This window comes from Canis lupus, chromosome 1, assembly GCF_048164855.1.
Source record: "Canis lupus baileyi chromosome 1, mCanLup2.hap1, whole genome shotgun sequence".
NCBI classification, from domain to species: domain Eukaryota; kingdom Metazoa; phylum Chordata; class Mammalia; order Carnivora; family Canidae; genus Canis; species Canis lupus.
The window spans coordinates 116,007,748-116,079,836 of record NC_132838.1 but is presented as its reverse complement, the minus strand read 5'-3'; the positions used below and the strand labels follow the sequence as shown (position 1 = coordinate 116,079,836).

The window sequence follows — 72,089 nt, the reverse complement described above, 5'->3', positions numbered from 1 at the left end:
TTGACCGTGAATCCCTTCTTACAATACCTGTTGATATCTTTTGCATGTGAATTATTTTTATAAATGCTTCTCTGGCTAAATGAAATAACCTCAAAGGTGGAAACTCTAATAAAACATTATAGCTGGTGGCCAACTAAGTTTGTGAGAGAGCAAGTTACTTTCTCTGTAAACTAATCACTTTCTTTTTCTACATATAGAACCCTTGTCCTCTTAAAAAAGGGAAATTCCTGGATGTAATGATCTTTCTTCACAGTCTCTTCTTCCTCTTCTCTCTACTCCAATTCTTAGTTCAACTTAAAGAGATCTTAGAAACAAACAAAAAGCAAACAAGAAAACAGGTTTGGAATTTTAAAGGTGTGGCAATGAAATAAATGGCTTTATCATGGATATATTTAGTCCATAAATCAAGTTCTCAGAATTGGAGATTCTTTTCTAAGGTGAGTTTTATAACAAGTAGAAGAATAAAGATAGTCAAATGGGTCATTATGCCATTACTTTGTTCTCTACTTCTAACAGTTTCTTATTCTCAAAAGAAATATTAAAATTAAATATATTTTTAGTTTTTCTTTTCATATTTGACTGAGTTGCTTTTCTGAAATTACATATTGCATTTACCTCCAAAACAAGAAATTATAGCAAATATACCTATAAGAACAAGAAAATATGACTTCCTAAACTAACAAGAGCCTCATGAGTCCTCTTCTGTAGCTTTCTTTATGTTTAAATGTACACATTTATACATGTTTTTTTTTTCTTGGTTGCTTGTGGATATTTATATAAGCAGGATCACTGTATGGGACATCAGTCTGCAACTTTTCCTGTAAAATACATCATGGACATGTTTCCAGGTACATATAAATCTAACTCATTTTAATGTTGTTAGCTGCAGAATTTTACACATGGAGAGGCATTATATGTTCAAGTTGTTTCTCTGTTGATGAACACGTTGTTTCCACTTCCTTGCTGTTTAAAACAATTGTCAATAAACGTCTTTATACATAAATACTTGCATACGAATGTTTTGATTTCTGTAAGATAGATTTTTATATCAGATTTGTTAAACAGGATGTATATTTTTAAAAATATTTATTTGCTTGCTTATTTATTTATTTATTTATTTATTTATTTATTTATTTATTTGAGAACAGCAGGGGGAGGGGCAGAGTGAGAGAGAATCCTCAAGCAGTCTCTCTACTGCTCCAGGAGCCTTTCATGGGGCTCAATCCCAGGACCCTGAGATCATGACCTGAGCCGAAATCAAGATTTGGAACTCAACTGACCACCCATCAGCCACCCAGATGTTCCCCCCATTTTTAAAATTGTAATTGCTAGTAACATTACTTTCCAGATATAGCACATTTGGTGTCCTCAACTGTTTGAGTTGCACTTTTTCCCACAATTTAACAGCACTTAGTGCTCTTTGTCGGTCTTTCTAATGAAAAATATTGTCATTGCTTTAATCTGAATTTGTTTAAATATTGAGTAGATTTGCTTACAGCCATTTGAATTTTAGGTAAATTACCTGTGGATAGGGTACAATTCTATTGTATTTTTCTCTTTAATTTGTAGAAGTTTTTTGTGTTTATGGCTATTAATCATATGGGTTACAAAAATAATTTTTCACTGTCTTGTATTTTTAATATATCCTGTGTCATATAGATTTTGTTTTTACTTTTATAGAATCGAATATAATCTACATAGAATGTTTCCTACACCTCAAAATTAATCACATTTTCCAAAATATCTTCTAATATTTTTTGTATTTAAAAAAAAATTTTAGCTAAATTTTCCCACCAACTTTTTATACTGAAGATTTCTAAAACCAGCTAAAATAATAGTGAAACAAAAAACATCCATCACATCCTAGACTGACTTGGTTGTTAACATCCTGCCACATTTTATTAATGTTACATTTCACTCCTAGATCCATCATGCATAATCTAAAAATAAGGAAATTGTTTTCATTATAAGAGCATGACATTAGAAAGTTAAAAATAATTCCATAAGTTCCCAAATTATCACAAAACTGACTTATAAAATGTTTTTCTAAATAAGGATCTGATCAAGACTCTCATAATCTCTTCAATCAGAACTGTCACTACCATCATTTTTTTTGGTAATTTTTTTTTTTGATACTACCAGTTTTAGAATCTAGGTAGATCTACCTCTGTTCTCCATATTTATGTTTTAACTTGTTCTTTTAAATTTTTTGTTATATTTCTAAGGAAATATCTCATTAATTTTTGTAGTAATCTGTCTATCCAATCTATTGTACTTTTTCAAAAAGAATTTTCATGAGAGACACACAGAGAGAGTCAGAGACATAGGCAGAAAGAGAAGCAGGCTCCCTGTAGGGAGCCTGATGTGGGACTCGATCCCAGGATCCCGGGATCATGACCTGAGCCAAAGGCAGATCAACCACTGAGCCACCCAGGTACCCCCTATTGTACTTTTAAACTATTATATTTTTCTTAATATTTTTACTTTTAATGACTTTTGTTACTTGTTAAATATTACAATTATCTTCCCTTCTTTTAGATGATTTACATGTTTTAAATTATTTTATCTGAACCAATAATAATTCTTCATTTGTCATATCTTGTTCTGTTTATCTATTATAGTATCTATACTTATTAGATATTTCATTATCTTGGACTGTGAGTTATTTTTCTACACGGTATTAGCTATCCTACCTAATCATATGTGCTGAGGAAGATCCCAAACCAGACACTTTAAAGAAAGGAGGAGCTGAACCTCTGGATATAGAATGTTAATAACCACACAACAACTATACTTTTTATTTGCTGCTGCTTTTTCCAGGTAAGCCTCCTTTAAACTCATTGAAAGCAGCAACCAGTTAACCATCTTTGGGGATTTGAAATGAAAGGGGATAAATGAAAATAGCTGATTTGGTCAATGTTTTCGTGCCCTGTAGTTAATGGTACTGACGGAGAGCCGCCTGGATTGTTGCAGTTGATATCTGTGGCAATAGGGCAAGTAATGATAATCCCAAAGTAGTGTGAACAAGAGACAACAGCAGAATTTAAAGCTTTCCCAATCTGTTCCCATACTTCACTAAACAAAAGTCTCTAACCCATGTTGCCAAGCCCTCCACTTCCTCTTTTCCCACATAAATACACCAATCTCAGAGGTTTTTGTTGTTTTTGCTGTTATACCTCAGATCTTGTTTTATTTTCAGTTCAGGGTGTCTTGAGAATTGATTTTTCTGGAAGGAGCCAGCAGTCCATGCAAGCTCACCATCTGTATGTCAGTAATTGGAAGTACCATCTTAATGAGCAACTCCCAGTCCTTTACATCCCAACACTCGTAAGACTGATATTTCCTATTCCTATTTTTTGCTATCACCACAAATATCCAAGGACTCCTAGGTCATCCTTAACCCCTCAGACTTTAACTCACATGGCACTCTATAGCCCTCTTTACTCTGTTTTCCTCCCTTGTCCAACTCTAGAAACCCTATACTTTATGGTACTTACACTGCTATCAACATAATTACCCATGACCTCAACAATTTCTCTTTCTCTATTGCCCTAACTGAAACCTGGCTAATATCATTCCCTGAAGACTGCTTCTACTGTATCCTTCCTGGACAGTGGCCATTTTCTTTTCACATTGATCATGACAGTGAGCCTTGGGGGTACAGGGGAACTGGCTCTCTTGCTACTCACTTTTGCTTACAAATGATATTTAAAATATTACTTTTTAAAATTGCCCAGCTTGACTCTCAAGAAATCGGATGCTAACATCTATTAATGCCCATGAGTTTTCTCACAAATTCACTAAGGATTTAAGCCTCTGGTTCACTCCTAGTCTTTTCAACATTATTCCTGTCATTTTAATATACATGATCTATCCAAAAGCCTTTTCTTTCAGTTATGTGACCTCCTATTCTCCAGTGTTTTTACCTTAGTGAGTCATTCCCAGATTAATACCTATATCTGAGCATTATCAATGCCTCCATCAATTCAATTTCAACTATACAACTCTTTGGACATCAACTCCATATTGTTAGCACACTTGCTCTAAAACTCTCCTAATTCCAAAAATTCATGAATCCCACATAGATCTACATTCCACTGAATTTTTAAAAAAAATTTTAAAGTTTTTTAAAGGGGCACCTGGGTGGCTCAGTGGTTGAGCATCTGCCTTTAGCTCAGGTCATGATCCCAGCGTCCTGGGATTGAGTCCCGCATTAGGCTCCCCTGTGTCTCTGCCTCTCTCGGTGTATCTCTCATGAATAAATAAATAAAATCTTTTTAAAAACATTAAAAATTTAAATTCCAATTAGTTAATATACAGTGCTACATTAGTTTTGGGTGTACAGCATAGTGATTCAACAATTCCATAATCACCTAGTGCTCATCACAGGTGCACTCCTTAATCCCCATCACCTATTTAGCCATCACCCACCCCTATCCACTCTGGTAAACATGGTTTGTTCTCTACAGTTGAAAGTCTGTTTCTTGGTTTGTCTCTCTTTTTTCCCTTTTGTTCCTTTTTTAAACTAAACAAGTAAAATCATATGGTATTTGTCTTTCTCTGATTTATTTCACTTAGCATTATACTCTCTACCTCCATCCATGTCATTGCAAAGGGGGAAGATTTCATTCTTTTTATGGCTGAATAATATTCCAATCTCTCTCTCTCTCTCTCTCTCTCTCTCTCTCTCTATATATATATATATATATATATATATATATAAATATACCACATCTTCTTTATCCATTTATCAGTTGATGGACACTTGTAAATAATGCTACTATGAACATAGGGGTGCATGTATCTCTTTGAATTAGTGTTTTTGTATTCTTTGAGGAAATACCCAGTAGTGCAATTGCTAGATCATAAGGCAGTTATATTTTTAACTTTCTGAGGAAACTCCATACTGTTTTCCACAGTGGCTGCACCAGTTTGGATTCCCACCAACAGCGTACAAGGGTTCCTTTTCTCCACATCCTCACCAACTCCTATTGTTTCTTGTGATGTGATTTTAGCTGACAATTGTGAGGTGATATTCATTGTAGTTTTGATTTGCATTTCCCTGATGATAAACATCTTTTTATGTGTCTTTTGGCCATCTGTAGGTCTTCTTTGAGAAATGTCCATGTCTTCTGCCCATTTTTAAATTGGATTTTTTTCTGGGTGCTGAGTTATGTAAATTCCTTATGACACATTGAATTTTATAATTTTTCACTGTCCTTCACCCTCTCACATCCTCACTTCTCTATTTAAATTGTGGTCCATTATTAAAACTCTTGATTTTCATTGCTTACTTTACTTTTTTCTGTGGTTAAAACCACAGATGAACATAGCTAAGAAAAAAACACATAACCAAAACGACATAATAAAATTATACACTAGCTGCATAACCAATTAGTTTTACAGACTATATATCTCATTAAATATAGGAAAAGTTTAACTATAATTTCTAACAAACATGACTTATGTCTAATCTTAAATACTTTTTAATTATTAAAAAATGTCAATCATATTTTGATACATGTGTACACATATATATGTATTAAGAAACTATCATACTCATTCCTTTACCAAAAAACCTTGAATTTTTAGCGATGTGCTAAATTGCATTATTACAAATTAATCCAGTAAAACCCTGCCATAAATGGAATCCAAAAATTCAGTTACATAAAATGCAGGTTTAGCTATTGTTAGGTTAATGAAATATAGTATTTTTAGTTGCCATGTTATCTTAAAGAGCATTACACAGAGCTAATACTACCCTGTACTGACAAAGTCCCAAATGATCATGAATCTATCACTTTTTTACCTCTTTCCTCACGAAAAGAACTTTTTAGCCTATTCCCCTTGAAAAGGAAGCTGGATAGAAGATAGTACCCAAATGCTAATTGTTATATCCAATGCTTCATCATTGGACATATTAAGGACACAATAAGACCTTTTGTCGTAAGAAAACTCATATTTATCTCATTTTATAATTTAGAGAATGAATAAACTATATCAGACAGCATAATTTTAATCTTGAGTGCTTTCTACCTTACAAAGTGTTCTAGAATCTATTTTTTAGTTTTGTAAAATTTCCATACTTTGAAGACATTCCTACAAAAAATAATACAAATGGGATGAGATAGAAAGATATCATCAAGACCTAAGTCAGTACTGTTTCTGACAAGGAAATTAGGCAAACATTAATTGAACACAATAGTACCAATCACTCCTCTAAACCAGTTACATGTAACTACTCATTCTCAAAAAATCAGCAACTAAGTAAGGATTTGGTCTCATCTTTAGGTGATAAAACTGAGGTAGTGACAGTTTAAGTACTTGCTCCTGGTACATAAAGTGATGGAGCCAGGACTGAAACTCCTTTACCTCTAAAGTCTGTGCATTTACTATCAGAACTAACTAATGGGGACATTAATTATCAGTATTAACTAATGGGGATATATCCCAGGATATCCCAAGTGACAAAAGTAAAAAAAAAAAAAAAAAAAAAAAGGAATGAGGCAATAAAGAATGATTTGATATATTTAAGTATTAACTGACGGAATAATGTTCTAGAAGACACAGAAAATAAGGGATCAAAAATAGAAAAGATATATATTTTTGAGAAGAGAAACACTTTTTTTGTGGTCAAAGTAAAGAAGATATAGGGAAAACTATGGGTCACAACTTCAAAATTATGCCAATTTACTTTGTGCCCATGAAAATTATTATCCTTTGTTAATAAGTCTTATAAGTGAAAGACTACATTATATAATAAATTTTGTTAATTTTGTGTCCTAATTTGTGTTTCCTTTGAAGGTCAGATTCAAATTTAAAGCTCAATTCTAAATTAACTTATTTGTGTATATTCTAATTGCAGTTTTAAAAAAAGATTTTATTTATTCATGAGAGACACAGAGAGAGGTAGAGACAAAGGCAGAGAGAGAAGCAGGCTCCCTGCAGGGAGCTCAATGCCGGACTCAATCCCAGGACCCTGGGATCATGTCCTGAGCTGAAGGCAGACACTCAACCACTGAGCCACACAGGCATCCATCCCTCTAATAGAAGTTTTCTCCTGGTCTTACTAATTTGTATTAGTAGTAATATTTTTTCCTGATTGATTTGTATTCATTTAGGATTTTTCAACTTATTGTTGAGATTATTGACCTACTTTATCTGCAGTGCAGAATAAAGTAGTAAAAAAAAAAAAGGACACCAAAAAACCCGCATCATTTAAAACTCATGTGGGACTTGATCATTTCTTCCTGGGAGAGAACACAATCCTGAAGTGCCAAGATGGGCGATGGGTGAAAAAGATCCATGAAAAATCAGGCTGAGTAGCTCCAGACAAGTCACGCTAGAAATCTTCAGGTAAATAAGGTCAATTACCTTGCGGGGGAACAATCTTAAGATCCATCAAAAGCCAAGATTAACCACAGTTTGGAGGCACCAATATATACAAGCACGACTGACAAAAGTCTATGGAGCTTCAATGTGAATTTTAAAACTTATTTTAAGATTGTAAGTATAACAAGGTATTTTTAAAGACAACCCCATACTTTTAAAAAATCCATTTATCCGATTTCAAACTTAGAGAAAAGTTGTTAGTATAAAGAACTTTTTCCCCTGAACCATATGAAAGTAAATTGCTGACCTAATGCCACATCACCCCTGAAGATGCTGTGAATTTCCTACAAACAAGGACATGTCGTTACATAACCACAATATAATGACCAGAATCAAGAAATTAACATTAATACATTACTATCATTTATATTAGTTCCCATCCAAGTCTCACCAAGTGTACCAATAATGTCATTTGCACTAAAGGATCCAGTTCAGAATCACACATTGTGTTGAAATGTCATGTCTCTTTAATCTCCTTTAGTCTGAAAGGTTTTGTCTTGCCCTGACTTTTATAATCCTTTATAGTCTGTGGAGATGTCTCTCAATTTTTTTTTTTAATGTTTCCTCATGATCAGCTTATGCATTTTGGAAGGAATGCCAACAGAAGTGATGCTGCATTCTTCTCAAGTCGTATAGGTAGGCACATGATGACAACTTGTCCCGTTACTGGTGATAGTCTTTTAATCAATTAATAAGGTATACCTGCCAGTCTTCTCCACTGTAAAATTACTCTTTTTCCCTTTGTAATTAGTAAGGATTTTACAGGAGGAGGTATTCTGAGACCACATAAATATCTCATCCTTCAGCAAAATTTCAATTTATTAATTTATATCAGCATGGACTTGTGATTTCCTATTTCATTCAAAGCTTATATTCTATTACTTTTATTATTTATATTAGTATTGGGTTTGTCCCAGATTTTATTTTAGAGAGAGAGAAAGACAGGGAGAGAAGAGAGAGAGCATGAGTGGGCAGAGGGACAGAGGAAGAATCTCCAACAGCGCTTGATCTCATGACCTTAACATCATGACTTAAGCCAAAATCAAGAGCCAGACGCTTAACCAACTGACCCACCCAGGTACCCTGCTGTGGCCTTTTAGTAATCAGTCCCTTTCATTTTTTGAGCACATCCTCACTTTCACAAACAGGATGTTCCATCTTTTATTTGCTCTGCCCCAATACTGGAATCAATCATTTCTTTTTCTTTTTTTTTTTTTTTTTAAGATTTTATTTATGTAGGGATCCCTGGGTGGCACAGCGGTAGGATCCCTGGGTGGCGCAGCGGTTTAGCGCCTGCCTTTGGCCCTGGGCACGATCCTGGAGACCCAGGATCGAATCCCACGTCAGGCTCCTGGTGCACTGGAGCCTGCTTCTCTCTCTGCCTGTGTCTCTGCCTCTCTCTCTGTGTGACTATCATAAATAAATAAAAATTAAAAAAATAAAGATTTTATTTATGTATTCATGAGAGACATTAGAGAGAGAAGCAGAGACATAAGCAGAGGGAGAAGCAGGCTCCCTACAGGAAGCCCATTGCAGGACTCAATCCCAGAACTCTGGGATCACACCCTGCAACAAAGGCAGATGCTCAACCGCTGAGCCACCCAGACATCCCTAGAATCAATCATTTCTTAAAAGAGCCCTTGTTCCTATTAGTGAAGAAAATGGTATTTGGAGGCCATGCTCTGGGTGCTAGCATGCTTACTTGCTACTGCAGTGTCACTGTTACCAGGCCCCCTCAGTGGACAAAGCTAATAAATATGAATACACACACATATTGCATACACACATTTATAGCCATACTTATTTTTATATCTATGTATCTATAATGAAAATAAGTTTGCACTAATAAAATTCTAATCTAAAACCACTCAGTTCTAGTTGTTTCCTTTTCCATATGTGTAACTCCCTTCCCTGACAAAAAAAATGTTCATTATCCTTGAATATATAGTTATATGTGATGTATCTTCCCGGAAGTAATCAATACCCCATTGCAACTGCCATACTCTCCCTGGACAGATACTCCTCACCATGCTCAGGCTCTTGCACAGTTCTATAGAGCCATCGTGGCTTTACTGACATATATGCCTACCTTGCTCAGTTCCACCTAATAGCTTTAGGATTAAATTGCTAGGAAAAGAATGAAAAGTAAAGAATCTTTCCCAGGTAGGTCAGAGAGACGTGATGTGAAAAGGACTAAACCTACTGTTGTTGACTTTAAAGATGGAGGGAGCAGGCCATGAGCTAAGGCATGTGGCAGCTTCTAGGCTGGTAACAGTTCTCACCTTATAGCCAACAAAAAAAATGAAGATTCAGATCTTCAGATATAAGTAACTAAATTCTTCCAATAACCCAAATAAGCAGGAAACAGCTTCTCCCCTAAAGCCTCCAGAAAATAACACAGCCCTGCTGATATTTGATTTTAGTGTGGTGAGACTCATACAGGACTTCTGGCCTACAAAACTGTAAGATAATAAATTTGCATTTTTCAAGTCACTAAATTGTGGGAATTGGTTACAGCAGCAAGGGAAGACTAATATAATGGTCATTTAATTTCCACCACAGGCTCCACCTCTACTGTTGAAAATACCATTTATAACATGATACTGAAACAACTTGATATCTCTACAGAAAAAAAAAAAAAAAAACAAAACCTCACCCCCCATCTGACACCATGAACAAAAATTACTTCAAGATTAGCCCTAAAAAACAATTATAAAGTTTTCAGAAAAAACATAGGTAACTATTTAAATATTTTTAAAATGTGACAGTAGACAAATTTCTTAAGTCACAGAGTAATAACTATCAAAGAAAAACGTTGATAAATTAAACTTTGTAATAAAGCCTTTTGCTCATCAAAAGACACTATTAAAAAATAACTAGGAAATCCCAAGAGTACAAAAAATATTCATAAAGCATTTGTCTTACAGAGGCCTGGTATCTAGGATATATTAGAACTTATATAACTCAACAATGAAAATGTGATCAGTTAAAAATGGACAGAAAATACGAGCAGAGGAAATGTTCAAATAGTTATTAAGTACATAAAAAAAGTGGTCAGCCTCAACAGTCATTAGGGAAAGGCCAATTAAAACACCACGAGACACTACAGAACACCAATGAAATACATATCCAGAATGATAGCACTAAATGTTGGTGAAAATATAGGGCAACTAGAACTCTCATACATTATTGTTGGGAGTGTAAACTGGTACAACTATTTTGGATAAAGTTCTAGCAGAAACTTTAAAGCTGAACTTACACCTACACACTATATCCAAACAATTATACTCCTAGGTGTTTATTCAAAAGAAATGAAAAAATAGAGGCACCTGGGTGGCTCAGTCAGTTAAGCATCTTCCTTCAGCTTGGGTCATGATCTCGGGGTCTTGGGATCAGCCCTGTGTCAGGCTTCCTGCTCAGCAGGGAATCTGCTTCTTCCTCTGCCCACACCCCTGCCAGTTGTGCTCATGCTCTTGCTCTCAAATAAATAAAATCTTTCCAAAAAATGAAAAAATACATTCATAAAAAGAATGTTTATAACAGCATTATAATAGCAAAACACCTGGAAACATCCCAGGAATCTATCAATAGGAGAATGGATAAAGAAACTGTGATGTAGTCAATGAAATCCAACTCTGTAATAAGAACTATTTAGATACACACACAGATCACAACATGGATAAATTTTAACAATGCTATACTGGGGAACTGACTGGTAGGAGCACGAGGGAACTCTTTGATAGGATTTTGGTTTGCACAAGTGTATGAATTTGTCAATGTTCTTCAAATGATAAATTTAAGAAAAGGGTGGTTCACTGCATACACATTTTACCTAAAAATCTGCAACGAAATATTGAACTTTAATTAGTAATATGCATGCTAAAGTGTTTAAGAGTAAAATATACTGATGTCTGTAACTTAATTTGAAACACATAAAAAAATTGACCAATTCATGGATAAATACACGGCTAGATGGATAGCTAACTATAGGATAAAGCAAATACAGCAAAGTATTCATTGTAGTGTCTAGGTGGTGAATACTTAGATGTTTACTATATAATTCTTTGTTTTATATGTTTGGAAATTTTTGTAAGAAAATGTTGGTGAATACATATACAATAAATAACTGCCAATCCATAATTTTGTATACAATGAAAATATCTTCTAAGAATTAGGGGATCTCTGAAAATGTTTACCTACTCACTTGACCCAGAAAACCCCACAAAATCATGCAAATCAAGAATTCAAATCTTCATGTTCATATTAAGAACACTTGTGAAACTGCTAAAGCTATTGTATGCATATCTGAAAAAGCCACCAAGTCTCTGAAGAATATCACTTTACAGAAGCAACTTGTGCCATTCTGTCATGACAATGGTGGAGTTGGTAAGTGTGCCTAGGCCAAACAGTGTGGTTGGACACAGGGTTGGTGAATTGTTGGTTGGTACATGCTTAAAAATGCAGAGAATAATGATGGACTTAAGGATTTAAATGTAGCTTCTCTGGTCATTAAGCACTTAGATGCAGTGCAGAAATTATAGAACTCGTGGTCAGATTAATCCATACATGAACTCCCTGCCACACTGAGATGATCCTTACTGAAAGAGAAGAGATTGTTCCTAAATCAAAAGGAGAGGTTGTACAGAAGAAAAAATATCCTAGAAGAAAGGGAAGAAACAAAAACTTATGGCCTGGGAATAAATTCAATATAAAATGAATGGAAATAAAAGTATACACACATGCACATGTGTGCATGGACGTATGTGCACATATACACATGTAACTAAAACATACCACAATGATGGCATTTAAGTTGGTAGAAGCAATGACTGGTATAAAGTATTCCAACATCATTACACTGTTGGGCAGGAAAAATGGTAAGTTTAGATTGTGATAACTTAAGTATGTCCTACTAAATTAAAGTTTTAGCAGAAGCACCAGAATAATGCAAATATAATATATATCTTCCAAAAGAGGAGGAAATAAAAGAAGGGAGAGGGGAACAATCTAAATGAACAAAGGAGGGAATCCCTGGGTGGCTCAGTGGTTTAGTGCCTGCCTTTGGCCCAGGGCGTGATCCTGGAGTCCCGGGATTGAGTCCCACATCGGGCTCCCTGCATGGAGCCTGCTTCTCCCTCTGCCTGTGTCTCTGCCACTCTCTCTCTCTCTCTGTGTCTCTCATGAATAAATAAATAAAATATTTAAAAAAAAATAATAGTAAAATAAAGGAACAAAGGAGGGAAATGAAAACATCAAAGTTACATAATTATACAGAAAGGCTGAATATGAGGGAACAAAAAAAATTAGTCAAAATACTAAGAAAGGTGATGTAGATATATTAATATTGGATAAATTAGACTTTAAATAAAAGCATTGTTATAAAAAGATCAAGAACAGGGGTGCCTGGGTGGCTTAGTCAAGTATCTGCCTTCTTATAACCTTAAGAATTTATGTTAGAAGTATAAAAAATTAGTTACCTAAGTATCCAACTTAAAATGTGAGAAAAAAATGGCAGAATAAATTGAAAGAAAGTAAAGAAAAAATAAAGAATACAAAATAAAGGGAATGGTAAAAGTTATATAATCAAAAAGATTAATAAGGCCCCAGATAGGTTTTAGTGTTATCATGTACCAAAAATTATAACACTATGTTAAAAGCATGTATATAGTGCAGATAATAAAAATGACCAACAACAAAAAAATGACCAACAAAATTGAAGAACCCCCTAACAGTTCTATCTATCTATCTATCTATCTATCTATCTATCTATCTATCATATACATATATAAATATATGATAACCTAGTTTATGACTGTCAGTAAGAGGGGAAAGGGTAGCCTTTTCATAATGCAAGACAACTGGTATACAAACACACACACAATTGTACCCCTCCTTTGTCTTACAGAAAGAGATTGATTCCAAGAGATTTTTGAGCAAAAAAAATGTGTAAGGCAAAACTATAAAGCTTTAAGACAGAAAACTAAAATTATGACCTTGGTATAGAGAAGAACTTTTCAAAAGATTTTAGGAGTATGCGCAAAAAAAAAAAAAAAAAGAGTATGTGCACACCCTGCTGCACCTGAGTCAGGGAGGGGCAGAGGGAGAGAATCCTCAAGCAGACTCCCCATGGAGACAGGTCTCGATCCCCCAACCCATGAAATCATGACCTGAGCTGAAACCAATAGTGGGTTACCCAACCAACAAAGGCACCCAGGTGCTCCTAGAGAAGAATTTCTTAAACAAAATGCAAACAATTACAAGCCATATAGAATAATTAAATAAACCTGACATTAAAAGAGTACTTCTACTTATTAAAAGATTACTAAATAATGAAAAAACAAACTATAAACTAGAAGGCATGTTCAATCATAAACACCTAAACAATTTTAAAAATAAATTTCTAAAACTAATAATAAAAGATAACCCAAGAAAAAATGAACACAAGACTTTATTTTTAAGATTTTATTTATTTATTAGAGAGAGATCACGAGCAAGGGGGAAGGGCAGAGGGAGAAGCAGACTGAGCAGGGAGCCTTCCTCAGGACTCAATCCCAGGACTTTGGGATCATGACCTGAGCAGAAGGCAGACACTTAACTAACTGAGCCACTCAGGCCCCTGAGCACAAGACTTTAATAGGCATTTCACAGAAGAGGAATGGCCAGTAAACATATGTTTAAAAAGGAAAAAAAAAAAAAAAAAAAAGCTCAACCTCAATCAGGGAAATGGAAAATAAAACCAGAAATAGGTGCTATTTTCATATCCATCTACCAGATTATCCTAAACCCAAAATTCTGACAATTTCAAATGTTAGTAAAGAATATAAACTGGAAAATCTCCTGTGGAAAATACTGCACATTTCCTAGTAAAGTTGAAGGCATATGCATGTTCCAAATACCCTACGTTCAGTAATACAATATTCCTAAAATATATCCTAGAGCAGTGGCTGGTAAATTCTAGCCCACGGCCTAAATCCTGCTGCCTGTCTTTGTCAATAAAGTTTTATTGGAAGACATCTACACTCATTCTTTTACCTACTGTCCAGGGGTGCTTTCCTGCTACAATAGTAGAATTGAGTAGCTGTGACAGAGACAGTATGGTCTACAAAGCTTAAAATATTTCTTGTATTTCCTTTTACAGAAAGTTTTCCAACCTCTGCCCTACAGCAATGTCTGCATATCCATTAGTGAACATGTACAAGAACGTTTATAACAGCACTGCATTATCAAACTTTGAAACAACTTATATTTCTATTGAGAATGGGTTAAAAACTTGTAAAATACAATAGGACACCATACAACAGTGAAAGTGAATTATAGCTATAGCTAAATCTCAGGATCTTATATTGACAAAAAAAAAAAAGGCAAGTCACAGAATATAAAATATTTATATAAAACTCAAAAATATGCATAGCTAAACAACATATTTTGGTTCAAACTGTAGCTGACACTATAAAGAAAAGTGACAGAATTTTAACACAAAACCCCAGATAATTATTGTATTTGAGAGGAAAGGTTTAAAAGGAATAAGAATGGGGATAAATGTCTAGGTATCTTCAAAGTTAACAATAATGTTCTCTTTCTTAGAATAGGTAGTAGGTATACAGGTTTTTGTTACATTGTGAATGACTATTATACTTTACATACATTTCATAAACTTTTGTAACTACTCTATTTAATAGAAACCATTAAAAAAACTATCATTGAAAGCTACAAATTAAAAGAGGGAATGAAAGCTGAATTATTTTGGTAAGTCATACTGAAGTGGACTCCATTTTCCCAACTGGACTGGAATTTTTTTCTTTTTTTAATAACCTCAGTATGGGTTTTTTTGTTTTGTTTTGCTCTTTTAGATTTTGTACTGGAAGTTCAAGTTTGTGATTATTAAAAAAATAAAAAAAAAAAAAGGCCATGAGACAATTCAGGCTTACCAACAAAGCATACACAGCTTTATTTTCTCTCCCTGAGCCAAGGTAAAATCTTATGTATAAAGTTATGTAATTATTTTTTTTAATCGATGGCCTCTCAACCTTACCCAATAACGTCCCCATAATAGCACAAGAGAATGAGTACCCACCTCGCGGGCAGTTAAGAGGAAAAAAAGCAGTTAAGCTAGGACTGGCTTTGAAATCATGTTTCTTGAAAACAACACTGTTGATTTTGCCTTCTTCCCCATAACACGTAATTTGATCCAATAGAAAAATCGTGTTTAAATTATTTGCCAGATAAACTGATAACCTTTATTTCCCCAGATCAAATCAGTGTTCAAGAAAGAAATAACCTGACCGTCAGTCACACACATGCTCTTTTGGGAGTCAAATTCCTACAGACACCAAGAAATAAAGGCATGAGAAAAAGCACATTTGCATAACACGAATCATCACCAGTCATGCAACCACTCTCAATCATGAACACAAAACAAACCACGACAGCAGAGGTCCCTTCTTCCATCACACAGTCCCACACAGTTATGCCATTCCCACGCAGCTTCAAGTATGAACCGCCTCACACCCGACGGCGTGTAGAATCACACACAGGGAGAAATACAGCCACACACCCAGTCGCCGAGGGTCTCTCAGTTCGCCCGACAACATCTCGCGTTGTCTCACACACACCGAAGGGCCTGGCAAGGCACAGGGAGGGTCTCTGCGAGACTGAGGGTCCGGCTGGTCCCCACCTCAGCTCCAGCTCCGCCGCTGCACTTGCCCGCCGAGGGTCCCACCTGCTCCGGATTCGGTAAGACTCTGGAACCACCCAACCCTGGCAGTCTCAGGCCCAACTGCCCGAGCAGATCGCGCCGGACGCCTGCGCACGAGGGCAGGCGGGCACTCCCAGAAACCCCCGCAGCGCCACCGCTGCGCGAGCGGGTTTTAGCTGCGGAGTCCGGGAACCTGGAGGAGGGTTTAGTGAACTGGGATTCCTAGCGTCCGGACGGTCAACCACAACCCTCCCGGCGTTGGACTACATTTCCCAGAGCCACCGCGTCCCCAAGTGCGGCTTCATTTCCGTTTGTTCGCGCGATTTGGGGACCTCGCGAGGGGAGGGCAGCGCTTGTGGAGGAGCTTGGCCCGGCTCCGGCTGGGCGGGCGAACCTGAAATCGGGGCTTGGACCCCGGGCTCCAGATCCTGGATCCTGAACTGCACCTTCTGTCGAGGTGAGGATGTCCGGAATGCCGGCGGAAGCGTCGCTGGAAAGCAGCGTGTGTGGCGGTCTCCTGCCGTTTTGTGTGGTGAGACAGCCTGCCTGGTCTTGGTGTGGGCGAATGAACGTGTGCGAGGGTGGTTTTGTGAATAAGCGTTTGTGTGAGAGAGAGTTGTGACTCTGAGGGTGTAGTAATACCGCTGTGACATTGTGTGTGTGACCGCGTGCTTAACTAACTGGGAATGTGCTTGTGTGACAGTGTGATTGTGCGAACGTCGTATGTGACTGGGGGTTTGCTTGTGACTGAGCCGTGCGACTCTGCTGTTGTGACAGGGTGTTTGGATGTTTTTGGATCACTTTGAGGTTGTGTATGCGACTATGTATTGTGTGTATTCCTGGGGTTTGTCCGTGACTTTGAGGAGTTATGAGAGTGTTTTTGTGACACGGTGTTTGTGACCACTTGTTTTTTTGACCTGGTAGTTGGTTATATTTTTCTGTCCGATTGGATGGCAGTGTGAATGCCATATGTGTGACTGTTGGGACTGTGACCGTGTTGCTTTCATGACTGTGAAGAGAGTGCTGCCTTGTAGGTGTGTTTTTGGCCGTGTGTACCCCGACAGGGTGCTTGGATGTGCTTGAGTGATTGTGTGTATGCACTGCTTATGATTGGATTTTGTTTAAGGTGAAAGGTGGTCTGAGGATGTAATATTAATTTGGAGATTGTGACTCTGTCAGTGTGACCATGGAAATGTGTGTGACTTTGTTTAGTCATTTGTATATTTTTATAGCCTGTGATCTTAAGAGAATTTAATGAAGTACAGAGATAAAATTGGATTTTTGTATTTTGGAGGTTCATTCTGGTCTGAGTCTGCCTGTTTATCATGAGTCTCACGTGGTTTTGTCCTCACAAAACTTGACTTCTTTCTCTTCTGAATCTCAGTGACCCTCTGTCATCCCCCTTCATACATGGCCTATATTGCTTCATTTCTTTATCCATTCTTTGTTCGCATTGCAGATGTAGGTTTCCTTTTGGCTTCCAGGTGTTTTCTCACCTTACAGCCTTAAGGATGTTGAATGCAGAAAGGTGACAGGAAGGAAAGAAGTCAGAAATTTGAGCCCCTGAATGAAGACTATAAGTTATTTCTAAGCCACAGACCTGTGTCTGACAAGATTAGAGCTGATAGCACCTTCAAAATGGGCCATTTGGAAATGTAATGGGGTTCCAGGAGTGAGAATACTTCTAGAGAATGTGCCAGAGGAGCCAGTCACACACTTTAGAACCTGGAAGTACTTCACTGCAGGGCTTTGTCTCCAGTAGACAAGTTTGAATCCAGAAGTAAGTTCTAGTCTGAGACAGCTGTGATCTTGGACCATCTTTCTAAAACAAAGTGCAGAACTGTTCTACTCTCCTGACTTTCTTTCATTGTAGATGAAAAGTAGATTGGGGAATTGGGTGAGTAAGAGTATGTGTCCTTTTTTTTTTTTTTTTTTTTTTAAGAGTATGTGTTCTAATTTAGAGTATGTTCCAAGAAAGGTCTACTATCTCATGATTCCATTTTCTTTTCCTGAGAGTAGAGCCCAGAGGAGGAAAAAAATGGCTGTTATACATTCAAAAGCAAGGTCCAAGGTGAGTACATGTTTCTTCTTTATTTCCCTAAATGCCTTTATTTTTTTCAGGACATAGAAATCTTTGCTTTCTCTCCGAAATTTCCTAGTTAAGCTTTCTCAAATGATAGAAGTGGCAAGGCAATTTTCTGTAGATTGAGAGCAAACCTATCTACAGTTAGTTGTGATAGATATTTCCCAATAGTGGGTAAATTGAGGAAGAATGGATGTGAGACTCATAAATTTATAAAGGAGATAATGTATTATTTCGGACACAGCAGCATTTTTTAAAAAAACTTTTTGTTTGATGATATTATTATTATCCCCCCCCCTTTTTTTTAAGAGAGAGGGATGGGGAGGGAGGAGAAGAGGGAGAGAGAGAATCTTAAGCAGGCTCCACGCCTAGCGCCAAGCTGGAGGCAGGGTTCGCTCTCCCAACCTGAGCCAAAGTCAAGAGTCTGACACTTAACCAACTAAGCCACTCCAGGTGCCCTTGTTGGTAATTTTCAAACATATACAAAAGTATGATGAATTATCATAGGCCCAGCTCAAAAGTTATCACTTGCCAATCTTATTTATTCTGCCTTTGGTTTGAAATCCTTTCTAATTTGCTTTTGATTTCTTCTTGGACTTATGGGTTATTTAGAAAATCTTATTTTCAGGTATTATGAGGATCTCCCAGAGATCTTTTTGTTACTGATTTCTAATTTCATTTCAGTGTGTTCAGAGAATATACTTTATATAATGTGAATCATGTGAATCCTTTAAAATTTATTAAGAATAGTTTTGTGACCCAGAATGTGTGCACTTGAAAAGACTATATTCTGCTGTTGGGCAAAGAGTTCCATAAATGTCAGCTAGGTAACTCAGGTTGATAGTGTTGTTTAAATCCTCTGTATCTTTACTGATTTTGTCTGTTTTTATTTCTTTCTCGTAATTTCTATTAGTTTCTCCTTCATGTATTTTGAAGCTCTGCACTGGGTATTATGCTATATGTTGGCAAATTGAATTCCAATAAAAATAAAAAATTAAAAAAAATATTTTGAAGATCTGTTAGATTCACAAAAGTTTTCCATAATACATCCTGTTGGTGAATTGATCTCTTTATCATTATGAAATGGTCTTCTTTATCCCTGGTAGTGGTGTTTGCTCTGAGCATCTACTTTGATATTTAATGTTGCCACTCTCGCTTTCTTTTCATTTATGTTAGCATGAAATATATTTTTCTATCCCTTTATTTTTTACCTGTTTGTGTTCTGATGTTGGAGCACATTTCTTGTTGGCTGCATTTAGTTGGATCTTGTGTTGTTATCCAGTTTGACGATATCTGTCTTTTTTTTTTTTTTTAAGATTTTATTCATTTATTCATGAAAGATACAGAGAGAGAGCGAGGCAGAGACACAGGCAGAGAGAGAAGCAGGCTCCAGGCAGGGAGCCTGATGTGGAACTTGATCCCAGGACCCCAGGATCATGCTCTGGGCGGAAGGCAGGTGCTAAACCGCTAAGCCACCCAGGGATTCCCCAACAATTTCTGTCTTATAATTATTTATGTTATTTAGTGTGATCATTGATGTGGTTTTGTCAAATGCATCATTTTATCCCATCTGTTCCCTACTCCCTTTTCTTTCTTTTCTGCTGCCTTTTGAATTGGGAGAGTTTCAAACTAACAATAGCCATATTTTAACTATCTGAATACAGAAAAACAAGACTTCTTGGGAGTTCAATAGGATATTATGTATTCTATAGTTAGGCTCATTTGTTTCATCTTGCTATCTACTTTTAGTGATTGTTTTTCCCCACTTTGATTTAATTTTATTTTAAAATTATATAAAGTATATACTTATTTTCAAAATCAAAACTACAGAACAAGGTGAATGCAGAGAAGTCCAGTGTTCATTCCTGTCCCCTTCACTCTGTTTCCTTTTTCCCTGTGTAGATAACTACCTATTCTCTTTGGTGTATTCTTCAATTTTTAAAAAAATGGCCTATGTTTATGTGTATGTGTTTGTATGTATACATATGTATCCATACATGGACACATTTATTTTTTACATCACCATTCTTAATTAAAAAAGGAGTATTCTATACACTACATTTTGTTTTCCTCACATGTTTAATGTATCCTGGAGGTCATTCTTAGCGGCCCACAGAGATCTTTCTTATTCTATATTGTAATTACCTATTCTGTTGTGTGAGTGTAATAATTTACTCACCCAGTCATCTGTGAGTGGGCATTTGTTTTTTTTTCCCCAGTACTTTTCCATTATTAATATAGCAATCAATAACAGTATGTATGGTTTCTATTTGTAGAGGTTTATCTTTGGGGCAAATTTCTAGAAGTGGCCTACTTTGTTTATTTTAATGTTTTTGACATAAATTCTACCTGAATCACAACTCTTGAATAATAATAAAATGGGTACATTTCCTTATTTTTCCCCTTCCCCATCTTTTTCTCCATTACCCAAGTTAAAAAAAGTCTTAGAGGTTTTTTTACTGTTAAATATTCTTTTTCTCAGAATATATTGAGCCTTTTTTTTAACCATTGCATATCCTTTTAAAAAATTTTTACAAAGCTATTATTTCCTGATATCAAAGTAGTTTTCTGATATGAAAGTAGTACATGTTTGTTGGTATGACTTAGAAAATACAAAAAGAAATAAGAAAATAACAACTACTCAAAAAGTCTCATTTAGAATGAATCATAGTTCATATTTGGAATCTATCCTTCAAGTCTTTTTTTTTAACTTTTAATTATAGAAAAATTTAAACATGTATGAAACTAAAAAGTATAATGTAATATATCCCCATATACCCTCCCCATCACTAAGCTTCAGCAAATACAATTTATAATTAAACATGTTTCATCTATAGATCCACCACTCCTTCTCCTGACCAAAAAATGGATTATCTTGGAGTAAATCCCAGATATGTAATTTCATCCACAAATATTTTAATATGTATTTCTAAAAGATAAGAACTTTATACTTAAAAAACATAATCACAGGACATCTGAATGGCTCAGTTGATTAAGTGTCTGACTCTTGGTTTTGGTTCAGGTCATGATCTTGCAGCCATGTGATTTAGCCCTGCATCAAGCTCTGAGCTCAACGTGGAGTCTGCTTCAGATTCTCTTTCCCTCTCCCCTCCCATTCATTCTCTCTCTTTCTCAAGAAATAAAATCTTTAAAAAACATAACCACAATATCATCACTATAAAGAACCCCACATTTAATACCTTATTAATATTATGAAAAAGCAAGTTAGTGTTCAGATTTCTCCCATTGTCCATAAATACTTGTAGAATTAAGATCCAAACAATGTCCATTTAGTATAATAGTGTGATATGTTTCTTAATCTTGATCTTAATCTTTCTTTCTCTTTTCTTGCAGTTTATTTGTTCCAGCAACAGTTTTCTTATAGAGTTACCCATATTCTGGATTTTGTTGGTTGCACATGTGTGGTGTCATTTTACATGTTCCTGTATTCTAAACTGGCATTTAATTCTAGAGACTTGATCAGGTTTACATTTTTTTGTGGTTTTGCTTGTTTGCTTTGCACTAATTCTTCATACATAATGGTGTGTGCTGCATAACATTTGGCTGCTTTTCTTTATGTGGTATTAACAGCTATTGGTTATTTTGGAATTTATTATTTTATCAGTGTTACAAGATATTCTAATTCTTTTATTTCTTCTGCATTTATTAGTTGGAATACTTCCCTAAAAGGAACTATCCTCTCATCAATGTCTTGGTTACTCTGAGGTATAGCTTATGTGAAAAAAATCAGGATAAAAGCTTGCTTTTGCTCATGATTTCTCAGCATCTTCCAAAGTTTATCCTATGTTTTCCTTTTAAATTATTACCATGAACTTGCAAATTTAAATATATTTGATATGTTTCAGACCATAGCAGTTATTGTTTTTATTAATACTCAGATTGTTCCTCTTTGTTTATGGGATCCTCTTTACTCCCTCTGATTTGGCTCCTTTAGGATTCTGTGGCTCTGGTCCTTGAAGTAGGAAAAGCCTTTTGTCTCGTACCCTGTTGGCAATGAAAAGATTCCCTACATCTGTGCTGATCCATCTGACTGTCTGCGGTACTGTTCCATGGAGAAATATAGAACAGCTGGGGAGCCAGTGCTTTCTTTGGGTTAGCCTCTTTTTGTACTTAGAGATTAGTAAGTGATTAAAAGCTGACTGTTACTTTCATTTTGGGTTGTTGTCTTAGTTTTTCTGACATCTTGGCAGCTCAGCTCTTTTCAGCTCAGCTTTTGACAGTTTGGCGTGGTATTCTTGACAGTTGAGTGTGGTGTCAGTTTTGTCAAGGTACTTGATAGTGTTGTATGTAAATACTCTATCTCATTAATCTCATTTTTATCTACTTGTTCTGATAGTTGCTGAAAAATATTAAAATTTCCAAATCTGATTGTGGATTTGTCCATTTCTTCCTTTAGTTCTATTAGTTTTTGCTTCCTATATTTGGTGCTTTGTTATATCTCTACACATTTAGGATTTCTGCGTCTTCTTGATTAATTTATCCTCTTTATCTTTTGTATTAGTCTTTGTCTTGATCTCTTTTTTGTCTTTTATTATTAATATGAGTGCATAGGCTTTCTTATCCTTAATATTTTTGTGGTAGATCTTCTTCCACCATTTTACTTTCTCCTTTTTTTTTTTTAAGTTTTTATTTAAATTCCCATTAGTTAACATACAGTGTAATAGTAATTTCAGGTGTATAGTATAGTGACTCAACACCCAATGCTCATTTCAGCAAGTGCCCTCCTTAATCCTCATCACCTATTTTATCAGTCTCCCCACCCACTTCTCCTCTGGTAACCATCAGTTTGTTCTTTATAATTATATTTATAATTATAATTATATTATAATTATAATTATAATATTAATTAAGTCTTTCTTGGTTTGCCTCCTTCTTTTTGCTCCACTTTGTTTTTTGTTTTTTGTTTAAAATTCCATATATGAGTGAAATCATATGGTATTTGTCTTTCTCTTATTTTGTTTCATCTAATACTCTCTAGCTCCATCTGTGGCCTTGCAAATGGCAAGATTTCATTCTTTTTATGGCTGAGTAATATTCCATTGTGTATATATACCACATCTTTTTTATCCATCAATTGATGGATACGTGGGCTGTTTCCATAATTCAGCTATTGTTGATAATGCTGTTTTAAAAACATCAGAGTGCATTATCCCTTTGAATTAGTATTTTTGTATTCTTTGGGTAAATACCTAGTAATACAATTGCTGGGTAGCTCTATTTTTTTTTTTTTTGAAGATTTTATTTATTTATTCATGAGAGACACACAGAGGCAGAGACATAGACAGAGGGAGAAGCAGGCTGCTCACAGGGAGCCTGATGTGGGACTTGATCCCCAGACCCGGGATCATGCCCTGAGCCAAAGGCAGACAGACACTCAACCGCTGAGCTACACAGGCATCCCAAATAGTTCTATTTTTAACTTTCTGGGGAACCTCCATACTGTTTTCCACAGTGGCTGCACCAGTTTGGATTCCCACCGACAGTGCACAAGGGTTCTCCTTTAACCACATCCTAGCCAACACCTGTTGTTTCTTGTATTGTTGATTTTGGTCATTCTCACAGGGATGAGGTGATATGTCATTGTAGTTTTGATTTGTGTTTGCCTGATGATCAGTGATAATGAGCATCTTTTCATGTCTCTCTTGTCTTATATTAAAACAAGTACACAGGCTTTCCTTATGCTTAGTATTTGTATGGTAAATTTTCTTACACAACTTTACTTTCAACCCACCTGCCACCTGAGTCTTCATACTTAAAGTGTATTTCTTTGAAATTTGCTTTTTTCTTTTGTCTTGACATTGTCTCTTTTTTATTTTTTTTATTTTTAAAGATTATTTTCATGATTAAATGTCTATAATAGCATATTGAGTAAAACAAAGTACAGAGAAACCCATACAGGGGAATTCATCCAAGGAGTTGGGTAGATGTGGAGTACCCTAAATACATTGTCCTTTAGTCTGTATGTAGCACAGTGGTTTCTAAGAACTTAAGGTAATAAGATCTGCCTCAGTGAATGCAAAGTATTTAGCATATGACATTGTCTTTTAATGGGAGTAGTTGGACTATTTACCAGAAAGGTAATGACAATTTATTTTAATCCCTGCTGTGGACAGGAGCTCCCCAAATATCTCTAAATAAGTGTTTGGCACATTTTACAGTTAGTTTATTTAAATTTCCCAGTGTCTTTAGCTCTGTGATGAATTTAAAAGAAACTATGATTTTTAAAAATCTTATCTGAAGTATTTTTGGTTGTTAAATGAGCACAATTATCTATTGAGCTTTCTGCATCTGGAAGAAGTAGAATTTTTAATTAAATGTTTATTGAATATCTGTATCATTGATTACTGTAAGGGCAGTGGTTCTCCCTAGAGGATGTTTTAGAAATATATCTGTGTGCTTTTGAATGTTAAAATAACTGAGTTGAGGGTGAAGTCTTCTGGCTTTTGAAGGACTGAAGCCATGGATCTGGGTTATAGAGTAGATGACTTTTTTATAAAAAGATATGTAGTAAATACTTTAAGATTTCTGGGCCAGATGGTCTCTATTGCAGTTATCTGACTCTGCTACTGGAGTGTGAAAGTAGCCAAAGACAATTTATAAACAGTTGAGTGTAGATGTGTTCCAATAAAGCTTTATTTACAAAAACAGTTTGTTGGTGGGCAGTAGTTTGCTAACTTCTAATCTAGATACTCTGCAGTATACAGCAGATAATTGTTCTGTGACCTGCAAAATGCAGACCATAGCTGGGAAAAAAAATGTGTTTATAATAATCTTGGTCTAGAACTTCTCACATAAAGCATTATTTTTGCATGATATTTTACACACTGCTGAGTTTATGTTACTATTATTGCATGATTTTACTATTAGCTAAATATTCCAGGAATGCTTGAGAATGATTGAGAAAAGACTCTACTTTGTTTTATTTGGAAATACTATGACATTTTTAAAAAGGTCACAGCACTGATGGCAACACTGCTTGTGATATTTTCCTTACCACTACCACATACTTGTAGAAGCCTACATTTGTAGATAATAAATTTCATTGAGTCTATAGATATATGAACACATCACACACATACAAATATATGCATACATATACATACACATACATAGACTTTCAAAATGTCAAATGTTAATAAAAGTTATCAATAGTACTAACTTGAAGACTTCTGAGTAAGATGCCAGAGTATGAGGACCCTAAGCTCATCTCGTCCCATGGACACAAACTAGATAATACCCACATCAGTGTAAATAACCCAGAAAAATGACCTGAAGACTGAGAGAACAGACCCTCCACAGCTAAATGTAACAGGCCACATTTGAAGAGGGTAGGCAGATAGGGATACAGTTGAGAGCTAAATGGACCAATAGGACTGTCTGCAGGAAGGAGGGATACTGCAGGCATGTAGGGGGAAAACAAACAAATCCCTACACCGAGCATCCCATGTATGGGTGCCCACACGGGGAGATGAATCCCCTTGGTATTTGGCTTTGAAAATGAGAGCGGCTGGATTTCATGAGTCTTTGCAAACAGCAGGGCGTAACACCTGGAACTTTAAAAATCAGTAGGCGTGTCTCTGGGAGAGTTGGAAGGGTGAGAGAAAACTAAGTCCCTGCCCTTAAAGAGATAGCACAACAAACAGCAGCCCCATGGAGATACAGCACAGAGGTAGCAGTTTGAAAAATACCTGGGGTATGTGGGAGAGAGGTTTGTCTACTGATCTCAGAGCTTGTGCTGGAAGAGTAGGGATCATTGGGAGACATCTCTAAGAATAAAAGAGCTTGCAGGCACCATTTTCTTTCCCCATCCCCTAGCCTAGACACACAGATACCTATAGGAAACAGTGCAATACCAGTATTTGCTACATAACTTGCTAATGGTGGCCCTAGCCCCTGAATACTTCTGCGGCTCTGCATCTTACAGCCAGGCCTCTACTCTGGGTCTCTTCCCACAGCTATAAACTTTGCTAACACCCTGCAACCTATACCTGAATACTCCTACAGATCTGCTCCTCCAATATGCCAGGCTAGAGCTTATCTAAAGTGGTGCCACAAGTGTGGCAGTGTGCAAGCATTCTCAACATGGCCCAGCAACCACTCTAATGTGACTCCTGCCTGGAGGAGAAGGGAAGATAACCACATATCCCAGTCCAACTCACAAGGCTATCAGCTGATTTTTCAGCAGAAATTTAGCAGGCAAGAAGGGAGTGCTGTCATGATGAGATGAGCACTGGGCGTTATGCTATGTTGGCAAATTGAATTTAAATAAAATATTTTTAAAAATAAAAATTATTAAAAATGGGTGAAGAATTGGGGGTGGGGCAGGCAGAAAGAGAGAGTGCCATGATATATACTGAGTCCTAAATGAAAACCCTGCAGCCAAGAATATTCTGTCTGGCAAAGCTATTGTTCACAATAGAAGAAGAGATAAAGAGTTTCCCAGACAAAAGAAATTCATGACCACTAAGCCAGCCCTATGTGGAATGTTAAAAGGGACTCTTTATTTATTTATTTTTTTAAAGGGACTCTTTGAATGGAAAGGAAAGACTATAAGTAGGAATAAGAAAATAGGAAGAGCAAAAACAGTAAAAATAAGTGTATCTGTAAAATCAGTTAAAGAATTCGCAAAAGAAAAGGATGTAGGGCACCTGGGTAGCTCAGGGGTTGAGCATCTGCTTTGGGCTCAGGTCGTGATCCCAGGGTGCTGGGATCAAGTCCTGCATCGGGCCCTTTGCAGGGAGCCTGCTTCTCCCTTTACCTGTGTCTCTGCCTCTCTCTCTCTGTATCTCTCATGAATAAATAAATAAATAAATAAATAAATAAATAAATAAATAATTTTAAAAACCAAAAGGATGTAAAGTATGACATACCTAAATCAGGGAGAGGGGAAGGAGTAAAGAATGGGTTCAAACTTAAGCAACCATCAACTTAATATAGACTACTATATTCAGAAGATGTTATACACAAAGCTAATGTTTACAAAAATCAAAAACCAGTAATAAACATGCAAAAATAAAGAGGAAGGAATCCAAGCATATCACTAAAGAAAGCCAACAATGAGAGAAGAGAGCACGAGAAGAAAGGAACAGAAAAGACCTTTGAAAACAACCATAAAACAAGTAATGAAAAGGCAATAAAGACATACTGATCAATAGTTACGTTGAATGTACATGTACTAAATGCTGCAATCAAAAGGAATAGGGTGATGGAATGGATAAAAAAGCAAGACCCATCTATATGTGCTCACAGGAGACTCATTTCAGACCTAAAGACACATGCAGATTGAAAGTGAAGGGATAGAGGGGCACCTGGTTGGTTCAGTTGCTTGAGCATCCTGACTCTTGGTTTTGGCTCAGGTCATGATCTCAGGGTTGTGGGATTGAGCCTGTGTTGGTCTCCATGCTCAATGTGGAGTCTGCTAGTCCCTCTTCTCCCACTCCGCCCCTCTGCCTCTCCCTTTACTCACTCACTCTTGTGAAGGTGCACACTCTGTCTCTAAAATAAATAAAATATATGCATATATTTTAAAGTGAAGGGATAGAAAAGCAGTTATGTAAATGGAAGTGAAAAGAACATTGGGATAGTAATACACAGAACAAAATAGACGTTAAAGCAACAAAAAGTGTAACAGGAGACAAAGGACACTAACGATAAAAGGAACAATCCAACAAGAATATGTGCCAGTTGTAAATACTTCTGCAACAAACATGGGGGCACCCAAATACATAAAGCAGCTAATAACAAACATAATGGAAAATGAGGTAATTGATAGTAATACAGTAATAGGAGGTTTTACCATTTCACTTAAATCAATAGATCATCTCAAAGAAAATCAACAAGGAAACAGTGGCTTTGACAGACACGTTGGACCAGATAGATCTACAGATATATTTAGAACACTCTATTCTAAAGCAACAGAATACACATTCTTTTCAAATGCACAAGGAACTTTCTCCAGAAATAGATTACATATTCGGCCCCCCAAAAAGGTCTCAACAAATTAAAAAGACTGAAGTCATACCATGGGATTTTTCCAACCACAATGCTGTTAAACTAGGTATCACCCATAGGGAAAAATCTGGAAAGACCAGAAATACATGTAAGTTAGATAACATGCTACTGAACAACCCAAATGTGTCGTGCAAGAAATCAAAGAGGAAATCAAAAAACACATGGGGACAAATGAAAATGAAAACACAATGATCCAAAATCTTTGGGATGGAGCAAAAGCTGTTCTAAGAGGGAAGTTGATAGCAATACAGGCCTAACTCAAGATGCAAAAAAATCTTAAATAAAAAAACCCAAAGTTACACTTAATGCAGCTAGAAAAGGAAGAACAACAACAACAAAAACCCCAAACCAGTAGAAGGAAGGAAATATTAAAGATTAGAGCACAAATAAATGGAATAGAAACAAACAAAAAAAAAAACCAATGGAATAGATCAGCAAAACCAGGAGCTGGTTCTTTGAAAAGATCGACAAAACTAATAACTTTTAGACTCATCAAAAAGAAAAAAAAAATGAGAAGACTCCAAACGAAGTCAGAAATGGAGGAGATATAACTGACACCACAGAAATACAAAGAATTAGAAGAGAATATTATGAAAAATTACATGCCAACAAATTGGACAGCCTAGAGGAAATTGAGAAATTCCTAAAAACATAAAACTTCCCAAAACTGAATCAGGAAGAAACAAAATTTGAATAGACTGATTACCAGCAATGAAATTGAATCAATAATAAATTCCAATAAACGTCCAGGACCAGATGGCTTCATAGGTAAATTATACCAAACATTTAAAGAACAGTTAATACCTATTCTCAAACTATTCCAAAACACAGAAGAGAAAGGAAAACTTCCAAATTCATTCTCTGAGGCCAGCATTACCCTGATACCAAAACCAGATAAAGGCACCATTAAAAAAAAAAGAGAGAGAACTACTGGCTCATATCCCTGTTGAACATACATGCAAAATTCTTCAACAAAATACTAGAAAACTGGATACATTTATAAAATCATTCACCATGATCAAGTGAGATTTATTCCCAGGATTCAAGGGTTGCAGTATTCACAAATTAATCAATGTCCTATATTACATCAATATGACCAAGAATAAACACCATATAATCATTTCAGTAGATGCAGAAAAAAGCATGTGACAAAGTACAATACCCATTCATGATACAAACCCTCAACAAAGTAGGTTTAGAGGGAACAATCCTTAACATAATAAAGGCCAGATGTGGAAAAGCCACACCTAACATCCTACTCAGTGGCAAAAACTGGGAGCTTTTCTCCTAAGATCAGGAACAAAACAAGGATGTCCACTCTCTCCATTTTTATTCAACATAGTACTGCAAGTCCTAGACACAGCAGTCAGACAACAAAAAGAAATAAAGGACATCCAGATTGGCAAGGATGAAGACATTCACTTTTTACAGATGACATTATATATAAATATATATATACAGATATATATTTATTTAACATTTATATATATATATATATATATATATATATATATATATATATATATATAAATAAAAACCTGGAAGACTCTACCAAAAAACTACTAGAACTGATACATGAATTTAGTTAAGTCACAGGATACAAAATCAATATACAGAAATCTGTTGCATTTTGACACACTAATAATGAAGCAGCAGAAAGAGAAGAAAACAGTCCCATTTAAAATTGCAACAAAAAGAATAAAAGATCTAGGAAAACTTGACCAAGGAGGTGATAGATCTGTACTCTGAACACTTTAAAATTGATGAAAGAAATTGAAGACAACACAATGGAAAGATACTTCATGCTCATAAATTGTGAGAACAAATATTAAAATGTCCATACCATCCAAAGCAATGTACGGATTCTTTTCTTAAGATGATTTTTTAAAATTTTTTTGAGAGAGAGTGCGTGAGCTCAGTGGGGCAGAGGGAGAGGAAGAGAGAATCATCAAGCAGATTCCCCTCTGAGCATGGTATGTGATGTGGGGCTTGATATCAGGACCCTGAAATCGACCTGAGCCAAAATCAAGAGTTGGACCCTCAACCAACTGAGCCACTGAGGTGTCCCCAATCTACAGTTTTCATAGAATCCTTATCAAAATATCAACAGCATTTTTCACAGAACTAGAGCAGATAATCCTCAAATTTATATGGAACCACCAAAGACTTCCATTAGCCAAAGCAATCTTGAGAAAGAACAGAGCTGGAGATACCACAATTCCGGATTTCAATATATACCACAAACCTATAGTAATCTACATAGTGCAGTACTGGCAGGAAAACAGATCAGTGGAACAAAATAGGGAGCCCAGATATAAACCCATGATTATATGGTCAATTAGTCTTTGACAGAAGAGGCATGGATATGCAATGGACATAGTTTCTTTAACATATGATGTTTGGAAACCTGGACAGCCACATACAAAAGAATGAAACTGGACCACTGTCTTATACAATATGCAAGAATTTAAAAATCAGCTAACCTAAATGTGATACCTGAAACTAAAAAAAATAATAATAAATAAATAAGTAGCACAGACAGTAATTACTCTGACATCAGCCATAGCAGCCCATTTTGAATATGTCTCCTGAGGCAGGGGGAAGCAAAACCAAAAATAAAATATTGAGATTATTTCAAAATAAAAAGCTTTTGCACAGCAAAGGAAACACCAAAACTAAAAGTCTGCTGAATATGAGAAGATATTTGCAAATGACATATCCAATAAAGGGTTAGTATCCAAAATGTATAAAGAATTTATACAATTCAGCAAAAAAAAACACAATAATCTGATTTAAAAATGATCTGAAGACATGAACAGACATTCCTCTGAAGAGGACTTAAAGATGGCAACAGACACATGAAGAGATGCTCAGCATCACTCATCATCAGGGAATTCCAAGTCAAAACCACACTGAGATCAACTCACACTTGTCAGGATAGCTAAAATAAGAAATGCAAGAGACAAGTGTTGGCAAGGATGTGGAGAAAAAGGAACCCTTGTGCACTGTTGGTGGGAATGCAAACTGGTGCAGCCACTGTGGAAACAGTATAGAGGTTCCTTAAAAAGTTACAAAGAGAACTACCCTGCAAACCAGCAATTGCACAACTGGGTATTTACCCAAAGGATACCAATACACTAATTCAAAGGGATACATATACCCTTATATTTATAGCAGCATTATTTAGAATAGCCAAGATATTACCATATAATCCAGTAATTCCACTATTGGTATTTACCCAAAAATATGAAAACTCTAATTTGACAAAATATATGCACCCCTATGTTAATTGCAGCATTATTAATAATGGCCAAATTATGGAAACAGCCCAAGTGTCCCCTGATAGATGAATGGATAAAGAAGAGGTGGTATATATAATGGAATATTACTCAGCCATTTAAAAAAATGAAATACTGCCATTTACAATAACATGGATGGATTTAGAGTATAAAGCTAAATGAAATTAGAGAAGGACAAATGCCATATGATTTCACTCATGTGGAATTTAAGAAACAAAGAATGAAAAAAGAGACAAACCAAAAAAAAAAAAAAAGACAAACCAAGAAACAGGTTCTTAACTATAGAAAACAAACTGTTGGTTAATAGAAGGGAGGAAGAGGATTAAGAGTACACTTACCATGATGAGCACTGAGTAATGTATAGAATTGGTTTTTTTAAAATAATTTATTTATTCATGAGAGACAGAAGGCAGAGACATAGGCAGAGGGAGGAGCAGGCTCCCCTCAGGGAGCCGGATGTAGGACTGATCCCAGAATCTGGGATCATGCCCTGAGCTGAAGGCAGAGGCTCAACTGCTGAGCCATCCAGGCATCCCTATAGAATTGTTTAATCAGTATATATTGTACACCTGAAACTAATATAACACTGTATGTTAACTATACTGGAATTAAAAATTTTTTGAACAGTACTTTAAAAAATGCTTACCTCGGGGATCCCTGGGTAGCTCAGTGATTTAGCGCCTGCCTTCGGCCCCGGGCGTGATCCTGGAGTCCCGGGATCGAGTCCCACAGGGCTCCCTCCCTGCATGGAGCCTGCTTCCCCCTCTGCCTGTGTCTTTGCCTCCTTCTCTCTGTGTTTCTCATGAATAAATAAATAAAATCTTAAAAAAAATGCTTAGCTGAATATTATGATCTTATAAATCTGAATTTGTTCAAGTAGTTATAAGTGTAAGCATTTAATTGTGCCTTTTAATTTTTTTTTTTTTTTTTTTTTTATGATAGTCACAGAGAGAGAGAGAGAGAGAGGCAGAGACATAGGCAGAGGGAGAAGCAGGCTCCATACACCGGGAGCCCGACGTGGGATTCGATCCCGGGTCTCCAGGATCGCGCCCTGGGCCAAAGGCAGGCGCCAAACCGCTGCGCCACCCAGGGATCCCGTGCCTTTTAATTTGTATAACAGTCGATCATTATCTCTATTTTTGGCATAATGTATATAATTGTGTCATATTATCTATAAACTTTATTTCAGAAATGGTAGAGAAGTTGTTGTAAATATTGTCGTTTTGTATATAGAGAGCATTGAGTTTGATCAGGGTAATAACTGCCACTTGTATGTCTCCCATTTAGTATCTTTTGGTGATGGAAGCAAGAGAAAGGAAGAGGAGAGCAAGAAAGATAATTCTAATTTACTTATTTGGAACTTTGCAAAAAGCGTGGTCTCATGGTTCTGTTTTCTTCTCTCCAGCTCTGCCTTTTTGAGACTCTGTGCTTCTCTAAGCTAGGAATCCAGAGGAGGATGGATCATTTCTTGCAGCGCTAAAAACCATGGCTCAGGTAAATTGGTGTTTTTTGGTGCTCTCTTTAAGAAGTCACTTTTTTACAGAGTATGTGTATGTTTGCTTTCCTTATTTCTGAAATTTCCTTCCTAACTGACCCCACTCAGGAATGTGCTCCTCAGCATTCCATCCCTAAGTTTGTGTTTTTCATCTAGCCTATATTTACATAATTACTCAAAAATAGTTTGGGCATCTCTGACTAGGAGATATGACAAAAGCAGATTCCCTGATTTTAGAAGATAAGGAAGTTTGTTAAATTGCACCACATATGGGAAAATTGAACTTTTCTTTAGATGTAAGTTTTCTGGTTAGACAAGATCATTACTTTTGCCTGGATTCAGTCTCCCTACCTGGCAAGAGCTTATGTTTTGTGAGCTTTTAAGATTGATTAGGAGCATGATTAGAGATTGAGAGATCAGAGATCTTCCCTGGAAATCCATAATTGACATAAAGCAATAATACAGATAATTTTAAGAGTCAACATTATTAGTTAATCCTGTATGCATAAGTTTAGATTATCTTTTCTTTTCCCTAGAACAAGGGAAGGGTACATTTATAGGTGATAAATAATAGTAAGAAAAATCATCATTCACATGCAAAAGTTGCTGAAAATTATAAACTCCCAAAAGTGAGAAATGCTTATGAGATTTTTGTGTAACCAAAATGTTCGAATATGCACACTTAGTAAGTCAGGCATATTCATTATATGGGGCTATTTTGCAGCCTATTATAAATATGCATTAAATTACTGATAAGGAGGAAAGTGCTTATGATGTAATATTCTGGTATGATGATGAACTGAGATTTCAATAATTTCTTTAATTTTATGCAAATTTTATACAGATTTTATAAGACTTTGTGGAAAAACTTCCTGTTATTTTTCTTATTAGAGAATAAGAGAAATTTACATTTATTGAGAATGTATGATATACAAGATACAAGCATAATTAAAGAGTGAATGATAGAGTATTTATTGTACAGGTTGCCTCTGTATGCTTTTTCTTTTAATTGTGTCTTCTTTAAGTTCCAGAGTATCTGTATAATGAGATGTTCTATATGCAGGAAATATCTACAGCAACAGAAATAATAAGGAACATGTTGGTACTTCAGAAGCATTGATTTTATAGTGTCTCATTTATGTCAATGGCTTTTTGCTGTTCACTCTGAGCTCCCCATCATCTCCCCTCCATTGAAAAAAATATTTTCTTTATTTCCACAATTAGTATTATATTTGTTGTTTCAGAGATCAGTGATGTTCAGGGATGTTGCCATTGACTTCTCTCAGGAAGAGTGGGAATACCTGGACTCTGCTCAAAGGGATTTGTATAGAGATGTGATGTTGGAGAACTATAGTAACTTGGTGTCACTAGTAGGTAAGAAAATGTACCCCTAGTATTTCAGGATTTACCTTTGGAATGGCTGCTTTCTCTGATTGTTTTTAAGTAATTAACTAAATTGCCTCTTATTATTCTCAAAGAATTCTCTTATTCTTATTCTCTTATTATTCTCTCATTATTCCAGTTTTACATTACTGGAAATAGTGGTATTTCAGAGCACATTTGTCTTCTCCACTCTGCAAGTATCATCTATCTTTCTGGCTTCCTTCCTTTCTTAATAATCAAGGAGCTAGATGTGAATTCTGAGACACTTGCAATATTGTCAGAAAAATCAGGCTATGCATTGTTACGATTTATTTATTTTTAATTTTATTTTTTTAAAAGATTTTATTTATGTATTTATTCATGAGAGAGAGAGAGAGAGGCAGAGGGAGAAGCAGGCTTCACACAGGGAGCCTGATGTGGGACTCGATTCCGGGACTCCAGGATCATGCCCTGGGCCAAAGGCAGGTGCTGAACCGCTGAGCCACCCAGGGATTCCCCCACTGTTACAATTTAGATTGGCTAAAGGTGCTCAAAATATTAAAAAAAAAAATAGATGTAGATATGTATGCTTTTTTTTTTTACTTATTTATTTATGATAGTCACAGACAGAGAGAGAGAGGCAGAGACACAGGCAGAGGGAGAAGCAGGCTCCATGCACCTGGAGCCCGATGTGGGATTTGATCCCGGGTCTCCAGGATCACACCCTGGGCCAAAGGCAGGCGCCAAACCGCTGCGCCACCCAGGGATCCCATGTATGCTTTTTCTGACAACAGAAGAGCTTATATTATTTATGTAGTAATAGGTAGATCAAGTCAGGTCAACATAATCCATTACAACGAATATATTCTCTTATATGTGTTTTGTAATTGAATATTACATTTTAAGAACTTTGTATTTTACATTGAGTGAATGCACCAGAACATCTTTTATTGAAAAAGAGCTCAGGAAGAACATGTGATTATCTAAGAAAGTTTATTGTTTTTTTTTTGTTTTTTTTTTTTTTTAATTTGTTGAGGTTTAGTTTTTGGTGTAGGAAGTAGCCTGTCTTGGTATTTATTCCATGGGCACTTTAAAAGTGTTCTGAACCCAATTTCCAAATGAGGATGTGACATCAGTTGGGGAATTCTAGAATTTTTTTTTTTAAGATTTTATTTGTTTATTCATAGACACAGAGAGAGAGAGGCAGAGACACAGGCAGAGGGAGAAGCAGGCTCCATGCAGGGAGCCCGATGTGGGACTCGATCCTGGGTCTCCAGGATCACACCCCAGGCTGCAGGCAGCGCCAAACTGCTGCACCACAGGGGCTGCCCTGGTTTTTGTTTTTGTTTTTGTTTTTTTCTGTATCGATATGAGACTCTTTATGTCAGTTAAAACTTTAACAAATGATTTTCCAACCTAAATGATCACTTTATTTTTTTGGACTCTTCAAGTCCCTGAAATGTAACTGTCTCTTGCCCATTCCTCTGAATGTTTTATGAAGTTATTGGTTGGTATACTTTCCTTTCATGTGGAAAAAAAGACTTCTGATTTGAGAAGAAAAGCAAGGGCTTTTCAGTACAATCTCTCTAAGGAATCCCACCTAATCACTACTTCTCCTTTTTGGTCTTTTAGGATAGTCCTTCCCACGTTCAAAGGGGGGCTCTTCCTTTTCTCCAGTGATAACCCTTTTATGTAAACTTGGGAGTCAATTTCTTTCTAGATTTTTTTTTTTAATATTTAGACTTATATCATTTTCTCTCTTCTTTAAAATGTGCTCATTCATTCAAAATACATTTACTGAGAGACTATTCTTTGCCAACAACTGTAGCAGGCATTGGAGAAATGATGTAGATAAGGTTTGTATTCTGCTACATTCTCATGGGAGAAATAAAAAGTAAGTAAGGAAGTAAAAATATATGTGTATTTGTATTCATATATATGTACATACATACATTTATTTAATAAATATGACAGTTGCAAGTAGTAATAAGGAATATGAATAAAGGTAAAGGAGAGTAGGCAAATGAACTAACTGGTGAATAAGGGTGGGTTATTTTAGATAGGTAAATTTCTTTAAAAATTTTTTTTTGGGAGAGTATGAGCTGCCAGGGGGGAGGGACAAACAGAGGGGAAGAAAGAGAATCTTAAGCAGGCTCTACACCCATTGTGGACCCTGACACAGGGCTCAATTTCATAACCCTGAGATCATGACCTGAGCCAAAATCAAGAATTGGTTGCTTATCCGACTTAGCCATCCAAGTGCCTGTAGATAGGAAGATTTTTTAAAATCCCTCCAAGAAGGCAGTATCTGAGCAATGACTTGACTGATGTAAGGGTATGAGTTAGACCGATCTATGGGGGAACACTATTCTAGGCAGATGGAGTAGTAAGTATAAAGGTTTTAGGGTGGGTATTTACTTAGGAGGAGGAACAGAAAAATATAATTAAAGAAGAGTGAATGATACAGTAATAAATATAGTTAAGCAACTCCAGAAAAGGAGTTCAAATTTTATTTTTTGAGGTGGTGCTCTCTCACTTCTAGCCAAAGAAAATGCGTATCCTCTCTGAAGGAAAGCAAGAAGGCTTTAGAATTCTCAAAACTTAAGATCAACAAAAGATGAGGTAACAAAGATCATCAAACCCACAAGGAAATAGGTCATAGGTGAGGAATAGATAATCTAAAGAAGCAACAGATTACCAGGCAAATGATTTCAGATATTGATATTATTAGATCTAAATGTAAAATGTTGGTGAAATATCTATATCTATATCTATATCTATATCTATATCTATATATGTATGTATGTATTGTTGGTGGTGAAATATTTAAGAAATAAGCTAAGTCACAAAAATGATAAGCAATAAGAGATTTTCATAAGGGATCTGATTTGAAGGAGAACCAGATAGGACATTCTGAAAGGTTCTGGTTAAATCTTTCTTAAAAATAATCATTAATAAATTGATAAATGGGCATAAAAATTGTTTTCTTTATAAAACGACAGAGAAAGTAAAACACAGGCCTTGAGTTGGGTACAGATATTTGCAGTTCATATTGACAACAGTGAAATTACCATGGATATAAAAGGCATTTATAGATAAAGAAAAAGATAAATAATTTTTTTTGAAAAATTGGGTAAAAGACATTCATAGGCAGTTCAAAGAAAAGGAAATAATAAATCAAGGAGGTGAACAGCTTATACTCTGAAAACTATAAAACACTGATGAAAGAAGTTCAGGATGACACAAATGGAAGGATATTCCCTGCTCATGGATTGGAAAAATTAATAATTATTAAAATGTCCATACTACCCAAAGCAAACCACAGATTCAATGCAATACCTAACAAAATACCAATAGTATTTTTCACAAAACTAAAACAAATATTATCCTAAAATTTGTGTGGAACCACAAAAGTCCCTGAGAAGCCAACAGAATCTCGAGAAAGAACAAAACTGGAGATATTATACCAGTTTCAGATTTCAAGTTATACTACAAAACTATAGTTAACAAAAGAGTATGTACTGGCACAAAATAGACACATAAATCAATGTAATAGATTGCAGAATTAAACCCACACATATGGGCAGCCTGGGTGGATCAGCGGTTTAGCGCCGCCTTCAGCCCAGGGTGTGATCCTGGAGACCCAGGATCGAGTCCCATGTCAGGTTCCCTGCATGGAGGCTGCTTCTCCCTCTGCCTGTGTCTCTGCCTCTCTCTCTGTCTTTCTCTTCTCTCTCGTGAATAAATAAATAAAATCTTTAAAATAAAAATAAACCCACACATATATCATCAATTAATCTACAGCAAAGGTGGCAAGAATATACAGTTGAGGAAAATTGAGTCTCTTGAATAAATGGTTCTAGATAAACTCGACAGGTACATGCAAAAGAACAAAAACTACAGCACTTTCTTACCCCTCACAAAAATAAACTCAAAATGGATTAAGGTCTAAATGTGAGACCTGAAATCATAAAACTAAAAGAATACGTAAGCAGTAGTCTCTTGGATGTCACTCTTCCCAACATATTTATGGATATGTCTCCTTAGGCAAGGGACACAAAAGCAAAAATAAACTATTGGGACTAGATCAAATTAAAAAGCTTTTGTACATCAAAGGAAATACATGAACAAAATGAAAAAGAACCTACTGAATGGGAGAAGATATTTACAAGTGATGTATCTGATAAGGGGTTAATACTATGTTGGGGACGCCTGGTGGCTCAGTGGTTGAGGATCTGCCTTCGGCTCAGGGTATGATCCTGGGTTCCTGGGATTGAGTCCCATATTGGGCACCCCACGAGAAGCCTGCTTCTCCCTCTGCCTATGTCTTTGCCTCTCTCTGTCTCTCATGAATGAATAAATACAATCTGTAAAAAAAAAATCACTATGTTGTTTTAAAAAAAGTACAAATAGCCAATAGACATGCAAAAGTGCTCATCATCATTAGCAATAAGGAAATGCACACTTAAACCACAGTGAGATAATTATTTCAGATACCCTAGAGGGGCAAAAATTAAGTGGTAGTATTAAGTGTTCACAACTTATGGTGGCAGAAGAGCTATATACCTCATTTTTACAATAGTCAGAAAGTGAAAAATGACCCAAATGTCTGTTGACTGATGAATGAATGAATAAAATTTGGTATAATTTTACAGTTATTCAGCAATACAGTAGCCATGTGTCAACAAATGCTTATCAACTGGTGAAAGGATGAATAAAATTTAGTTTATCTTTAAGACAGAATATTATTTAGCAATAAAAAAGGAGTACTGATACATGCCTACTTTGGGGATCAACCTTGAAAACATGCTACATGAAAGAAGCCAGATACAAAGACTATAATATTACATGATTCCATTTATATGAAATGTCTACAATAGATGATCTTTAGAGACTAGAAGTAAATTAGTGGTTGCCAAGTGCATTTGGGGTGGCAGATGAAGTTGAACTGGAGAATGAAAGTAGGGAAATTGGAAAGGACTACTAATAGGCATAGGTTTCTTTTTGAGATGATAAAAATATAAAACTAAATTGTGGTGATTGTTGCACAGTTCTGTGAATGTATTTAAAATATACTCTTGGTATGTGAATTATATTTGAACAGATCTGTTTGTTTTTTACTGATGGCACTGACGATTGATATAACCACTTTGAAAAAAGTGTGGAAATGATTTCCAAATTTATATGCGTAGCTGGTTCTTTAAAAAATTTCAGATCCCTGGCCACACTCCAGATCAATTAAATCACAATCTCTGGGTATAGGACACAAATACTATTTTTTGAAGCTTTTTAAGTTGTTCAAATATTCACCTGTGTTTGGTAAGCACTACAATATATTATCTGAAAATTTATTTTTTTTATTTGAAGGTTTACTCCAGTTACTTGTTATTGCCAATATTCCTGGATTTATTTCTCCCCTATTTTATGTTTACTTTGTTTATTCTTTTATTCTTCTGTGTTCCTTTTTTATCTTTCCTTAATCAAGATCGATAAAGCTTTTTGTTTTTGTTTTTTTAACTCCATTTCCCCTTTGTTTAATTTGGAAGATGTATATTATTTATATGCCTTTAGTGGTTAACTCTAATTTTTTTATCACATATACTGTATTTCTGTTAATGCAACTGCAGTTTTTATTAATTGCAATATTTGAAAAATATACATATTTAATGAAAATTGAATATTTTATTATTAAATGTATTCATATTAAGGTACTCATTCAATCCACATTCAGTATTTGTTTGCATGCTGCTTTGCAGAAGTGTTTTTTTCCCCAAGTTTGTATTTAAATTTCGGTTAATATGCAGTGCAACACTAGTTTCACATGTAGAATTTAGTGATTCATCACCTACATATACCTCTGGGAGTCATTACAAGAAATGCCCTCCTTAATACCCATCACCTGTTTAACCTATCCCCCTTCCCACCTCCCCTCCAGAAACCGTCAGTTTGTTCTCTATAGTTAAGTGTCTGTTTCTTGGTTCATTTGTTTCTTAAATTCCACATATGAGTGAAATCATATGGCATTTGTCTTTCTCTGACTTTTCTCAGCATAATACACTCTAGCTCCTTCCACATCATTGCAAATGGCAAGATTTCATTCTATTTGATGGCAGAGTAATATTCTATATACATACTCACACACCCCACATCTTTATCCATTCATCAGTTGATGGACATTGAGCTGTTTCCATAATTTGGCTGTTGTTGCTAACATTGCTGTAAATATCAGGTGCATGTATTCCCTTTGATTAATATTTCTGTATCTTATGGGTAAATACCTAGTAGTGCAATTACTGGATCATAGGCTAGTTCTTTGTTTAACTTTTTGAGGAATTTCCATAGGTTTTTCCAGAGTGGCTGCACCAGTTTGCATTCTCACCAAGAGTGCACAAGGATTCTCCTTTCTCCATATCCTTGCCAACACGTGTTGTTGGGAAAACTGGACAGCCGTATTGCAAAAGAATGAAACTAGACCACTTTCTTACATTATACACAAAAATAAATTCAAAATGAGCTAAAGACTTAAATGTGAGACAGGAAACCATCAAAATCCTAGAGGAGAACATAGGCAATAATCTCTTTGACATCAGCTGTAGCAACTCCCTGAAGCAAGGAAAACAAAAGCAAAACATAAGCTATTGGTACTTCATCAAAGTAAAAACCTACACAGTGAAAGAAATAATCAACAAAACTAAAAAGCAACCTACAAATGGGAGAAGATATTTGCAAATGACATATCTGATAAGGGGTTAATATCCAAAAATATCTAAAGGACTTATCAAAATCAACACCCAAAAATCAATCTGTTAAGATATGGGCAGAAGATACAAATAGACATTTTTCCAAAGAAGACATACAGATGGGTAATAAACCCATGAAAAGATGCTCAACATCACTCATCATCAAATAAAAATCAAAGCTACAATGAGATATCCCCTCACACCAGTCAGAATGGCTAAAATTAACAACACAGAAAGACAGAAGTCTTGAATAAACTATTTGCCCCAGGCTCACACCTGGGATTTCAAGGCCAACCAGTTGAAAAACAGTAAGGATTGTGTCCACCTCAAAATAAATTGGAAGCTATTGTGACAGTGAATTGTTTCTATAAAGAGATAAGATATTGACATCTCCTATGTCAAATGTATATTTCATTGTCAAAATTTTTATCAGGAGGAAACCATCCGTGTGTACTCTTTCTATTCTTTTATCAACACTACATACCTGTGATTACTGGTGAGTTTAAATATTTTGGGAATATGTCTGCCTGTTTTGGTCCTTTAATCATTATTGTTTGTGTCACTTTACAAATACATACATAACAAAGGCTAAAGTTAATGTCTCCTTCGTCCCAGAACAATATAAAGGATAGATGAAAGGTCTTAGGTTACTTTAACTTTGATTAATCTTTCCCATCTATTATGTTATCTGGCATGTTTAAATTCTGTTTTCTTTTTAAACCCCCAAATAGGCATTATTTTTGTTTTAAGATGACAGTGTTTGTGGATTTATTCACATGATTATCTTTTTATTTACACATTATTCCTCCTCCATTATACTTTCCCACTGAGATCATTTTGTCATGAAATATATTAGGCAAGTCCTATTGTTAGTAAATGCTCTGTTTTTATTTTTGTTGTTGCAAAGTAACCGTTGTTTCACTTTCATTCCTGTCTGATGACTTAACTGGGTATAGAATTCTATACTGACAATTATTTTTTTCTCAGCACTCTGAAGAAATTATTCCACTGTCTTCTGGCTTCTATTGTGCTCTTGAGAAGTCTGCCTTCTGTCTCATTATTGTTCCTTTTGTAAGTAATCTGTATTTTCTCTGGCTGCTTTTAAGATTTTTTTCTTAAGATTTTATATAATTGATTATGTTGTTTTATTTCTAGAACTTTGATATTTTCTTCCTCCTGTAGATTTCAATTTTTTTTTTTACTTCTATTCAGTTCTTTTCTCATGGTTTTGACTTTATATTTTACATTTTCATATATTTCAAGCATTTATATTATATACATGTATATATCATTCAACATTTAGCAATTGTAGAGAACAGGTCTAATTCTGCAGCTTCTTACATTCAGGTGGGCTCCTGTGTGATGATGAATTGTCATTTTTTTCTTCCTTTTCATTGAGAGTCTAGGCAAAGACTGAAGTATTTTTTTGTCATTTCCTTTGAGGTCACATGGCTTTTTCCCCCCCTTGAACTATAAGCCTTTTTTAGTTCTGTTTTTATGAAGAGGTTCGTGCTAATCGCTGACATTTTCTGGGTCCATAGCTTCGTCTCTTGGATTATATCAGGCCTTTAAGATAGATACAAACCGTTTGGCAATTAAAGCTAACAAATGTCACGAGGATAGCTGTGACTTCAGGGCATGTTTACCTCTAGTTTCTCACTTAATTGTGCCTCCGTTGGATCCTCTTTACTTTTTTTTTAAGCATGATATACTTCTTAATGTATGTCAGATGTTACCCAGTATTTTAAGGTGTTTTTCAGGAAACCTGATGCACCATTCACATATTTATAATTGTGGATCCTTCTGTCTTTAAACATGCTATATCTACTTTTTATGTCCTGTAAATTTCATTGTTTTTTCTTAAAAGGTCTTTTGAATTTCTTGTTAAGTAATTTTCTCAGTACTTTATAAATGTTGATATTATGCATAGGAATATTTTGTTGTATGGATTTTCTAAATGTTTAATAAAGCTATATATACACACATGCACAATACACACACATACGGATAATAAAGTGTTGATTTCTGTAAAATGATAATAATCTTACAGAAATATCCAATAATTTTCCAGTGGGTAATATTGGATTTCTAGGTAGATAATTTTGAGTTTTATGTAAGTCTTATTTCTTCCTTTTCTATTTGTACTAGTTTTTAAAAACTATAAGCAGTAGGAGATGAGTATTTGATATTTCACAATTTTAAAACAATTCTTACCTTTTTTCAGACTTTCTTGGAAGTACTAATGTTTGCTTACTAAATATGTTTCTATAGGTTTTTGGTAAATACTCTTAATTAATTAGGTTAAAAAGGAACCAGTCTGGTTCTAGAGAGTTTTTAATACAGGAATTTTTTTTTTTAAGATTTTATATATTTGAGATAGAAAGAAGGAGTGAGCACAAGGCAGAGGGAGATGGAGAAGCCAACTCCCCGCTGAGTAGAGAGCCTGATGCAGGGCTCAATCCTAGGACCCTGGGATCATGACCTGAGCCGAAGGCAGATGCTTAACTAACTGAGCCACCCAGGCCCCTCAAGTAGATTTTCTGATGTTGAATTACTCCTGCATTTGTAGGATAAACCTTATTTAATCATGATATATTATTAGTCCTTAAATACAGAGCTAGATTCTACATTGCTAATGTTTATTTTTAAATTTTACCTAATTTGGTTCATGAAATTGACTTAATTTTTATGAGTTCTTCTCATTGTTTAAGTTTGTTATTTTAGTTTATGTAAATGACTTGGGTGGATTTCCAAACTTTTCTATGTTCAACAACAATTATATATGATTAGAATTGTGAAAAAAAAAAAGAATTGTGTATTCTTTAATGGTTTGGTTAATCTTGTCAGTAATACCATCAATCAATGATATCAGTGGCCTTAACTTAGGAGCATAAAGATTTAACTCAAATTTAAAATTCTTGGGCAGCCCGGGTGGCTCAGTGATTTAGCGCTGCCTTCAGCCCAGGGTGTGATCCTGGAGACCCAGGATCGAGTCCCATGTTGGGCTCCCTATATGGAGCCTGATTCTCCCTCTGCCTTTGTCTCTGCCTCTCTCTCTCTCTGTGTGTGTCTGTCATGAATAAATAAATAAAATCTGAAAAAAAAACAAGTTTAAAATTCTTATGTGGTTATTGATGTATTCTCAGATTTTTTCATGGATCATATTTTTATTATTTTCTAATACATTTCATCTAGTTTTTCTAATTTACTGTTGAATTATGTATAGGTTTTTTTCATAAGCACTTTTTTATTTTTGGGATTAATATTGTTCTTTTTCCTTTTCAATATTTTGGATTTGTGCCCAATCTGATTTTTTCCCCCAACATGTCATATTTTTGTATCATTTATTTGATTTCAAGAAAACGAATAGATTTTTATCCATTTCTGTTCTTTCTAAATTCTGATTTACTCACTTTCTCATTTTTAGCTAGCTAATTTTTGTTTTGTTTTGTTTATGCCTCCCTCTTCTTGATGAAATCTTAATTCTTTTGTTTTTAATTATTTCTTGTTTTTAAATAAAGGCATTTAAAGCATTTAAGTTTTCTATGCATATATAAACCGAATCTCAGGGTTTCACACTAAGTTAGTCTTGGAATTTAGTTCTAAATATTGTTTAATTTTTAATTCCTTTTATGACAAACATTATATAGGAGTATCTTAATTAGTTAATTGTAGGATTATATATTGGTTTTCTTTGTTTTTGCAATTTCTAATTTTGTTATAATGTGAACATGTTATTAGCTTTATCTGTCTGCCTATCTTATTAATTATGCTTCTGTCTTCCCAATTTGTTTATATTACTGTCCTAAAAAGGAAAAGAAAAAAACTATTTCCTTTTACTCACACAACACTTCTGAAACCAGTTATGTGGATTTTCCCACACCAAGCAGTTCTCTAGTTCTTGGTAGACACCAACATGGTGTCCTACAATTTAACTTAATTCTGACACTAATTACCCAAAGTTAGAACAGACTCCACTGGTTAAGGAAGGGCTCAGTCCTACAGGACTGCCTCTTACCTCAGAGGCCAGTTGTAAGTCACAAGCTGTCACCTCTATCTACGACTGGCTGTAAATTAGAAACCCCACAACACCTCTTCAGGTTTAATAATTTGCTAGAATGGCTCAGAGAACTTAAGAGAAACATTTATCAGTTTATTACAAAATATACAACTCAGGAACAGCCAAATGGAAGAGATGCACAATGTAAATGTTTTTTTTTTTTAAATGCAAATGTTTTTATGCTGGTGTCTGCCTCAGTAACCACTGGTGTATGGCTGGACCTGGTCTTGTGGCTCTTTATTATGATTGCAAGATGCCCTTTAGCAATAACCATCTTGAAATCTTGAAAAAGTAAAGATTTATGACTTAGAAAGCCTGAAAATTACACAGTATACCATGGGATACATAGTCATGTCATGGGTAGAGAGAGTGCACAAGCCTAGGTTTCTGCTTCTATTGGTGTTGAGAGTGAGGGCCTATGGTTTCTGGGCTCTTGATTGTTGAATTTAAAGTAAAAGTGAGGGCGTAAAGGGTGGCAAGAGAAAACAACAAGTGGTCCAAATGGTTAGTTGCTAAATCAACCAAGCTCTTTAGGAGTCTCAGTAGGAGAGGCAGCATGGCTCTTTATCGACTATGACTTGTAATATATTTGAGCTAGTCATCTTTGAAATGGATGCCTCTTTGAAGTGGATGCATCAGCAATCAAAGCTTAAGTCAGGCACTCACATTACAAACAAAATCCAAAACCTGTCAGGACGTACACTTTAGCAATGTATGGAGAAGGGATATGGAGCTTCCATGCTGTCTCCTGGCACACCACCCTCCAACACTTGTGTTTATTAACCAGAAGCTCTCTGAACCTCAATTAGGGTTTTTCACGGAGGCTTCATTATGTAGGCATGATTGATGAAATCACTGGGCATTTGTAACATATTCAGTGTCCAGCCTCTCTGCCTTCCATAGGTGGGGAGATGGCTGAAATTTCCAACCCACCTAAAACAGGGTTAGTTCCTGTGGCAACCAGCCCACCATCCTTATGGGCTTTCCAAAAGTCACTTCCTTAGTGTAAGCTCAGGTGTGGTTGAAAGGGACTTTTTTTTTTTTTTTTTTTTTTTTGAAAGGGACTTATAACAAATAACAGAAGACATTGCTTTTACCTTTATTACTCAGAGAATTCTGAGAGTTTTAGGAGCTTTGTGCCAGAAATCAGAAATAAAGACCAAATATGTTATTTCTTATTGTTTCACAATATCACAGTTCTCTACTATGATTTTGGATTTACTAGTTCCTTTTTCTATGTCTATCAGTTCTTGTTTATTTACTTCAGAGCTAAATTGTCACTTGCATAATCATGACTTCTTATATCTCTTGCCTGACTTTAAGATTATTGCCCTTAGCTGATTTCACTAAGGTAACAGAAGTAATCAGAGGAGAATTTCTACAAGCTTCTGCTTCCTCATTGATCTATCTCCCCGCTCTATACTCATTGCCTCTTTTCCTATTATGATAGATAAACTTTATGTGCTTTTATCTAAGGCTAATACCTCCACTTTTGTACTAAGTGGCACTCACTTCTCATATCTTTATGGACATTGTTGGAGCAGTGTTCTCTGTTAGTCTCTTGCAACATTAGCATGTCAGTATATGTTATAATCATTTTCATCTACACAAACATGTAATTTCTCGATCTTTAATGGATAAACAGCAGAAATATATCTCAACATATATATTTTTCCTCTTGATATGATCTCATTTCTCTGCTACTTTTTTTTAAAAGATTTTATTTATTTATTCATGAGGGACACAGAAAGAGGCAGAGACACAGGCAGAGGGAGAAGCAGGCTTCATGCAGGGAGCCCGATGTGGGACTCGATCCCGGGACTCCAGGATCATGCCCTGGGCCGAAGGCAGGCACTAAACCCCTGAGCCACCCAGGGATCCCTCTCTGCTACTTCTTATAACAAAACTCAAAAGAATTTTCCATGCTCCGTATCTCTAGGTCATCCCTTAAAACTGTGTCAGTCAGAACTTATTCCCATTATTCCACCAAAACTATCTTGTGAAAATCAGTAGTAATCTCTATATTGTTAAAGCCTTTGTTAAATTAGAAGTCACCATTTACATTCTCGCTCAACATTTGACAAAATTGATTATTCCTATTTAAAACATTTTCTTCACTTGGCTTCTAGGATTCCACACACTTCTAATTTTTTTCTTTCCTCATTGGCTACTCCTTTTAGTCTCCTTAGCTGGTTACTTCTCATCTACCTGACCTTCAAGTGTCCCAGGTCTCAATCCTCAAACTTCTTTTTTTCTTTTCTTCTCTTTCCTTCTCATTATCTTTTATATCCAAAGACTTTCCCTGGGTGATCTCATCAAATCCCATAGCTTTAAATTTCATCTACTTAATGATAATTCTCAAATTTATATTTCTAATATAAATATCTCTCCAGAACTCCATACTTGTACATATGCCTTCCTACTCAACATCTTCTTTACAATATCTAATAGTTCAAAACCAATCTTGATATTCTCTCTCAAACCTGCTCCTACTACAATGAGAAGTAAATCACATTTCTGCTGTTCTGGATGCTCAAACAAAAACACGAGTTTTCTTTGACTTCTGTCATAGTACGTGCCCAATTGATCATCAGATCCTCTTCATCACTTTCAAAATATATCCAGAATCTAATGACATCTCACTTTCTCTACCCCATCCTCCAGAATCATCTGGTCCAAGACATGTGGATTATTGCTATAGCCGCTTAGCTTCTATGCACCCAGCTTCTGTATTTTCCCATTGACTTTCTGTTCTTTTTAAAGATTTTTAAAAATTTACTTGAGAGAGTGAGAAGAAAGTGTGAGTGAGGGGAAGGGCAGGGGGAGATGATCCCCAAGCAGACTACTCACTGAGGAGCCCGACTTAGGTCTCAGTCCCACAACCCAAAGGACCATGACCTGAGCCAGAACCGAGAGATGGCTGACCAACTGACTGAGCCATGCAGGCACCCAATTATCTTGTTGTTTAAACAACCAGAATGATTCATATTTAAACAAAAGCCATATTGTCATGCTGATTCTCACAACCCTCCAGTGGCTCCCCATCTCAGAATAAAAATCAATATTAAGTGGCTAAAGCTAAGATTTCCTTGTCATTTTCCTTTGAAGCCAGGGAATTTTTCTCCATCCATTTGAATTGGAGACTGGATGGTTACAATTTTCAAGAGGTTTATTACTAATTTGACATTGTCAATCCAAGGCCCTATCTCAGATTTTTTAGACTATTAAGTTTCATATGTAGGCAATTGGGGACAGCAAATGTCCCAAGGTAGCTGTGGCTTCAAAGTATGCTTACCTTTCTAGTTTCTGGTTCTTCATTGTAGACTCTGTGGATTTGGATCTTCTTTACTTTCTTTTAAGCTTGGCATACTTTTAGGAGGTTGTTTCTCATGTTTTATTCAATACGTATTGGTGTTCTTCAGGAAATCTGATTCACCATTTACTGTCACAGTCATAACATACAACCTCAAATTTCCTCATGCTGGGGGTGACTATGCAGCTCAGTCAGGCGTCCAACTTTTGGCAAAACCAAAAACCTCAGTCATCTCAGGGTCATGAGATCAGGCCCTGCGTGGGGCTCTGCAGTCCATGCATAGCCTACTTGAGATTCTCTGCCTTTCCTTTTCCCTCTGCTCCTCCCACAGCTCATGCTCTCTCTCTAAAATAAATCTTTAAAAAAAAATATGCCTCATGATGTCCCTTATGACAACCAGTGACCTATTTTCTATCCCTACAATTCTGTCTTTTCCACAATATTATATAAATGGAATAAATATATATACCCTTTCAGGTCTGGCTTTTTTCACTTACTAAAATATATTTGAGATTTATCCATACTATTCCATGTGAGAGTACTTTTTATTTCTGAGTAGTGTTCCATTGTATGGAAATTTCAAAGTTTGTTGATTTATTCGCTTTTGAGGGACATCTGGGTTTCCAGTTTTTTAAATTTGCATATAATTGATGCACAATGTTCTATCAGTTTCAGGTGTACAACATAGTGATATGACAACTTTATATGTTATGCTGTTCATCACAAGTTGGGAGCTGATTCATCCCTATCACAGATATCATTAATATATTCCTTATGTTGTACTTTTGAGTCACATGACTTATTCCATTAACTGGAAGCCTGTGTCTTCCATTCACCTTCACCTAGGTTGCCCAACCCTTCACTTCCTCACCTCTGGTAACCATCAGTTTGTTCTCTGTATATATAGGCCTGATTCTGGTTTTTTTTGTTTATTAATTTTTTTCTTAGGATTCCATGCATCGAGATTGTTGCAAATGCCACAGTCTCCTCCTTTAATGGCTGCATGACATTCTATTATATATATGTTTATATACGTGTGTGTATATGTGTGTATACATATATATATGTGTATATATATCACCTCTTTATTCATTCACTTTTTGATGGACATAGCTGCTTCCATATCTTGGCTATTGTAAATAATGCTGCTATAATTGGGTGCATATGTCCCTTTTAATTAGTGTTTTTATATTGTTTGGGTAGACACACAGTAGTGGGATTTCTGGATCATAAGGTAGTTCTATTTTTAATTTTTTGAGGAATTTCCATACTGTTTTACACAGTGGCTGTACCAGTTTGCATTCCTACCAACAGCGGACAAGGATTCCTTTTTCTACACGTCCTCGCCAACACCTATTGTTTCTTGTGTTGTTGTTTTCAGCCATTCTGACAAATGGTAGGTGATATCTTATTATGGTTTTGGTTTGCATTTCCCTTATGTTAAGTGATGTTGAGTACCTTTTCCTGTGTCTGTTGGCCATCTCTGTGTCTTTGGAGAAATGTCTGTTCATGTCTTCTGCCCATTTTTTAATTGGATTATTTAGTTTTGGGCTATTGAACTATATAAATTCTTAACATATTTTGGATACTAACCCTTTATTGGATATATCATTTGCAAATATCTTCTCCCATTCCAGAGGCTGCTTTTTAGTTTTGTAATCGATTCCTTTGCTGTGCAGAAGCTTTTTATTTTGATGAGGTCCTAATAGTTCATTTTGCATTTGCTTCTTCTTGCCACAGAGGACTCATCTAGAAGAAAGTTGCTACAGCCAGTGTCAAAAAAATTACTGCTTGTGCTCTTTTCTAGGATTTTAATGGTTTTAGGTCTCACATTTAGATCTTTAATCCTTTTGAATTTATTTTTGCATATGGTATAAGAAAGTGGTCCAGTTTCATTCTTTTGGATGCAGCTGTCCAGTTTTCCCCACACCATTCGTTGAAGAGACTGTCTTTTTCATATTAGATATTCTTTCCTGCTTTGTCAGAGATTGATTGACCATATAATTGTGGGTTTATTTATATATTATCTGTTCTATTCTATTGATCTGTGTGTCTGTTTTTTAAAAAAATTTTTTTTTATTTATTTATGATAGTCACAGAGAGAGAGAGAGACGCAGAGACACAGGCAGAGGGAGAAGCAGGCTCCATGCACCAGGAGCCCAATGTGGGACTCGATCCCGGGTCTCCAGGATCGCATCCTGGGCCAAAGGCAGGCACCAAACCGCTGCGCCACCCAGGGATCCCCTGTGTGTCTGTTTTGATTGCTGCATACTGTTTTGATTACTGTAGCTTTGTAATAGAACTTGAATTTTGGAATGGTGATGCCTCCAGCTTTGCTTTTCTCTCTCAGGGTTGCTTTGGCTATTTAGGGGCTATTCAGGATCTTTTGTGGTTCCATACAAATTTTAGGATTATCTGCTCTAGTTCTCTGAAAAATGCTTTTGGTATTTTGATAGGAATTGCATTAACAGTTTAGATTGCTTTGGGTAGTATAGACATTTTTAACAATATTTGTTCTTTCAATCCATGAGCATGGAATATCTTTCCATTTCTTTGAGTCGCCAGTTTCTTTCATCAGTATTTTATAGTTTTCAGAGTACAGGTGTTTGACCTCTTTGCTTAGGTTTATTCTTGTGGTACTATGTGATATGTGATCTGTTCTGGAGCATGTTTCTTGTGCACTTGAAAAGAATGTGTATTCTGCTATTTTAGGATGGAATGTTTTGAATGTATCTGTTAAATCCATCTACTCCAGGGCAGCCCAGGTAGCTCAGTGGTTTAGCGCTGCCTTCAGCCCAGGACCTGATCCTGGAGACCCAGGATCAAGTCCTATGTTGGGCTCCCTGCATGGAGCCTGCTTCTCCCTTTGCCTGTGTTGCTGCCTCTCCCTCTGTGTGTGTCTCTCTGTCTCTCATGAATAAATAAACACACAAACAAATAAATAAATAAAATATTTAAATCCATCTAGTCCAGTGTATTTTCAAAGCCATTGTTTCCTTGTTGATTTTCAGTTTGGGTGATATGTCCATTGATGTAAGTACTGTGTTAAAGTCTTCTTCTATTAGTGTATTATTATTGATTAGCTTCTTTCTGTTTATTTTTTCCTTATGTTTATTACTAATTGTTTAATGTATTTGGGTGCTCCTGTGTTTGGTACATGTATATTTAAAACTCTTCTTGTCCCCTCTACTATTATATAGTGTCCTCCTTTGTTATTACAGTCTTTGTTTTACTTACTTTTTAAATTTTTTTCTGTATTTTTTTATTGGAGTTCAATTTGCCAACATATACTATAACATCCAGTGCTCATCCCGTGAAGTGCCCCCCTCAGTGCCCATCACCCAGTCACCCAATCCCTCTGCCCACCTCCCCTTCCATTACCCCTGTTCATTTCTTAGAGTTAGGAGTCTCTCATATTTTGTCACCCTCTCTGATTTTTCCCACTCATTTTCTCTCCTTTTCCCTATAATCCCTTTCACTATTTTTCATATTCCCCTTATGAGTGAAACCATATAATGATTGTCCTTCTCTGATTCACTTAACTTCACTCAGCATACTACCCTTCAGTTCCATGCACATCGAAGCAAATAATGGGTATTTGTCCTTTCTAATGGCTGAGTAATATTCCACTGTATACATAGACCACATCTTCTTTATCCATTCATCTTTCGATGGACACCAAGGCTCCTTCCACACCTTGGCTATAGTAGATATTGCTACTATAAGCATTGGGGTGCAGGTGTCTCGGTACTCCACTGTATCTGTATCTTTGGGGTAAATCCCCAGTAGTACAATTGCTGGATGGTAGGGTAGCTCTATTTTTAACTGTCAGGGGAACCTCCACACCGTTTTCCAGAGTGGCTTCACCAGTTCACATTCCCACCAATAGTGTAAGAGGGTTCCCCTTTCTCCACATCCTCTCCATTTGTTGTTTCCTGTCTTGTTAATTTTCACCATTCTCACTGGTGTGAGGTGGTATCTCATTGCAGGTTTTTAAATTTGTATTTCCCTGATGGCTAGTGATGTGGAGCATTTTCTCATGTGCTTATTGGCCATGTCTATGTCTTCCTCTGAAATTTCTGTTCATGTCTTTTGCCCATTTCATGATTGGATTGTTTCTTTGCTGTTGAGTTTAATAAGTTCTTTATAGATCTTGGATACTAGCCCTTTATCTGATATGTCATTTGCAAATATCTTCTCCCATTCTGTAGGTTGTCTTTTAGTTTTGTTGACTGTTTCTTTTGCTGTATAGAAGCTTTTTATCTTGATTAAGTCCCAGTAGTTCATTTTTGCTTTTGTTTCCCTTGCTTTTATAGATGTACCTTGCAAGAAGTTGCTGTGGCCAAGTTCAGAAAGGGTGTGTTCTCCTCTAGGATTTTTATGGAATCTTGTCTCACATTTAGATCTTTCATCCACTTTGAGTTTATCTTTGTGTGTGGTGTAAGAGAATGGTCCTGTTTTATTCTTCTGCACATGGTTGTCCAATTTTCCCAGCACCATTTATTGAAGAGACTGTCTTTTTTCCAGTGGATAGTCTTTCCTCCTTTGTCGAATATTAGATGACCATAGAGTTGAGGATCCATTTCTGGATTCTCTAGTCTGTTCCATTGATCCATGTGTCTGATTTTGTGCCAGTACCACACTGTCTTGATGATCACAGCTTTGTAGTACATCTTGAAATCCGGCATTGTGAAGCCCCCAGCTCTGGTTTTCTTTTTCAATATTCCCCTGGCTATTCGGGGTCTTTTCTGATTCCACACAAAGCTTAAGATGATTTGTTCCAACTCTCTGAAGAAAGTCCATGGTATTTTGATAGGGATTGCATTGAACATGTAAATTGCCCTGGGTAGCCTAGACATTTTCACAATATTAATTCTTCCAATCCATGAGCATGGAATATTTTTCCATCTCTTTGTGTCTTCCTCAATTTCTTTCAGAGGTGTTCTTTTTTTCTTTTAGGGTATAGATCCCTTACCTCTTTGGTCAAGTTTATTCCTAGGTATCTTATGCTTTTGGGTGCAATTGTAAATGGATTGACTCCTTAATTTCTTTTTTTTTTTTTTCTTAATTTCTCTTTCTTCAGTCGCATTGTTAGTGTATAGAAATGCCACTGATTTCTGGGCATTGATTTTCTATCCTGCCACATTGCCGAAAGGCTGTAGGAGTTCTAGCAATTTTGGGGTGGAAGTCTTTTGGGTTTTCTATCTACAGTATCATGTCATATGTGAAGAGGGAGATTTTGACTTCTTTGCCGGTTTGAATGCCTTTTATTTGTTTTTGTTGCCTGATTGCTGAGATTAGGACTTCTAGTACTGTTGTGATAGCATTGGCGAGAGTGGACATCCCTGTCGTATTCCTGATCTTAGGGGAAAGGGTCCCAGTGTTTCCCCATTGAGAATGATATTTGCTGTGGGCTTTTCATAGATGGCTTTTCAGATGTTGAGGAATGTTCCCACTATCCCTACACTCTCAAGAGTTTTGATCAGGAATGGATGCTGTATTTTGTCAAATGCTTTCTCTGCATCTATTGAGAGGATCATATGATTCTTGTTTTTTCTCTCATTGATGTGGTCTATCACGTTGATTGTTTTACAAGTTTTGAACCACCGTTGCATCCTGGGGATAAATCCCACTTGGTCATGGTGAATAATCTTCTTAATGTATTGTTGGATCCTATTTGCTAGTATCTTTTTGAGAATTTTTGCATATGTGTTCCTCAGGGATATTGGTCTATAATTCTCCTTTTTGGTGGGGTCTTTATCTGGTTTTGGAATTAAGGTGATGCTGGCCTCATAGAACGAGTTTGGACGTATTCCGTCCCTTTCTATCATTTGAAACAGCTTTAGTAGAATAGGTATTATTTCTTCTTTAAACGTTTGATAGAATTCCCCTGGGAAGCCATCTGGTCATGGACTTTTGTGTCTTTGGACGTTTTTGATAACTGTTTCAATTTCCTCCCTGGTTATTCATCTGTTCAGGTTTTATATTTCTTCCTGTTCCAGTTTTGGTAATTTGTGGTTTTCCAGAAATGCATCCATTTCTTCTAGATCGCCTAATTTATTGACGTGTAGCTGTTCATAATACGTTTTTTAAATAGTTTGTATTTCCTTGGTATTGGTTGTGATCTCTTCCATTCATGATTATTTTTTTCATTCATGATTTCATTAATTTGAGTCTTTCCTCTTTTCTTTTTAATAATGCTGGCTAATGGTTTATCTATCTTATTAATTCTTTCAAAGAACCAACTCCTAGTTTTGTTGATCTGTTCTACAGTTCTTCTGGTCTCTATTTCATTGAGTTCTGTTTGAATCTTTATTATCTCTCTTCTTCTGCTTGATGTAGGTTTTATTTGCTGTTCTTTCTGCAGTTCCTTTAGGTGAGAGGTTAACTTGTGTAATTGAGTTTTTCCCAATTTTTTGAGAAATTCTTGTATTCTGATGTATTTACCTCCTAGGACTGCTTTTGCTATATCCTAAAGATTTTGAACAGTTGTATCTTCATTTTCATTAGTTTCCATGAATCTTTTTAATTCTTCTTTAATTTCCTGGTTGACCCATTCATCTTTTAGTAGGATGCTCATTAACCTCCACATGTTTGAGTTTCTTCCAAATTTCTTCTTGTGATTGAGTCCTAGTTTCAAAGCATTGTGGTCTGAAAATATGCAGGGGATAATCCCAATCTCTTGGTGTCAGTTGAGACCTAATTTGTGACCTAGTTTATGGTCTATTCTGAAGAAAGTTCTATGTGCCCTTGAGAAGAACGTGTATTCAGTTGTGTTCAGATGGAAAGTTCTGTATACATCTGTGAAATCATCTGGTCCAATGTATCATTTAAAGCCCTTGTTTCTTTGGTGATGTTGTGCTTAGAACATCTGTCATTTGCAGAAAAGTGCCGTGTTGAAGTGTCCTACTATTAGTGTATTATTATCTAAGTATGTCTTTACTTTGGTTGTTAATTGATTGATATATTTGGCAGCTCCCACATTAGGGGCATAAATATTCATGATTGTTAGGTCTTCTTGTTGGATAGACCCTTTAAGTATGATACAGTGTCCCTTTTCATCTCTTATTACATACAGTCCATGGGATAAACTTTATCTTATATGAGGATTGCTACCCCAGCTTTCTTTTGAGGACCATTTGAATAGTAAATGGTTCTCCAACCTTTCATTTTCAGGCTGGAGGTGTCCTTAGGTCTAAAATGAATATCTTGGGGATCCCTGGGTGGCACAGCGGTTTGGCGCCTGCCTTTGGCCCAGGGTGCAATCCTGGAGACCCGGGATCGAATCCCACATCGGGCTCCTGGTGCATGGAGCCTGCTTCTCCCTCTGCCTGTGTCTCTGCCTCTCTCTCTCTCTCTCTCTCTCTCTGTGTGTGACTATCATAAAAAAAAAAAAAAGTTAAAAAAATAAAATAAAATAAAATGAATATCTTGTAGACAGCAAATAGGTGGGTCTTGCTTTTTAATCTGGTCTGAAACCCTGTGTCTTTTTTTTTAAGATTTATTTTTATTCATTTATTTATGATAGACAGAGAGAGAGAGAGAGAGAGAGAGAGAGAGACAGGAGGAGGGAGAAGCAGGCTCCATGCTGGGGGCCTGATGTGGGACTTGATCCCGGGACTCCAGGATCGCGCCCTGGGCCAAAGGCAGGCACCAAACCGCTAAGCCACCCAGGGATCCCCCCACCCTTTTTTTTTTAAAGATTTATTTTTATTTATTTATGATAGACATAGAGTTAGAGAGAACCCTATGTCTTTTGATGGGATCATTTAGCCCATTCACGTTCAGAGTAACTATTGAAAGATATGAGTTTAGCATCATCATAAAACCTATTCAGTCCCTGTTTTTGTGGGCTATTTCTTTGGGCTTCCTCTTTCTTTTACAGGGTCCCCCTTAATATTTCTTGCAGAGCTGGTTTGGTGATCACATATTCTTTCAGTTTCTGCCTCTCTTAAAAGCTCTTTATCCCTTCTTCTATTCTGAATGAGAGCCTTGCAGGATAAAGTATTCTTGGCTGCATATTCTTCTCATTTAGGACCCTGAATATATCCTGCCAGCCCTTTCTGGCCTGCCAGGTCTCTGCGGAGAGGTCTCCTGTTAATCTAATATTCTCCCCATAAAATTTAGGAATCTCTTGTCTCTCACTGCTTTAAGGATTTGCTCTTTATTTTGGAATTTGCAGTTTCACTATTAAAAGTCGAGGTGTTGAACGTTTTTTATTGATTTGGGGGGGAACCTCTCTACCTCCTGAATCTGAATCCCTGTTTCCCTCCCCAAATTAGGGAAGTTCTCAGCTATGATTTGTTCAAATATGCTCTATGGCCCTCTGGCCCTCTCAGTGCTTTCTGGAACCCCAGTTGTACCTAGATTCTCCCTTCTGAGGCTATCATTTATTTCCTTTAACCTTTCCTCATGGTCTTTTAATTGTTTTTCTCTTTTTTCCTCAGCTTCCTTCCTTGCCACCCACTTGTCTTCTATGTTGCTCACTCTTTCTTCTACCTTATTAACCCTCATTGTTAGGGCCTCCAGTTTGGATTGCATCTCATTTAATTGAATTTTAATTTTGGCCTGATTAGATCTAGATTCTGCAGTCATGAAGTCCTTTGAATCCTTTATGCTTTTTTTCCAGAGCCACCAGTAGCTTTGTAATTGTGCTTCTATATAGGCTTTCTGACATTGAATTGTAATCCATATTCTGTTACTCTGTGGCAGAGAGTATTGTTTTCTGCTTCTTTCTTTTGTGGTGAGTTCTTCCTTTTAGTCATTTTTCTGTGTAGAGTGGCTGTATTAGCGGGCTGAGTCAATAGTAGCAACCATTACCTAAGTAAATTTCACCCTAGATGATTCTAACAAGGTCAGAGACCAGAAAATGAAAACAAAGATCAGAACAAAATAAAGCAAAAGGGCCACTAAAGTGAAAAATCCAGAGCCCTGAGCTGCTGCAATCAGGCTCCCGGGGGTGCGCAGCTCCCAAAGGAAGCATGGCATAGATGCCTCCATCTGGAGCTGGCCTGCCTAACCAACTTGCTTCTCCCAAATGCCGCACTATTCCAGCCCTTTACAGAGATCAGTCCAAAGTTTTTGGTGCACTTTCCCCTGGGTGCACTTCCTCTATTAGTGACTCCAGGAGACTGTAGGCTTCATTGCCCCTCCTGTGATTCTGCCCGGTTTCCCTGCTAAGCACTTTTCCATCCAGGAAAAATGTGGTGTGGATTTTTGAAGTTCCCGCATCTCCAAGGCTGGGCTTTCCTGTATCTGAGGCTTTCTACGTCCAGCTTTAGCCGGGCTCCTTGTGGTGCCCCTCCCCCACTTGATTCTTTTTTATTTTTTTCTGCCTTCCTACCTTGCTAGAAGCAAAAACCCTTCTCTCTATAGCATTCCAGCTGTTCTCTCTTTAAATCTCAGGTCGAATTTGTAGGTGTTCAGATAATTTGAAAGTTATCTAGGTAAGTTGGCAGGACCAAGTGAGTTGAACCCCCTACTCTTCCACCATCTTGCCCTGCCCCCTATAGTCTTTGTTTTAAAGTCTATTTTGTCTGATAGAAGTATTGCTATTCCATCTTCCTTTTGTTTTTTAAGATTTTATTTATTAGAGACAGAGAGAAAGAGAGGCAGAGGGAGAAGCAGGCTCCTTGCAGGGAGCCCAATACCAGACTTGATCGTGGGTCTCCATGATCACACCCTAGGCTGATGGTGGCGCTAAACAGCTAAGCCACCAGGGCTGCCCTCCATCTTCCTTTTTAAAAATATATATATATTTATTTATTCATGGGAGAGACAGAGACCCAAGCAGAGGGAGAAGCAGCCTTTCCGCAGGAGCCTGATGTGGGACTCAATTCCATAATCCCGGGATCATGCCTGTGCCAAAGGTAGATGCTCAAACACTGAGCCCCCCAGGTGTCCCATTACTCCAGCTTTCTTTTGGCATCATCCATTTGTATGATAAATTTTTCCCCATCTCCTCAATTTCAAACTCCAGGTGTCTTTAGATGTAAAATAAGTCTCTTGTAGGTGGCATATAGATGGATCTTTTTTGTTTGTTTTTTATCCATTCTTTCATCCTCTGTCTTTTAATTGGAATGTTTAGTCCATTTACATTCAAAATGATTGTTGATAGATACGTATTTATTGCCATTTTATTATTGTTTCTTGGTGTTTTTGAAGATTTTCTCTGGTCTTTCACTTTTTCATGATTTCCTGGTTTTCTTTAGTGATTTTTAAAATTTCTTTTTATTCTTTTCATAATTATTAGAGACTTGGTTTCAGGGTACTGTTAAGGTTGTCTATAACATCTTCTGCATGTAGCAGTGTATATTAAGTTGATGGTCTTTTAAGTTTGAATTCAGCCTTTACTCCTCTCCTCCTCACGTTTTAGGTACATTGTGTATATTTTACATCCTTTAATGCTGTATGTTCTACATACAGTTTGTATGTTCTACATACATTCTGAGTTTTACAGAAATATTCATTTTTACTGCTTTTGTGTTTCCTACCTTAATACTGTCGTTTTTGGTCTTTCCTATCCAAAGAGCTCCCCCTTAATATTTTTTAGTTTTGTCTAGAAAACTCTCTATCTCCTATTCTGAGTATGCCTGGATAAAGTATTCTCAGCTGGAGGTTCCTCTCAATTCAGCAATTTGAATATATCATGCCACTTCTTTCTGACTTAGAAAATTTCTGCTGAAAAATCTGCTTCTAGACTTATAGGATTTCTTTGTATGTAACTGTGTCTTGCTGCTTTTGATATTTTTTTTTCTTTTTCACTCTTTTGCCATTTTAGTTACAGTATGTGTGGGTATGGGTCTCCTTTTGTTGGTTTTGTTGGGGGTTCTCTATGCCTTTTGGATCTGGCTATATCTTTCCTTCCTCAGATTAGGGAAGTTTTCAACTATAATTTCTTCAATAAATTTTTCTCTCTCTTCTTCTTGGACTCTTATAATGCGAATGTTATTACATTTGATGGAGTCACTGAGTTCCCCAAGTCTCTTGTCATTTTCCATAATTCTTTTTTCTCTCTTTCGTTCAGCTTGATTATTTAGCATTATTCTGTCATCTAGGTCATTAATTTGTTCCTCTGCTTCATCTGGCCTTCTGTTCATTATACCAACTGTGTTTCTCATTTCATTCATTGAGGCCTTCTTGTTACGTTACTCCTTATCTCTGTTAATGGTCTCAGTGATATGTTCCTCTCTTCTGCTATTTCCATTGAGTATCCTTATGATCATCAGTTTAAATTCTCCATCAAGCATGTTACTTACGTCTGTTTTGCTTGGATCTCTGGCTGTGGCCTTGTCTTGTTCTTTCATTTAGAACAGATTCCTCTGTCTTCTAATTTTGTATGTTTCTATGCCTGTTTCTCTGTGTTAGGAAATTCAGCTACATCTCCTGTTCTTGAGAGTAGTAGACTTACAAAGAAGAGTTTCTGTTGTGTCCTGCACTATAGTGTCCCTATTCCACAAGGCCTGGTGCTTTAGGGAGTTTCTCCAAAATGTGCTGCATATGCTTTGTTGTAATATCCTTCAGGCTAGTCATCTGCAAAGGCTCTCTTGACCTGTTGTGGGTAGTGTTTGGTCCCTGGCTTGAATGGGGTGCATTTTAACTAGGTGTGCTTTGGTCTGCTTGGGAAATGAGACCTGTCACCACTGTCATTGGGACTGAGGTCTCACAAAACTCCCAGGATAGAAGACGTAGCGTTGGCAGGGGTTTGATCCAGTCTTCTGGGCGTAGGGAACCCACCAAGGGAGAGTGAGGCAGGTGTTCCTTGGAAGAGTGGTTCCACTGTAGATTGGTGAGTTTGGGACTTGGTGTAAGCAAGTTGAGTAGCAAGTGTCATCACTTTGCTGGTTCCCACAGGTGGCTCTGTTTATACTGTGGGATGGGGGAGGAGAGTAGCACCTGCTAGTTCCTTTGTTCCTGGAGGGGGCTCTCTATGATTACTGCCTTTCAACTAACCTCCCCACTGTGTGCATCAGGTGCTCTTCAGATTGCTATTTCTGTGCTGTATATACACAGCTGTTTGCCCTGCCTTTTCTCCAACAGCAGCCCCAGTGCCCTCTAAGCTCTCCAAGGCTACACATACTGACCTTTTAGACTCCAAGCATTAATCTCTGCTGGTTCCAAGAACTCTTAAATTTGGGCCTCTCACTTTTCAAGCCAATTGCTATGGAGATTTGTTTTCCCTTTGTGCTTCCTGTGTACTAGTCTCTCTTGCCCTTCTCTGGGACTGCATCTCCCTCCCCACAACAATGGACACAATTCATTTCTCTCCCGAGGTACATCTGCACACTTTCTGACTCCTTTGATGTGGCCTTTTCTCTACCTTTAGATGTAGAGCATCTAAAGGTACTTAAAATAATTTGATAGTTATCTGGTTGTATTTGTGGGACAAGGTGAGCCAAGGGTTCTCCTCCTCTGCTGCCATTTTCCCCCACTCTGTATTTTTATCTTTTGAGTAAGTTCCATACTGTTTTTCACAGTGGTTGCACCAGTTTACATACCCATCAGCAGGGTATGAGGGTTGCTTACCAACACTGTTATTTCATGTCTTTTTGGTTTTAGCATCCTAGCAGGTGCAATGATGATAGCTTGTTCTGTTTTGGTTTGCATTTTCTTTTATTTTTTTTATTTTTTTAAATTTTTGTTTATTTATGATAGAGAGAGAGAGAGGCAGAGACATAGGTGGAGGGAGAAGCAGGCTCCATGCACCGGGAGCCTGATGTGGGATTCGATCCCAGGTCTCCAGGATCGCGGCCTGGGCCAAAGGCAGGCGCTAAACCACTGCGCCACCCAGGGATCCCCTGGTTTGCATTTTCTTGATGATGAATGGTGTTGGGCATCTTTTCATGTGTCTGTTGGCCATGTGTATGTCTTTTTTGGAAAAATGTCTATTCAAGTCCTTTCCCTATTTTTTAAATCATATTGCTTTTTGTGCACAGTTATATAAGTAATTTATATGTTTTGGATATTAACCTTTTATTGGGTATATTATTTGCAAATATCTTCTCCCATTCAGTAGGTTGTCTTTTTGTATTAATGGTTTCCTTTGTTGAGAAAAACCTATTTTGATATAGCCTCAAAAGTTAATTTTTGCTTTTGTTTCTTTTGCCTTGGGAGGCATATCTAAAAAAGAAAAAAATGTTGGTGTGGACAATGTCAGAGAAATTACTGCCTGTGTTCTCTTCTAGGATTTTTTTGGATTCAGAGCTCACGTTTAGCCCTTTATTCCATTTTGAGTTTGTTTTTGCATATGGTGTTAAAAGGCCATCCAGTATCATTCTTTTGCATATAGCTGTCCAATTTTCCCAGCAATTTGATGAAGAGACTATCTTTTCCCGTATTATATTCTTACTTTCTTTGCCATAGATTAATTGACTATAAAAATATAGGTTTACTTCTGGTTTCTTTATTTTGCTTTGTTGATAGATATGTCTGTGCCAGTACCATACTCATTTTTGATTATTACAGCTTTGTAGCATATCTGGAAATCTGTAATTGTGATACCTCCAGCTCTATTTGTCTTTCTCATGATTGCTCTGGCTATTTGGGATGCTTTGTGATACAGTACAAATTTAGGATTATCTGTTCTAGTACTGTGAAAAATTTTGTATTTTGATAAGGATTACATTAAATCTATCTGTAGATTGCTCTGGGTAGTATGGACACTTTAACATTTATTCTTCTGATCTATGAACACAGAATATTTTCCCACTTGTTTATATCATCTTGAGTTTCTTTCATCAATGTTTTATAGTTTTCAGAGTACAGGTCTTTTGCCTGTTTGGTTAAGTTTATTCCTAGGTATTTTATTCTTTTAATGCCATTGTAAATGGGATTGTTGTCTTACCTTCTCTTTCTGCTACTTTATTATGACAGTATAGAAACACTACTGATTTCTGGGTATAATTTTTTTTTTATCCTACAACTTTACTGGATTCATTTTTCACTTCTAGTAGATTTTTAGTGGAGTCCTTAAAACTTTTTATGTCATCTGCAAATACAGTTTAACTGTTTCTTTACCAGTGTGAATATATCTTTGGGTTTCTGATATTATAGTAATTGTGAATAAAGCTGCGATAATCCTTGGTGTACAGATGTTTGGGCATAAGTGTAAATACATACAAGAATGAATGCTGGATTATATGCTAAGTGTATGTTTAGTGTTATATAAAACAACCAAACTCTTTCATCATGGTTGTGCTGTTTTACATTTCCATTAGCAGTGTATGAGATTTTTTGGTGTTCCTTTTTCTGGATCTTATTGCCATGCAGCATACTATGTATCAGTAGAATTCCTGGAACTTTATTACTCCAGAAGACTCCTTTCCTTATATTCAGTAATAGTTTTTTTTTTTTTTCTCTCCAAAATCCCTAGTATCCCATAAGTTTACAGAAATCTTTCATCATGCCTTTGACCTTTATCAATGCCCAAGAAATTATGGAGATATTATTCTGGTATTTGCCTTGGATAGAAGAATAAGTATGAGAACACATAAAGCAGGGCATAATGAAATCAAACTGAAGTAAAGATAAGTAAAAAAGGGGGCAGCCTGGGTGGCTCAGCAATTAGCACCACCTTTGGCTCAGGGCATGATCCTGGAGTCCTGGGATCGAGTCCCACATTTGGCCCCCTGCATGGAGCCTGCTCCTCCCTCTGCCTGTGTCTCTGCCTCTCTCTCTCTCTCTCTCTCTCTCTCTTTCTGTCACTCAAGAATAAATAAATAAAATATTGTTTTCAAAAAGGTAACTTGGGTGAAAAGGAGAGGAAGAACTAATGAAGATATCCATGGCTAGTACCTAGGAAGCAGTATTGAAAGGGAAAGCAATTGGAGAAGTATGATCCTTTTTCCATTTTAATCTTAGATTTAGTATAGATGTACTTTTGTTTCAGTTTGTAAGGAGGTGTTGGGAAATTCACAGATCAGTAGTTTCCAGGCATCTACACTTAAGGTTAGGAGAGATTTACTACACAGGGACAGCACAAGAGTATTTAGAAGTGATGGAAGTGTTGTATTATCACTTCTGTGGTGGATACATAGCTTGAACCATTATAGATTTCTTTTGTCTTCATTCTCCTCCTTTTCAGTTAAGTCCTGTACCATTATTTACTTGGTTATTTTTTATTGAGTGCTAGGCATTGTAAAGAAAAATTACGAAAGTAATTTGAAACCTTGTGAATCTTCAGTGAAGATTTTAGTATGCTTTGTGGCAAACAATCTTAAATTACTTTAGTCCAGATTTCTTCACATTTGGATTTTATTCTAAGTTTAATTTAGAAGCTATTTAAAAGTTTTCGGCAGAGATAGCAAATCATGATCTGAATCAGGATCAGTTTGTAGAGAGTATTAAAACTAGACATCTCCACACTCTTTTTCTGATGCAGTAGATTTAGATTCAGCTGGTTGGTGTGGTAGATGGGCATCTTTAATTTTACCAACATCCCGGGTGATTTTGATCCCCACCAGTTTGAGAACCAATGGCTTAAAAATGTTTTCTTTTACTTTCTCAGTAGATTTGTATTATTCTCTAATCACTGGTGTTTTTATACGTTAGCATATAAGATCATTCTGTGCTAATATTTTTTTGAAACCCTAGGCAGCATCATATTGCCCTATGCAGCATGAAATCAGTTTAGTGGGTTTTGACTATCAGTTTAGTGGGTTTTGACTATTTGACTGTTTGTGTGTGTGTATGTGTGTGTGTGACAGAGAAGATAGAATAGCATAGAAAAAAAAACGGGGTAGATATTGTTTAATGAAACTGTATGGGTCAGGTTGTGATGTGAAACATAAGTATTACTATAGGTCATGGTAAATAATACCTGAAAACACTGATGTAGGCCAGTTATTTCTTGTGGGTATTAGTTACCTATATCAGATTTTCTTCAACTGACAACTCCTGTCCTAATAATCCCATTGTTCATCAAAATTTTTGTAAGTTTAATACACATACCAAGTATAGCTTAGCCTGTCCTGCCTTAAACATGCTCATAACACTTATATTAGGCTAAAGTTCAACAAAATTATCTAACATAAAGCCTATTTTATAATAAAGTATTGAATACCTCATGTAAATTTTTAAATTCTATACTGAAACAGAAAAAACAATGGCTGTGTGTGTACAGAGTGGTTGTAAGTATATCAGTTGTTTACCCTCATAAACATGTGGCTGACTGGTAGGTGTAGCTTGCTGCCACTGCTCAAGGTCATATAGTATTGTACTGCATATTGCTAGCTCAGACGTTATCAAAATTCAGAATTTGAAGTACAGTTTCTACTGAATTTATGTTGCTTTTGTACTCATAAAATAAAAAAAATTTTAAGTTGAACCATCATAAATCAGTTACCATCTGTATATATTTTCATGTATAGTCTTTTCTACTATGGGTTCTCCTGAAATGACGACAGGAATTTTTGATGTTCTCTTATCTTTCAGACTTGCCTTCGAGGAGTGTAAATAAGGACTTATCTCCAAAAAAAGACATTTATGAAACAGAATTATCCCAATGGCAAATGAGTGCCAGGCATCAAAACTGTGATTTTGAGGAGTCCAGTTCCAGAGATTATTTGGAAGTCAGAGGCACATTGGAAAAACAAGAAAACCAGGAGAAATATTACAGGCAAGGGATGATTATATATGAAAAGATGTCCATTTTCAACCAGCATACTTACCTGTCTCAACACCCTAGGTGTCACTCTACTGAGAAACCCTACAAATGTAAGGAATGCGGGAAGGCCTTTAGACGAGCCTCACACCTAACTCAACATCATAGTATTCATACTGGTGAAAAACCATATGAATGTAAGCAATGTGGGAAGGCCTTTAGTCGTGATTCACAGCTCATTCTTCATCAGAGACTTCATACTGGTGAGAAACCCTATGCATGCAAAGAATGTGGGAAGGCCTTTACTCAGAGCTCACAACTTATTTTACATCATCGAATTCATACTGGTGAAAAACCATATAAATGTGAAGAATGTGGGAAAGCCTTTATTCGTAGCTCACAACTCACTCGACATCAAAAAGTCCATACTGGTGAGAAGCCTTATGAATGTAAAGAATGTGGGAAGGCCTTTACTCAGAACTCACAACTTACTCTACACCAGAGACTTCATACTGGTGAGAAACTCTATGAATGTAAAGAATGTAGGAAGGTCTTTACTCAGCTCTCACAACTTATTCTGCATAAGAGAATTCACACCGGTGAAAAACCCTATGAATGTAAGGAATGTGGGAAAGCTTTTATTTGTGGTTCACAGCTTTCTCAACATCAGAAAATTCACAATGGGGAAAAGCCATATGAATGTAAGGAATGTGGAAAAGCATTTATTCGTGGCTCATTGCTTATGCAACATCAGAGGATTCATACTGGTGAAAAGCCCTATAAATGTGAAGAATGTGGGAAAGCCTTTATCCGTGGCTCACAACTTACTCAACACCAGAGAATTCATACCAATGAGAAGCCCTATGAATGTAAGGAATGTGGAAAGACCTTTAGTCATGGTTCACAACTTACTCAACATCAGAGAATTCATACTGGGGAGAAACCCTATCAATGTAAGGAATGTGGAAAGGCTTTTAATCGTGGCTCACTCCTTACTCGACATCAAAGGATTCATACAGGTGAAAAACCCTATGAGTGTAAAGAATGTGGAAAGACTTTTAGTCGTGGCTCAGAACTGACTCAACATGAGAGGATTCACACTGGTGAGAAACCCTATGAATGTAAGGAATGTGGGAAGTCTTTTATTCGTGGCTCACAGCTTACTCAACATCAGAGAATTCATACTGGTGAGAAACCATATGAATGTAAAGAATGTAGAATGGCCTTTACTCAAAGTTCACATCTTTCACAACATCAGAGACTTCATACTGGTGAGAAACCCTATGTATGTAACGAATGTGGGAAGGCCTTTGCCCGTGGCTTACTACTTATACAGCATCAGAGAATTCATACAGGTGAGAAACCATATCAGTGTAAGGAATGTGGGAAGGCCTTTATTCGTGGTTCACAGCTTACCCAACATCAGCGAATTCACACTGGAGAAAAGCCCTACGGATGCAAGGAATGTGGGAAGGCCTTTAGTCATGGCTCTCAACTTACTCTACATCAGAGAATTCATACTGGTGAAAAGCCCTATGAATGCAAAGAATGCAGAAAAGCATTTACTCAGAGCTCACATCTTTCTCGACATCAGAGAGTTCATACTGGTGAGAAACCCTATCAATGTAAGGAATGTGGGAAGGCCTTTACTCGTGGTTCACAACTAACTCAACATCAGAGAATTCACATCAGTGATAAATCTTTTGAATATAAGGAATGTGAGATAGACTTCAGTCATAGCTCACAAGTTTATATATGAACTAATCCATTATCATCAAAGAATTCCTAAAATGTGAATATGGGAGCATATTTGCCTCACAAAATTCAGCATCAGTGAATTCTATTGAGGGAAAGATACTGTTAATGTAATCCATGTAGAAAAACCTATCATTACTGGAAACCTATTAAACATTAGCAAATTATAATAGAGAATAATTCTGTTAATATAGTAAGTATATCAAGGCTTTTAGCTATAGAATATGTCCTTTTCAACCTTATCTTGACTCTACCAGCTACTTTCCTTCATGACATTTATCATAATTAATGTCTGCTTTCGTTTAATCATTTGTAAGATAGGCCTAAGAATAATACCTTCCTTGTAAGATTCTTGGAAGTATTATGTGAGACGTTTCATGTAAAGTTCTTAGAGCAGTGCCTTGAACATAGCATATCACAAGTATTAGCTATCATTATTACTAGTATGATTTTAGAGAATTTGCATGAGAAGAGGACCTTAGGAGTATAATGAATATTGAGAAATCTTTCATTAACACTTGACCCTGAATATTTAAGTAGGGGACACTGTATGCTGTAATGAATATGAGAAAGCTTTTACTCACATCTCATCCCATATGCTAAAAAAAGAAAATTCATACTGTCGAAAAAACCCACAAAACTTTGTAGATTTAATCAGTGGCCTGTTGAAGAGGGGTGAAGTGAATTGTAACAAAGTCCAAAAACTCCTATTTCCTATCATTTTTTTACCACAATTCAAGAATATTATTTAGAAATGAAAAAAAAATGGATAGCCAAAATAAATTTTCCTACTAGGAAATTTCTAAAAACTTGAATGTACAGCTTTTGAATTAAACTAAAAATAAATTGACATTACTATTTTTCAGTGAAACCTGATGACAGTCTGTCAGAGACTGCTATTTCCCTACCCAATATCCAGTTTTCCGTTATAATTCTTGGCTGAAAAATCATCTCAGCCCCTCTTGTAGGTTAAGAAGATGGAAGTGGTACTTGTACACGTAGGACATCTAAGAATATCTTTTTTCTCTCTGCATTTCTTTGTTTCCTTGCCTAAAATGTGGACATTTAGCTTATAGCTTTGGTGATTTTATGGGGAGTTTGAAAATGGTATCTGGGTACTAAGGATGATGGAGTAGAAATACAGAATGAGTGTATACCTGTACTAATTTTATGGAACAGCTGTACCAATTCTGGTCTGCCTGCCTCCTGTATTTCTTTATATAAAATTAAAATAAACATATTTGTTGGTGCTGTTGTCATTTTGTTATTGACGCTAAAATGTATTACAGTCATAAAATTTTGTACCTGGAGGTGGAGTGCTTGGGTAAAAGAAATCTCAATATGGTATTGACTTTGTGCCATCATGAATGAGAATTAACCCACTTCAGGCTAGAAAACTAAAGAGTTTTTGCTTTTTTAGACAGGACATTTGGTTAGACTCCCAGTCTATCTTACAAGGCAGATCTCTCACCAGTTAAGGCTGTAATGTTAGTAGAAATGGTAGGAGTGATTCAGAATGTGTGTTGGTAGAAAGATAACTTTGGTGTAGAGTTAGCTGCAGAGGCTACTAGCAGAGATTGAAAGTGATACTGCTTTGTTAAGAGATACTATCTCTGCCTACAGGCACTCCATCCTGGTTGATAGTAAATTCATATATTGCTATATTCCAGCCACTGTTTTTAGGTGTTTGGGATATATCAATGAGAAACTCTAGCAGGAGGAGATAGGATAATAATAGAACCATTGTAGAGTATGTTAGAACATTAGTGTTGTGGAGAAAAGGTCATTCAAAACTAGTTAAGAGCAATATGAAAGTTTATGAAATAGACAATAGGTAAGGGGAAACTCAAGTCAAGATTTGAAGATGTGAAGGATTAAGTCAGTTGTTATGTAAGGGAAGAGCATTGCAGACAGGAAAAAGCTATAACAAATGCCCTACAATGGGGTGATGCTAGTGTACTTGAGGAACATCAAGGAAGCTATTTAGAGATTTATGCAAGGGAGTGGTTAATAGAGGAGGACAGTGGAGGACAGTGGGATGCCTGGGTGCCTCAGCAGTTGAGTGTCTGCCTTTGGCTCAGGGCGTGATCCTGGTCCAGGGATCGAGCCCTGCATTGGGCTCCCTGTGAGGAGCCTGCTTCTCCTTCTGTCCATGTCTCTGCCTCTCTCTGTCTCTCATGAATAAATAAAATCTTTTTTTAAAAATAGAGGAGGATGGAGAGAGAACAGGGCCTCATCTTGTAAGGCCTTGTAAGTCATTGGAGGCATTTTATATTCTGAGGAAAATTTGCAGCCAGGAGTGTTCTGAACAGAGGATATGATTTGACAAGCTGCTATGTGTTGTTAAAAAAAAAAAAAAAGTGAGCAAGAGGCTATGGTCTCTTAATTTAGATGAAAGATGATGGTGGCTCACACCATGGTGGTAACAGTGAGAAGTGGTTGGACTCTAGATATAGGGTATATGTGATCAAACAAGACTTGTTTAAGGGTTAGATGTCCAGTGAGAGAGAGTGGGGTCTGGGGTGACTTTGACTCAAGCTTTTGGTCTCAAACAAATGGAAAGATGATACTCCCAGCAGCTGAGATGGGGAAAGATGCAGTTTTTGTTGGGGAAGATTGGGAGTTCAATTTTGAACTTACTGAGTTTGAAATGTCTTTTAGACAAAATGATAATATTGATTAGGCACTTGGATGTTTTACCTTGTACTCTTCTAGAGATTTATTAATTTGGTAAGTATTGCCTATACACATAAAACCATGAGGCAGAATAATATCATTAAGGACTTGGGTATAGATAGAGAAAAGAACAGAAAGACTAATCCATAGTGCCTTCTAACATTAAGAGTTCAAGGATAAAGGACAGACTAGCAAAGGATGCTAAGAAGGACCAGTGAGATGGAAGGAAAACCAAGATAGTGTGGCATTACAGAAGCTAAATGAAAGTGAATCAAAGGAAAGATGATCAGTGGTTATAAATACTATTAGGTCTGTAATACTAGGCTTTCAAATTGACTTGAACTTATCAACATAAATGTTACTGTTGATCTTGAGAACAGTAGGGGTCTTTTTGTTGTGGAGTGGTTGAATTAAGAACCTGTTGAAAAATAGAAATTGGAGATAATGAATATAGAGACAACTGCTTGGAGGTTTTTGCTGCCAACTGGAGCAAAAAAAAAAAAAAGTGGTCAATAATTAGTGTGGCAACAGGAATGAAAATGTGCCTCTAGGATTGGAGAAATAATAGCAATTCTGTATGCTGGTTGGAATAATCCAGATGGGGGGAGTAATTAATAACAAATAAGAATTATTGGAGCAATGACCGTATGTCAGTGAGAGGGGATATGGTTTAGGAGATGGAGGGGTGGTTTTTGGTAATATCATGGAAATTTTATCCCTGGCAATAGTATGACAGAATATGGGGTGCTAGGAAGAAGGGGATAAAGTGGGAGAAGTTTTAGGAAGTATTCTGATTCCTTCAGTAATTCCATGAGTAGTAAACTGAACATATGAGGAATGAGAAGTTTGGGATCCAAAAGGAAAGAGATATGAAATAGTCACTTAAGCAACACATTTAATGCAAATTCTGATTGCCTAGCAACATTAAAGGGATAGAAAAATGAACGCAAAAAGGTGCCAGTAAGCAAAAGAAAAAAGGCTTAAAACTACATTCACACTAGATCTTGGACATTGTAATTAAACAGCAAAAACTATTGAGTTTTTGAGGGAAATGTATTACTGTTAATGAAACCCAATCCTACGTTACAACAGCCTATGACTCAAATCCCCCAATGACCCATTTATGTAATTTTTCCAAGGATATATGTGAAACTGTGTATGTCTAGCTGTATAGGCTACTAGCAGAGATCAAAAGCAATATATGTATGTCTGTATGTGTGTGTATATTTATAGCTATATATACATACACCTATATGTAGCTAGAATGTAGTTTCTGTTTTTTCATTTGCTCTTTAAAAATATGTAAGTTGTATGTTTTAAAACCTCCCTTGCTTTTTCACTTACATATTTTGGCAGTCATTCCAGTTGATATTGCTGCATAACCACCACTCCAAACTTGGCTTAAGATACAATAATAATTTATTTAGCTCACACATCTACAAAAATTTGGACAGGGCTTGGCAGGAACAGCTTATCTCTGATCAACATAGCCTCAGATGGGGTGGCTTGAAAATTTGATGGCTGAAGGCTGGAATCATTCAAAGACTCACATGTTCACACGTCTGGCAGTTGATTCTAGCTGTCAACTGGACATTAGATAGGGTCCAGAATACCTGCATGTGAGAGAGATCATAGAGATCATAGAGACATAGAGATCTATGTCACTGCTTAGCATGGTGTCTTGGGTTCCAAGAGAATGCCCTAAAGAACAAGGTAGACATGCATGTTATTTTTGTGATCCAGCCTAAGAAATCACATAACTTCACTTGTGTCATACTCCATTGGTTGAGGCAGTTACTGCTCTATGAAAGAAGTATCACATTGTAAGAAGAGCTTATAGGATAGGATATATTGTGGCCCTGTTTGGAAAATGCAATATGCCATAAAGATCTTCCATATCTGGCCTGGGAAGTTACATAATCTCACTTCTGCCATTCTCTATTTGTTTAGGCAGCTACATCTTGATGGAAGAGTGTCACATTGTAAGTAGAACATATGAGGTAGGATATATTTTGCTGGGCCTTTTAGGAAAATATATTCTGTTCCAGGGATCATCTCCTACATGAAACTAACTCATTTTAAGGTGGCATATTATTGTTACAGCTATTTATTCTTTTAGTGATCTACCATAATTTTGGCAGACTGCCAGAATTTTCCTTTTTTTCCCTGGGTTCTTGACTGCCTTGCTAAGTACCATTCTCCCTTGCCAGTTGTGACCTTGTGACTAAATGAAACATTATCATAAGTGATACATAGTTTTGCTCTCATTTGTTCAAAAACTTCCATAACAGTAGGGGACTTGGGTGCCTCAGTCAGGTAAGCATCTGACTCTTGATTTTGGCTCAGGTAAAGATCCCAGGCCTGTGAGACTGAGCCCCACATCAGGCTCCGCATTCAGCAGAATTTGCTTGAGATTCTGTCTGTTCCTCTCCTTTTGCCCCTCCCCCCAATAAACAAATTTAAAAAATTTTTCCATAAGAGTACAGAAATAACTCATAATACATTATTAAGTAAGTTAGTATACATATTTAATGTGGTTATTAAGAATATATTTTACTTCTGGTTCTGGACCAAAATGGAGAATAAA

At 36.4% G+C, this 72,089-nt stretch overlaps 1 protein-coding gene across 6 annotated transcripts; it reads left to right on the top strand.

Moving 5' to 3' along the window:
- The first annotated feature begins 15,220 nt into the window (after positions 1–15,220).
- Positions 15,221–68,075, top strand: LOC140638397 (uncharacterized). 6 transcript variants are annotated; one of them, XM_072835684.1, is made up of 5 exons: positions 15,221–16,544; positions 18,107–18,158; positions 32,907–32,995; positions 34,241–34,370; positions 64,903–68,075. In XM_072835684.1, the coding sequence occupies exons 3-5, from the start codon at positions 32,987–32,989 to the stop codon at positions 66,828–66,830; spliced, it is 2,067 nt and encodes a 688-aa protein (XP_072691785.1). In that variant the 5' UTR covers positions 15,221–16,544; positions 18,107–18,158; positions 32,907–32,986; the 3' UTR covers positions 66,831–68,075. The 6 variants fall into 6 exon arrangements, with proteins under 6 accessions (XP_072691785.1, XP_072691952.1, XP_072691877.1 ...); XM_072835851.1 differs by having other exon boundaries at positions 34,221–34,370; XM_072835776.1 differs by having other exon boundaries at positions 15,221–16,619.
- The last annotated feature ends 4,014 nt before the right edge of the window (positions 68,076–72,089 follow it).

Excerpts from the sequence above, each read along its gene's own strand:
- LOC140638397 (XM_072835684.1), top strand. Across the intron at positions 34,371-64,902 it reads TAACTTGGTGTCACTAGTAG|ACTTGCCTTCGAGGAGTGTA; the intron begins GTAAGAAAATGT and ends CTTATCTTTCAG.